The sequence below is a fragment of the Cryptomeria japonica genome, chromosome 4 (assembly GCF_030272615.1).
Source record: "Cryptomeria japonica chromosome 4, Sugi_1.0, whole genome shotgun sequence".
Lineage (NCBI taxonomy): Eukaryota > Viridiplantae > Streptophyta > Pinopsida > Cupressales > Cupressaceae > Cryptomeria > Cryptomeria japonica.
This window is the reverse complement of record NC_081408.1, coordinates 424368260-424440348: the sequence shown is the minus strand read 5'-3', so window position 1 is coordinate 424440348 and position 72089 is coordinate 424368260. Positions and strand designations below refer to the sequence as shown.

Below are 72089 nucleotides of genomic sequence, written 5' to 3'. Positions count from 1 at the left end.
GTGAATGACCTTAAGACCTCAAATACTTTATGTTCGAATATCTAAGAAAGGAGACGACCCTTGTTTGTCTTGAATGCAAACAAATGATAATTTGGATAGTTGCCTTGTTTGATTAATGCTGCTATATGCAAATGCATAAATTTTGTGAATACGATGCATTTAAAAAAAGAAACTATATGCGATGTATTGCTTTGAATGAAAATGATATGTAGTGTAGAAAGCAAATGCTAAACTAACCCAACCCTTAGATATAATATCATTTAAGGTGCATGTTGTTCATAGGGTTAGGGAGTTTTGTGTAGGTAGTTCATTGGTCTTTGTTTGAAGAGTCAGATAAAGATGTCTTTTCCAATAGGATATAAGGACTTAGCTAAGTGTACATGTTTAGCATCTCCAATGTTGATTTCCTTAGTTTTTGGATTTTGTGATGAAGCTAGGGTAAAGTCTTATGCAAAGGATTGGAAAAGGGGAATGGAAGGATGAAAAATATTTGTTGGATAATGGATCGGATATTGAAAGGTTGGTGCATGAGTGAATGGAAACTTTTATGGAATCACCATTCGCACACATCTTGAGGGATGGTGGATTGATGGAGGAAAAGTGGATCTCAGATTTTGAGATTTGGATGGAGGAACAACCAGAGATTTTGGGACATAAGGATCCAAAATGGATGAAAGAGGTGATGGAAAAATATATTTGGAAGGTTTGTATGGAGGAACAACAATCTTGGATGTTGATTTGGATTTTTCTTTAGACTGTTGTTCTTCAAGGAGACGCTTAGGGATCCACATGGTTTTTGATTTTTCATGCTTTTGTAGTTTCTTGGAATGCATTGCTTCTACAAGTGCCTTAGGAACCCATATAGCTTTTGATTTTTCTTTCTTTTGCTCAGTGGGCCTTTGTGTCCTTTTAGATGGATGGAAGGTGAGCAAAGATGTATGCCTTTGTTGATCCTGCATAAGGGATGGAGGGATATAGGGTCCTAAAATGGATGGAAAAGATGAAGGGGAAGGTGTGTACTTGGATTTTGGTTTAGTAAGGGTACCAACATTTTGAGGAATGTCACTGAGGCCATGACTATTAATATTTTCTTTAACATCAGGGGTTCTTGCTTGTGAAGGTCTACCCCTTTGTGTTTATAAATATTTTGACTTGTAGGATACACTTTGCTTTGGGAAGAAGATGCATGTCCATTATGAGGTATGTAGGGAATGATAGGATCATGAGAAGGCTTTGTAGGCATGATGGATCCATGAGGTTAACATGGAGGATTATGAAAAGGAGATGAAGAGATACTTCAATCTTAACATGGAAGAAGATCACTGGATAGAGTAGGAAGGGTGTTTTACTCTTCATTTTGAATAGGATCGTTTGAAAAGGTGGAAGAGGCATCATGATCTTGCTTAGGAAGGATGCTTTGTTCTTGAGATGGAAGAGGATCATCTTGAAAGAAATGGAAAGGTATAATGGGATCCTCATGGGTTTATAGGGAGGTAAGATCCTTTTCAACCATTGGATGAGATGACCCTTGACATAGTCCTTGAGGGTCAAGATGAAAAGTTTCATCATTGAGTTCATTATTTGAGGGATATGATATGGACTGCTATTGAGAAGCCTTAGGAGATGGAGGCATCATTGAAGAGATGGAGGCTACATGTGGTCATTGCTAGACATAGGTTCATAATTTTGATCATGCTTGGATATGACATCTGGTTTCTCCTTAGGTGAATTTTTAGGATCTTCAATTTCAATAACACCATCTTCAAGGAGGTCTTGAATTTTATGTTTTAATTCCATACACATGGAAGTATTATGTTTGTTATGACTATGATATGCATAGTAATTACTCAAAATTTCACATCCCCATGTGGTCTTTTTAGGCAATATGACAAGATTATGCTCAAGAAGCTCTTACAAAGTTGATTCAATAGATTGCCCCAAAGGTGTAAACTATCTATCTAGGGGATATATGTCTTTTTATCTTGGTGAAGGTGTCTTGTGATCTTGTATAAGATTTGGCTTTTGATTTTCAATTACTTTATGTTCCACCTTATATAATTATTTTAGCATTTCTTGAAGTTTGGTGTTCTTGATATCATGAAATTTTATCTCAAGAGGTGTCATTAAATCTTTTTGGTGGGCTTGAATGTCATATATTTCTCTCTTGAGATCTTGAATTTGTTGAGCCAAGGTAGCCATGGGCTTCTTGCTTTTGTCAAAAAATTTAGGAGAGCTCCTAGTTTGAATAGGCATTTACAACCGATGGGACCGAGAGCTAGAAGTGATGCAGATGTCAAGATCAAATTGAAGCTAGTTACACGTTTTAATGTAGTGATTGAGAAAGGTGACCAAGAATCAATCTAGTTTCAAGAATGATCTATCCTGTGTAAGACGTGATCTAAGTAACTTAGTTTGATTTGAGAGAAGTGACTAAGACTCAATCTGGTTTCAGGAACGATCTATCCTGTGTAAGACGTGATCTAAGTAACTTAAGTTTGATAAGTAGTTGATTGAACTAGCTGAAAAATGATCAACAAAATCGTGCAACACAACGACGGGGGTACACTGTCAAGATTGTTTATGCTCAGAATTATGATGACCAGATATACGCTCACTATAGACTGATTAGGCAAGTATAACAATTATGGAAAAGTGTGTAGGCAAACAAGTTTCTGTACTGACAAAATCAGAAATTCATACGAGAGTTTTCAGACCCATATGACAATTTAGCATTTCCCAGACGACATAGACAATTTTTTGTACGAGTTGCTACCTATACTTGCACGATAATTTAGGGTTCTCCAGATGACAATTTGATGAGGATAATGATTACTCGTATGACAACTAATTTAAGGTCAGACAACAATTTTGAGGACCAGGACGACAATTCTGACAGAACCAGATGACAAACTGATAGGATAAATTCAGAATCGTATGACTACAGGTATATAACCAAACGATAAAAGAACAGACTCGTACGACTACATGTATATAACCAAACGATAAAAGAACAAACTCGTACGACAATATATGTATAGCCAGAATGATAATTCAAGAGACTCTTACGATAGTGGACTGGACAGAGATGAGATTCTGACATGGACAGAGTTTTGATCACTGAGTTTTTGACCTGGTTGATTATTTTCTCCAGTTTCATTATTTTAGTTTCAGTTTCAAGGATGAAAACACAACAAACATGCAAGATGTATAATGACTTCAAGCACAAAACGCTAACCCTATGAAAGTTGGCTTAGAGAAGAAAACCTTTGCTTGTTGACTCAGGTACACATCCAATAGCTAATCAGAATATGGTTGTTGAGTCTCACGCAATGGATTCTCAACTCCGTATTAGCCAACTCCAAATGCTAATGGGGGCATGAAATGGCAAGTATATTGGGAGAGTTACTATCTCTCTTGCACAAAGATTATCCCCCTTTCGGAGGTGAATCAGGTAGCCTCTATCTTATAGTTCTTAGTCAGGAATTTTGTTCGAAATTACCCCTTGAAGTCACGCAAGCATGATTGAGGCCTATAGCCCAACAAGGTACCGAAACAAATTGTAGTCACGTAAACATGATTGAGACCGCGAGGCCCTACAAAATGCTTGATATGAGAGATCTCAAAGAGAAAACTCAAATAATCCCATCCTCTGAGACTTTAATCACTAGAGGCCTATTTATTATAGTGACTTGGAATGCTTAGGTCCAGCTGTACTCACTTGGGTCGTTCTCACATGGTGATTACTTTTTCCCACTATGACAGGCCCGCTAAAGGTACACAAATCTCAAACTTAGAAAAAGCTTTGAGGGTCTAGATTTTTTATTGTCTGTGCAGACAAGAGCATACTCTCCTACCTCTTAGATTTTTATTAAAACACAAAACACATATTTGTTCATTAACAAGATAGGAATTTAAGTGCCTAAAAAATGAATTTAAAGAATACACGAAGTTCACTTGAATCTCCTTAGGCCCTACAAAAACAACGAATCAATAGTCATATTGTTTTCGTGTGACAGACGTGTTCTTCGACAAACATTCTGCAAAAACTAGTTAGTCTGTCAAAATCTCTCAAGTAGACATAAAACAAGTCAGGGTTAGCATTAGTACCATTAAAATTCAACAAGAAAAACCCTAAAATTGTAGTTTGTTTTAATACCAAAAACCAGAATATCGTACGAGTATTCTCACCTAGCCGTATGATAATTCACGACAGACCGTATGAGACCTATAGATTGTCGTTTAGGCCTCTGTGAAAACTTGTACAAGTTTTTGCAGCAACTACGAAAAAAATCCAAAAAATAAAAATGAGTTGATCTGTAAGGTTGAAAGATGAAGTCTTTTCCCCCACGGTGGGCGCCAAAAATGTGTGTGTGAAAAGTGGAATAAGTATCTGTAAGTTGTAAGACAAAACACTTCAATTAAGTCATTGCATGCATGGTTAGATAGATATAATCATGAATATAAAAACCATAACAAATCGACCTATTGCATTCTAAAATATGCGAGTATAGACTTGCTCTCATATTTGTCTAAGCAATACAAGTGACTAGACTACACCAAGACGAAGGATTTAACCTATATGAGCACAATAATAAGCTAAATGTATGCAAGATTAAGCTAGATGAATGAATAGTAAGCTAGATGAATGAATATTAAGCTAAATGAATGAATAATAAGCTAGATGGATGAATATTAAGCTAGATGAATTCAAGTAATCATGATTAAACTAAATAGGCAAAAAGCTAAACTAAGATGCAATAATCTCAAAGCACAGTATTTTCAATGACTCTAGAGCAAAAACTGCACAATAACAATAAATCTTCAGGGTGTTTTGAATGAGAGATGAAGGCGGAATTTATAGAGACTCAAAAGAGAGACCAACGGTTAAGATCAATTAACAATGAGCGGCTGAGATTCCTTAAGAAAAAACACAATTCAGGATAATTGAAATAATTGAGAGATCAGATTAAGTTAATCTTGAGATAGATTCCAATTATAGTTTGATTGAATGCATTCAAATTATAAGTCCAAGTTTGCATTGGAGATAAATTTAGTTGATTCCATGCACTTGAGATAAAAAAATAGATGATTCCATGCACATTTTTTTAATTTGCACAAGATTTTTATTTAGAAAAAAGCCTTTTCAATGCAACTGAACCTCTTTCCTCAAGAAAAGCTTTGAGTTTTAATTTTAGAGAAAATGATTAATTCAATTTAATTGCTTTTCTGATTTCTCAAGTTATCTCAATTGTAGAAAAAGAAATATCTTAAGTTTGATTTCTTCTCTCAATTTAATTCTTTTCTTTTGTTTTCAATTTAACTCTTTCTTTTGTAGATTAATTCTTATATTTGTGATTAATCTCTTTTTGTAAATTAATTCTTTTTTTTGTGATTAATCTTTTTTATAAATTAATTCCTTTTTTTTCTTTAAATTAATTCCTTTTTTTGTGATTTAAATGTGATGCAGGAGCTTTCCCGGTTCACAGCAATCTTGCATCAACCAAAAACATTTTCTTTTTTGTTTGCAGTTTTAGTTTTCCTTTCTATATGTCCCGGTTTTGGCTTACCGGATCCTGTCGAATTGGATTCTACTTGATGACTTGATCATCTTTCTTGCTTTCAAACCACATCTCTTTTGGACCACTTTCCGGTAAAATATCACTACTGGTTTTCATGACAGTTTCTTGTAACCGGTTCCTTTGTTACCGGTTGCCGGAGACCTATTCTGGTGATCTACCGAAACCCATTCCAAAGCTTGCAGAGCCTTGGATGTTGATCTCGATGTTTCTTGGTGTGTAGCCAACCTTCTATGTTTCACCCTTTGGATTTTTTAGAGGAATCTCTTGGTGGAGGCCGACCTTGTTCTTTTTGCACGTTAGGTCTTGTTCTTCAGGTTTTGATCCCTTTTGGGCTGACTGGATCCTTTGGATCGATATGTGTGTGTGTGTGTGTGTGTGTGTGTGTGTGTGTGATCATGGTTTAGAATGTAAGGAATCAGAGAACTAAGAAGTATCAGATAGATATATTGTTCCTAGAAGATAGATCTTTCATTTCAAGGTCCCGGTGTGACCTATTCTACTAGGCCTGTGTGCTGGTATGTTGTAACCCAGTTGTTACCAGTTGGATGTAATTAACTTTCATGCAGTAAAAACTATCTATTATGCATTGCCTCCATCATGTTTTTATGTTTCCGTTGTGTTTACTCTTGCTGACCGGTTGGGACTGATCTCCTTGAGGTCCTTCCTTGACTTGAAGTAGTCATCGGCGAGGAGGGGCCTCAAGGAGATCAATCCCAACCAGTCAGCAAGAGTAAACACAATGGAAACATACATATATGATGGAGGCAATGCAGAACATATAGTTTTTACTGCATGAAAGTTAATTACATCCAATCGGTAACAACCCGGTTACAACATATCGACACATAGGCCTGGTAGAATAGGTCACACTGGGACCTTGAAATGAAAGATCTATCTTCTAAGCACAGTCTATCTATCTGATACTTCTTAGTTATCTGATTCCTTACATTCTAGAGCATGATTATATATATATATGTATCGATCCAAAGGATCCAGTCGGCCCGAAAGGGATCAAAACCTGAAGAATAAGACCTAATGTGTAAAAAGAACAAGGTCGACCTCCACCAAGAGATTCCTCCAAAAAATCCAAGGGTGAAATGTAGAAGGTCAGCCACATGCCAAGAAACATCGAGATCAACATCCAAGGCTCCGCAAGCTTCAGAATGGGTTCTAGTAGATCACCATAATAGGTCTCAGGCAATCAGTAACAAAGGAACTGGTAACAAGAAACTGTCATGAAAATCGGTAGTGATATCTTGTCAAAAAATGATCCAAAAGAGATGCAGTTTGAAAGCAAGAAAGATGATCAAGTCTTCAAGTAGAATCCAAGTCCATAGGATCCGATGAGCCAAAACTGGGACATACAAGAAGGAAAACTGAAACTGCAAACAAAAAAGAAAATGTTTTTGGTTGATGCAAGATTGTTGTGAACCGGGGATGCTCCTGCATCAAAATGGCAAATTAATTTATTAATTTAAATATGCTAGGATATTTAATTAAATAAATAGAATAATTGATCAAAATGATTTACTTGGAATGATTAATTAATTAAATAAATATTTAATTAATATAGAGTGATTTATTGCCATGTAATATTAATGATTGAAGAATTAATTAATTAGGTGCTCAAGATTGATTTAATTGCCTTTAGTTAGGACCTTGGTGATGTTGTTGAGATTAGGGGCCTATGGTTTAGGTGACCATTTTTAGGGTATTACAATATTTAGCTCCCATGCTTTCTTATGTTCTATATTTAGCTCCCACACTTTCCTCTGTGCATTGTTTGGTTCATATATATCTCTATTTTTCATGTTTAGCACTGTTGTATTTATATGTTCCTTATTTCTTGCGTGTTCCCAATTACATCTCCATAATGTTCCAATGTTCTATGATTTATTCTTGTAACTTATATCTCTTATGTATCTATTTTTCATGCTTATTATGGTATTCCTAATGTTTAAACATAATTATGATTTCATTTGTACATGCTCATATGCATCTCATATTTACATCTTATGTTTATTACATAGCATATGTTTATGGTATTTACATGTTTCCCTATGGCTATCACCTTCACCTTTTATAATATCGTATTTATGCTTATGTGTTTATCTCTTGCCTACATGCCTAAAAGTTTATGATTCTTATCTTACTTATATCTTATGATACCATGTTTATGCTTTATCTCATATCATATGATTACATGTTTATGATCCTTAACTTAACTTTTTTCTATTACTTTCTTGTTATTTTCCTTCATTGGAGGCCCAACATTGGGATACTTTTCTTTTTTCCTTGTTATGCATACTTCTATCATCAAATGTTACTTGTTTCGTACATTCTTATCACATTTACAAGCTCATAACTCACATGTTGAGTGGAGATTTATCAACCTTTTGACATTGTCAAAATATTCCACTTTGTTAGAGTCCAATTATTTTTCTACTTAGTTGAAGCTTTGCCACTTTTTGTGCTTAGATGAAATCTCTTATCCTTCTCCTTTTTACTTCCACCATTTTTGAAGAGTTTTCAAGCAAGTTAAAGATGGAATCTATTTTAAATGTGTGATAAATGCTACTCATTTTGTACTTTTTTATGTTTTATAAGTTTTCGATAGAGCACTCATTATAAAGAATATACAATAATCTACATTAATACCCCAATCATTTGAGTGCTTGAAACACAATTAATTTCCATGCTAACCGCTTATTTCACTTTGACATGCGCCCTCATTGTAATTTACATGCACATCAAAGTGCCAACAAAATATAATGGTGAAACATAGATCCATGACCTTTTCTCTTGTGTTTATACCCGCTTTGATTATAGTATCTTTTATGTAAACAAGTCTATATGTGGTATATTATTGTGTAAAATTTGACTCATTAAATTGTCCTATTTTGATTGTATCATCACTCATCTTGATTTTCCATTTAGTACCTCGGACTAGATCCACAAGTGTGAAATTGAAACAAGTCATTTTCGTAGTCACAAATTTGGACCTCAAACTTTTAAATTTCAAAATTCAAATTTAAACCTTATGGAACTTTTTCACTAACTATTGTGAACTAACCTAGCATACATCTTGTGATTAATTTTGTGTTATGGTGTTGTATTTAAGGATATTTATTATTATTTTGAAATCATGTGTATGTTGCATGCTCTTACCCATTTGCACATCATCATAGAAGCATCATTAAAGATTCTAACTATATGATTAGAGTATCCATCATCATAAGCATATTACATGCTTGTTTGTTGTCTTTGATCTTGGTTTATCTCCATTGAATTAAACTATACAGGGGCTTGATTGAGGACAACACTACCCTTATCTAGCAAGTTTCTAAAGGATGTTTGTTGAAACCACCCCACATTAGAAACAAGTATAATAAGTAGAGGAAAATTTACCTAAACTATCCATTCCCTTCCTCATTCACTTTTGTGTGTCAAAGTTCAATTTTGCACTTGAGAATAAGTCCACATTCACGAATTTTAGTTTCATAAGCATATTCAAATCGAAATAGAGCACAATCAATTTATGAATTCTAAAGTGTTTCAGTCAAAACTCTAATTTCATATATTGATAAATCAATTCTTCACATCACCAAATCAAATAGAGCACAAATAATTTATAAATTTTGAAGTACTTGACTAATCAAAACTCCAATTTCAATATATTGATAAATCAATTCTTCTCATCATCAAATTGAAATAGATCACAATCAATTTATAAATTCTAAAGTACTTGACTAATCAAAACTCCAATTTCAATATATTGATAAATCAATTCTTCACATCATCAAAAATATATTCCTCTATTATAATTTAAACTAAATTTCACATTTAATTTATTAGGCACAACTATAGTAACAACAAGGGGTGGAATGTAATGGTGTGAGTGTGGTAATGTATAATGAATAAAATAATTTCAGCAAATAAAATAATAAATAGCTATGCACTTTAGTTCATAAAAAACATATATTAAAAAAATACAAAAAAGATTTATATGATCGAATATGTAATAAATAATTTATTTTATTACATCGAAGACGTATTACACTCACATACTTGGCGTAAACACTCACATAATGGATGCACAAATATGTGTTAATAAAAACTAGAAGCATTAAATTTGACGTGTTTGAGACACTTAAATGCATGAAAAGCCAAATAATAATTCTATTTATTTTATCCTCTTTACTACCACTCACTCTTGAGTTTAACTATTAATCAATTCTATCTCCATCATACTAATACTTAACTTCATAATTATGTCAATCTAATATTATAATAACAATAATAATTAGCCTTACTATATTTTTTTGCTTTGGTGAAGAGTTTAACAAAAATATAAAAAATATAGTAATATCTTAATAATAATTTAATATTAATTACATATCATAATATAAAATAATATAATAAGCCCATTAATGGGCTTTCAAGGGTTCATCCTTCGTCTCCAAAAATTCAGGCAATATCTTGGTCACCTTCAAAACCAAATTGGATCAAGTTAAACTTTGATGGTGCTACTCGTGACAACCCAAGACCTGCAAGCGTGGGATGAGAAGGGTTGCATATTGGCAAAAGGTATGTAGAACATCAGTCAGAACACAAACAATTCGACAGAAGCCAAATCTAAGCTCTTAGCTATTCAATTGGCTCAAAGGCTGAAGGTGGCCAATTTACACCTAGAGGGAGACTCCCAGATCATCATCCATTCGATAGCTAAGGGTAATGTGGACAATTGGATCATAGATCGGGACATGCAAAACATTAGATGACTTATTTCCTCTTCTCAAAATTTCAAAGTGTCACACATCAAAAGAGAAGGTAACTGAGATGCTGATGAATGCGCCGATATCGCATTAAACCTACAAGAAGGAAAAACACATATTTCTTTGTGTTGGCCCCAATGGTCAGATGACAAATATTTTTTGAATTCAAATTGAAAGGGTTAATAATTGTTTTAGTCATTAGTTCAAGGACTTCCTCTTTGAAGTGACAAAGTCAGTAATGCAGAGTTGGTGGTGGGCATCTTTTTATGCAGTGCATTTATTGCACAAATTTGATGATATGCATGCGAACTTGAAGTGCCATTCTTTCAAATGTCTCGAGTGGTACACTTTTTGAATGTGGTACGATTATGCTCAAGATGTGGTTACATGGACGACCAACACAAATGCGATATGCTTTAGATGGCCTTGTTAATGAATTGGCATCGAGCTTGCAGGATTTGAAGAGGGACGCCAACTTGGATATTAATCTTTACACGCAGGGCATTGAAGTTGCTTGGTGAAGGGTACAATGTGGTTAGCTTCCATAAGAAGCGGTATTTGGTGTAGTTTGTTGGAAACACAAAAATCCTCGTAGCGGTCGTGAGCAGGTGCATTTCTTCCCCGTGCAAAATGGAGGTGAACTTTTATTTAACCGCCTTGAAGCTAATGATGGCTTCTTGGGGTGAGATCTTGGATGAAAGATTAGCCAATGTTTTCAGGTTCAACTCAAAAGAGTTTTTGACCCCTGTCAAGATAGTTATTGGTGAGAAATACTTAAAGGTTCCTTTCAAATACAAATGCCATAGACATTGCATCTATTTTCACTGCTTGGTGCTTTGAACTGGAAATAAAGAAAAATGTTAGGTGGTTGGTGGAAAATTGCATCAGAGAGGAATGACATAGTGGCTTCGAGTCTCTAATGGCCATGGTCCTTGAGATGAAAGGTTTTTGTATGCCCTGGTGGTGCGTGGCTCCAAGTGAGTGAATTCACACCCCCTTTACACCCCTTTCTAATATGGAGTACAACTAGTGATAAGGAGGCGCGAAGGATATCAACACAGATTGGTGTGATTGGGGTGAAGATTTTTTTGAAGAGTGTGGAAGCAAAGGCTCTTTGTTGGGAAGTTCAAAAGTAGGGACCTTACAGAGAGTGATCACCTGAGGTGTAGGAAGCATCTCCCTCTTAGCAAAGATGTGGAAGGCCAAAGGGCTTGGAGAAAAAGCCGAGGACAATATGGATTGGCTTCCCTCCGGATCATCATGTGGCTACTAGACCTTCTCAATCTGACGAACATGCGACATCTTCCCAGGACAGAGGTGTTACCCTAGTTTTTGAACTTGAAAATTTTAAAACAAATTCACTTCCCCAAGTCATAGCTTTATTATTAAAAAAAATCTGTAATTTTGAACCTTTATATTGAACCTTGCGGTTTAAGGTTCAAGGTTCAAAAGTTCAAAGTGCAATAGAATGTAAAGACAAGTGATTAATGAAGCATATTGTGGGCGAAGTCTGTAATTTTGAACCTTTTGATTGAACCCCACGGTTCAAGGTTCAAAGTGCAATAGAATGTAAAGACAAGTGATTAATGAAGCATATTGTGGGTGAAGTCTGTAAATTTGAACCTTCTGATTGAACCCCGTGGTTCAAGGTTCAAAGGTTCAATGTTCAAAGGTTCAAAGCACAAAAAAATGTAAAGACAAGTGATTAATGAAGCATACTATGGGCGAAGTCTGTAATTTTGAACCTTCTGATTGAACCCCGCGGTTCAAGGTTCAAGGTTCAGTTTGACAGTCCAATTCTGCACATATATCCACCAACCAAAACAAAGTTGCAAATTTTCAAAATCTAAAGACAACCCACCTAGTATTTTTGTCTTAAATTCTCCTGGATTTAATTTTGTGACCATACTAACTCATATGATGTGTATTATTTTAATATTTTCTCAGTGTAGCAATATGGTTGGTAGGGTCAGTTTCCAAAGAAAGTACCCTGATTTGGTGAGCTGTTAAAAAATGGTTAAAAACCCATTTGTAATTTTAAATATCATAACTACTCGCAAATTTTCACGGCTCTAGGATGTCCAGTTAATCCGGAGTGAATTTAGTAAAAAATGACTACAAGAAAAATTAAACTTTCTTACTTATTTATGTATAATATTTTAGAACATTTTAAGATGTTTTAAAATATGTTTGAGAGCAACAATTTCACGGGAATGTAAATTTTATTCCCTTTATCAAGATTCAGTTATTGATAACTGAAAGTCTCTTCAAAAAAGGAGGCTATATATGTGTAATAAAAAGAAAGAGCTAGGATTTTTTTATTTTATTTTTGCTATAAAAAAAAAGGGCAGCAAGGGGAATTTTTTTTTATTTTATCATTGTAAAGGAAATAATATATTTGGATTGTTTGATCATTGTACAGGGGAATAATTGTTTGTGCACCATTTCTTTTACATTAGAAATAAAGAGGGAATGCATTTTAAATCTGTGTGTTTATATATGAAACCCTTGATTGCAGAATTGTCTGTGAGTTGCTGTAGTTATTTTCTAATGTTTCCTCATGTTATCTTTGATTATGTATGCAGTTATTACTGAGACTGTAAGCTTTGAATTGTTTGAAATTTTAAATCTTCTACTTAAATCATCTATTGGAAGTATTCAAGGAATGAACTTTGTGTCATTTTCTATTTCCCTCTATTTATAAATATGCTATTTGCATTTGTGTCATGGCTATGAGCAGATGTTAGTTGCCTTTATAGCTTTCTAGTTAAAAGCATATTCATAAAATATACATTTTTATCCAATGAAGGGAGTTGTACCTTCGTATTGAAATTTAGCGAGCACTTGCACTCACCATTGCAAGTGACTCAACTATTGGTTTTTTTTTGTCTTTCAATTTGGGCATTTGGGAGTCATTTTTGAAAGGTATTTAAGAAGGACAAATCTATTAACCAACAAGAGGCAAGGAGTTAGTGGTAGTAGAGTAATTGAATGTTAAAGATTTTTTGATACTTTATGGTTGTATTTTGTAGACTGCTTGGATGCATATTTGGTTCATATATTGTATATAGGTATGGGGTGGTAAGATGGTTAGGCAAGCTGGGGAAGTTAGGACATGTTATAATGCTTGATAGCTTTTTGGAAATCTTCAAACTTTAATTCCTTACAGACTTTGTAATACCTTTTTTTAAGAATTAATATACTACACTAATTATTGACCAAAAAAAAAATCATAATATAATAATCATATAATAATAATTTAATATTAATTATAATATAATAATATAATTATTTTTTAAGTGGAATAATGAACAAATATGATATATTTTGGCGTACTTTACCTACATTTCTATAAAGATAGGTAAGTATATAAAGAAAAATAAAATAATATTTAAAATTTAAAATATTTCAATACATAATATAAGTAGATTTTATGCATTTCATAAATAAAGCAACAACTTGCATTTAATATTAGAAAGTCAAAGCAAAATAACACAAATTTAAAATAGTAAAAATAATAATTAAAGAAATTATTAAAATTGTTATATAATTTCAAGTATTTTTTCTACTACTTAATTTATAGTTTTTAAATATTTTATCTTTTAGAATATTTTTCCACTACAAAACAAAATAAACAATATTTTTTTTTGAATAAAGGGGTAAAAACTTTATTAATAATCACAATCCAGCATTACAAAAGAAAACCAAAGCCCCAAAGCTCGAGAAGAGAACAACACTCCTGACCAAAGATCAACCAGCTTCATAACTATCCATATCTTTAGCAAAGATCTTATGCAAGTCCTGACAGTAATCCAGGGGGAGATGCTCCCAACCCTCAACTTTCCAATCATCACCATTTCCCAAGGCCCACTTAGCCAAGCAATCAACTGCCTTGTTCCATTCCCAAGGAACGTGGATGAAGGACACCTTCTCCATCATAGCACTAATTTGCAAAATCTGGTGAACAATCCCTGCCAGCTACCAATTAATCCCACTCACCTTCTGCTCATTCAGCAGGTTAACAATAATCTGTGAATCCGATTCGCAGATAACCTTACGCCACCCCAACTCAAAAGCACATTCCAAGGCATAGAAAATTGCTAACCCCTCCATAAAATTATTAGACCGCTGCCCTTTATGAACTGAAAAGAAGAAAACCACAACCCCCATACAATCCCTACCATCCCCCCCCAATCCCAGCAGGGCCCAGATTACCTTGAGAGGAGCCATCGGTGTTAATCTTTATGAAATCATCATGAGGGGGCAACCAACTTCCCTCCCTTTGGACCTTCTTCTTAGCACATCTACCTCTCTTGGCACAAGTTGAGACTAGAGACATCTCCCACAAACCCAACCTACTCACAATATCAGCCTATCCTCTATCTAGAGGAAAATTCACCTCACATTTAGCTTCCACCATCTCCTGGATCATGCCAATGATTCTATTCCACACTTGCTTAACTAACAGTCTGACATCCCTAAAGATCCTCTTATTCCTCTCTAACCAAATCTATCACAGTATAAAAATGGGCCCAATGTGCCAGACAATCTGGAGAAAAGAGGACAAAATAGGAGGCCTGCCCAAATTGCTCCAAAACTCCACCAAAGAATCCGCATGAACACAGGAGTGCTTCCACACCCCCGACCAGTAATGCCAAAGTAGCAACGACAAAGGTCATTTGAAGAAATAAACAATCTAATAAAATAAACAATTCTTAAATCAAAATTAAAATAACACAACTCTTAAAGGGTAAGGCTCTTTTTAGAATTGCTAAAAAGCTCAACATCATAAAAGCCAAAATTAAAACCTGGAACAAAGAGATTTTTGGGGACATATTCAAGAACAAAACTCAAGTCAAAGCTGAATTAAAGTATGTTCAGGATACAATCCAAGAGGTGGGGTTGACCGAAGATCTTAGGATGGCTAAAAATGATCTCTTATCTAAATACCACTCCATCATTTCTAATGAAGAGACTTTCTGGAGACAAAGATCCAGAGCCTTGTTCATGAAGGAAGGAGATAAAAACACCCGCTTCTTTCACTTAACCGCTCTTAAGCACAGGGCATCCAACAGAATATCCAGACTAACCTGCAATAAAGGCGTCCTAACAGAGGATTGCAACATCAGGAAGGAAGCTCTCAAGCATTTCAGTACCTTGTTGGGTGAAGTGGATAACCTGGATTACAGTAAGCAAAATACCCTTTTACAAGCTATCCCTTTTATCCTGTCGGAAGCTGACAATCACCTCTTATCCCATATTCCTTCTAATCCAAAAATCAGAAAGGCGGTGTTCTCCTTTCAAGGTGATAAATCCCCTGGCCCGGATGGCTTTCCCATGTTTTTCTTCCAAAAATTCTGGCACATTGTGGAGGCTGACATATGCAATGGTGTTAAGGAATTCTTTGGCTCCAGAAGACTTCTTAAGGAACCGAATGCCACTTTCATTGTCCTTATCCCAAAGAACCCTGGAGCTGATTCTCTTAACAAGTTTAGACCCATCAGCTTGTGTAACTCTATCTACGAGATCCTTTCCAAGGTTTTGACTTCCAGGTTGCTGGATGTTCTCCCAAGGATTATCTCTGTCCAACAGAATGGCTTTGTCCCCGAAAGATAGATTTTGGACTCTATTATCTCTGTTCATGAAAATATCCACTCCCTAAAAGTGGCGAATAAATGGGGATTCTTCCTTAAGTTAGACATGGCTAAAGCTTTTGATAGAGTGAACTGGCAGTTTCTCCTTAGGATCATGAAATCGTTTGGTTTTGGCGACAAAGTTATCCAGCTCTGTTCTCAACTCATGGAAACTTCCTCCTCTATTATTATTGTTAGTGGCTCCCCATCTAGTTTCTTCAAAAGTTCCAGAGGTCTCAGACAGGGAGACCCCATCTCCCCTATCCTGTTCACCATTCTTGCTGAATGCCTGGGTAGATTCATCCTTAAAAATGTGGAAGAAGGCAATCTTAAGGGTCTGAAACCTTCTTCATCCAATGTTGTCTGCTCCCATGAACAATTCATTGATGACTCTATCACCATGGGGGAAGCTACCATCTTGGAAGCCAAAAACATGAAGATCATTCTGAATACCTATGAATCTGCCTCTAGTCAAAAAATCAACTGGGACAAAAGCTCTTTTTTCTTCATCAACACCCCAGCCCAAAGGCAAATTAGGATTGGTAGGATTCTTGGTTGCAACATATCTGAGTTTCCTTCTACCTATTTTGGGCTTCCTCTTTGTCTCAAGCCCGAGGATTCCTTCTGGAATAAGTTAATTGATAGACTCAACCTGAAACTCGCTGGTTGGAAAGGGGTTGTCCTTAGTCAAGCTGGTAAAGTCACTCTGCTCAAAGCCACTCTCCAAAATCTTCCTATGTATGCTCTTAGCTTGTTCAAAATCCCCTCAAAGTTTGCAGAAGCTATTGAAAGAAACCAAAAAAAGTTCCTTTGGTCGGGTGTGGAAGTTAAAAACAGAACCCCCCTTATTGCCTGGAATAACATTTGTTCCCCTAAGGCCTCAGGTGGGCTGGGCTTAAGGAACATTAGTTCTATGAATAAATCTTTATTAGCCAAGCAAATTTGGAGATTCCAAGGGGAGGAAAGAGAATGGAACTCTATTTGGAAAAACAAATATCTCTATATGCAACCTTCTGAGGAAGAATTCTTTGACAACTCTTTCTCTGTTGATGGATCTGCCATTTGGAATGCCGTGCAATCTGCTAAAGGCTGGGCTGCTGCTGGTAGAACCTGGAACCTTGGGGATGGGAGGAAAATAAGATTTTGGGAAGATAGATGGATCCTGGATAAACCTCTGGAGGAAATCCCTATCCTCAAAGATTGGAAAGATAGTTTCAAATGCAGGCACGGTGAAATGGTAAGAGATTACTGGAGAAATGGGGACTGGATTGACTTTAGCCAGCAGTGTCAGGATCTCAAGTTCCTTTAGATTGCTCTTTCTGCTAAAATCCCTAGAGACAACAAAGATGACATTCTGATATGGGGGAAAACTCTGGATGGGAAATACTCTGTTTCCTCTGTTGTGGCTATTCACAATGTCCTGGTGGAAGCTATTCCCATCTGGGCTAAAGTCTAGAATAAGAACTTAGTTCCCAAAGTCAACATCTTCTTTTGGATTTTCATCCAAAATAAGATATTAACCCTGGATAATCTTCATAAAAGAGGCATTATTTTTCCTAATAGGTGTTCTCTTTGTTGCAGGGAAGAAGAGACAGCTTGCCATATTCTCAATCAATGTTCTTTTAGCCAGGATATCTGGAAAATCATCCTTTCCAGGTGGAACCTGAGCTGGGTCTTCCCGAACTCTCTTGGTGACACTTGGCTTCAATGGCATTGTCCTAACTCTAATCCTAAAATTGTGGAGACCTGGAGACTTACTCTGCCGATTGTTATTTGGAATATATGGATGTTTATGGTGAAAATGGATAACAATAATAACGGTATTGAAAGGCTAAATGAATTCAACCACAAAACCCTAGCCTAACAACAACAAAGATCCACCATAACATATGAAGATTACCTAAGACAATGCAAATCAAATGAAATCACAAAGATTATACCATCACATGTCCAATAGGGTTTGGATCTCCATTCTTCCTATCTCCATTGATCTTGCTTGATATATTTGCTCTCAGATTTTATGTGCACAAGAGCTCAATAAAGAATGGAATGTGGTTGTAAGTTGGATCGTAGTGTAGTCAAGTGCATAAAATTCATTAGCCAAGGTTGATAATGAAGGAAGTATCTCCTTATATAGAAGACACAATATGAAATGGAGGGATAAGATTGAGAGGTGTAAAAGGAGGTCGGCTATGATTAGAGGGTAGGTAGAGGAAATAATAAAATAATGAAAGGGGTAGGTAGTGTATGAATTAAGAGATGAATGACATGTGTCATGGGTAGAAAAGGTTAATGAATTAATTAAATAAATAAAGATTTATTTAATTAATAGAAGAAGTGAGATCAATTAAATAAATAAAATATTTATTTAATTTAGGAAAAGGATAATTTAAATAAATAAATGTATTTATTTAAATGAGAAATAAGGCTAGAAGAGGATAAATGAATTAATTAAATAAATAAAGATTTATTTAATTAATAGAAGAATTAAGCTAAGATAATTAGACTGGACAATTTTGGGTGTTTACAATGGAAAGAGTGCAACAACAAGATTTTCAGAGATAAAAGGGTTAATCCTGAAGTGGTTGCATATAAAATCTTTAGGAGTATTTTTGAATGCCTCTATTGTACTGATTAGGGACTTGCTGCTAAAGATGATTTCAAAGACAGGTGGAATCTTTCTACTACTATTACTAGCAAGGAGAAAGGCAGAGAAGGTCTTGTTTGGTATTTTCCCCCGTAGGGATGGATTAAGGCTAACTTCGATGGGGCTTCTAAAGGGAATCCGGGTAAAGCTGGATATGGGGGCATTATCAGGAATTTTGCTGGAAGTTGTCTTAAGGCGGTGGCTAGTCCTCTGGGGAATCAAACTAGCCATTTTGTTGAAGCCTCTACTGCCTTGAATACCTTAATTATAGCCAAAAATCTTAATTATGATAAAATATGGCTTGAGGGGGATTCACTTAATATTATTAAGTGCTTAAAGGGGGAATCAGAGCCTTCTTGGTCTATTGAGAATATCATCATGAAAGCTAGAGAGATCATCGCCAGTTTCAAAGAAATTATTATACAACATACCTTCAGAGAGCAAAACAGTGTTGTTGACTGTTTAGCGAATACTGGAGTTAACTCTGATGCTCAAATGATTTGGCACGAGGATGATCTCAATTTAAATATTAAAGAGATCCTCAGAAAGGACCGTTATACGGGGAGAGAAGGACAATTAAATCATGACAAGTAAAAAGCATCATTTACGCCTTGCTGGAAAGGCCATCATTACCTGGCATTGCGACAGATCTCCTACTATCTCCAATAAATCACTGCACGCTTTGTGGGTTACTCGGTGCGAAAATTTGAGCAGCATAGGGAAAGAAGGTCTCAATTTGCAGAGAAACAAAGCAGATAACCTGCATCCGAAAATGGGAGGAGACCTAAGATGCAAAGAACCTGACAACACATCGACCTGGAAAGCAATGCCTAAAGTCTGGGCGAAGCTGGAGAAGGGCTCTCTTACCAGCTTCATGGAAAAGCTTGAGGACTATGACAAAGGTAGGGTTAACTTAGCCATTTCCAAGATTTCTGAAAACCGGTCTAATGGCTCTTTTAAACTTTACGGAGTTAAATTTAAGCTGGATGCTGGGCTTATTTCAACTATGACTAGAATGCCCCACACCAGGCTTAACTTCTTTCGAGACCTCAAGGTCTCCAACAATGTAGTTAACCTATTCCCGCGGAAAGAGAAAGAGCGGGCCAAAATAGGCAAGGCTACCGAGGGCTACTACAAAGCTGCAAACATCAAGAAGTTGTGGGGCTGGGTCCTGAACGCAATCATGGAGTATATTACGGTTGAAGGTCGTTTCTCCAGGGCCCACACCTACCACTTCGTGCTCTTAAACCATTTCAGACATGACAAAAAAGTGTCTCCGCCCTACTACCTTTTTCGGTCCCTTTCCAGGTCCCTGAACAAACACAGGACTAACCCTTCCAACCCGATTCTCCACAGTGGTCTCCTGCTGCTCATCTATGAGCATTGCAAAACCCTCACTCTGCAGGAAAATAAGCAGATTTTCGCTTCCCCGGGTAAAAGAAAGATGGAAGAGGGAGAAACTAGCAAGGAGAAGGTGTCATCCAACAAGAAAAGGAAAAGTGCCCCCGGGTTGGAAACAAAGGACATTGTCAAGGAAAGTAGTGGTATGGAGACGGACGAATCTAACGGTGAAGACAACTAGAAAGAAGAGCAGTTGGGCAACGAGGAGGAAAGTGGAGATTTTGAGCTCGGTCAAGATAGCCCTATTCTAAGCGATCACCCTGGTAAGGACAATAGCCATCTGATGGAAGAAATGGCTCCCAAGGATAATGAGGAAACCAAAGTTAATTCTGAGAAGGAAATAAACAAAGACCTGACTGAGGAAAGGGATATCAAGGACAAGGAAAGTGCTGGTGAGGGGCTTATCCTGGATAATCTCAAGAAGCTCTTGGAGGCCAGAATGGATTTCGATAGACGGACCTACGAAACCCTAAAAAACCTGGAAAAGAAAGGGATAAATTCGGATAAAAAGAGGGAGGATGAAAACAGAGAGCATATTAATTGGAAGCAGGAAATGGAGAACAAGGTAAAATCGCTGGAAGAGGGAAAAAAAGCGATGAAAAATCTGATGGGAGTTATCCCAAGTATCCTCTCTGCTGTCACCAAAAACCTGGAGGAGGAGACCATCCAGACTGGAAGTGGTGATGCTACCCCGACGGGCGGGACTGTGAAGAGAACCAGGGCCAGTATCAAGAAAGTTGTGGCTACTGCTGCTAAGGACCCTCCCAACTTCAAAGACAACATCAAAGAGCTGCAAGAAATTAGCAGCACTCTGGCTAAAGCCCTGGAAAAAATCTGATTCCTGGATGGCCTGCTGGCTTTTCGAGGCTTTTGTGGGTTTTCTTCGGTTTTCTGCTAGTTTTTTCTTTTTGGTTCTGTTCCTCTCTGTTTCTCATGGCTTTTCTCTTTAAGTATTGCTTGTAAAGGGTTTTGGGGCCCCTTCAAAACCTGCTTTTTCATTAATAAAAAACACAACTCTTACATAAATAAAATAATGTGTAAAATATATAAATATTAGTTAGAAATAGATCTAAAAATATGAAATATACTTGAAATTTCCAAATCTATCTAGAAACCCATAAAAAAGAAAAAATAATGAAGTGGTTACTAAGTATTTGGGATTAGAAGTCTAAAAGCTCAAACATTAGTCTATTTTTGTAATTTTCACTCAACAAAATAAAAACTTCATTTTTAGAATTTTTTTGATCAATAATCTTATATATATATTTTTATTGGTAATGGGTCGAAGCCGATAAGGTGTACATACCCTACCCCCTTACGGTATTTGAACTTGTGATCTCTCTTTCAAGAGCACAAAATCTCCACCACTAGGCCAACTCAGGTTATATGATCAATAATCTTATATTAATAAAATAAATTTAATATATTTATATATATATATATATTTTGATAGGTAATAGGCCAAGGGCTGGAAGAATTTTATTAATTTAAAGTATTTTACATCTCAGTTTGGTGTGGGCACTAGTAGGAAAGAACCAAGGCAAGAAAACCTCTAGTCTAGCCCAAAGAAGATTGACTTCCTAGAAAAATATACAGAATCCTTTGATGGTATTTCTACCTTACATTGCTTGGCAATTTTGCCATTGAAATAAAAATCATAAAAAAATATACAAATGCTGTGGAATTTTGAAAGTTTTGGAAGCTTTATATTCGCTTTCTGATTTAGATCCTGGGGTGTGACTTAAGAGATACGATCATTCCTTCCTAGTATCCTTGCCCTGCAAAACAGACCAACCACCCTAAAAACATAAAACCATGCACTCAAAAATCTGCAATACATCTTAAATTACCATGTTAGCATATGTTAGTCCAAGATCAAGCAACACATTGGTGAATAGAGGAAATTGCACTGCCATAGTATAGTGGATGTTATAGTGATAATCAGAAAATGCTCCAGTCAGGCAATTTAATTCTAGAGTTTATCCCAGGACATTTTTTAAGAGAATTATAAAATTTAGACTATGATTCATAGACCACTTGTCCACAAATGATAGATACAGGGCATATAACTTCATATGAATATAATCCTTGTATTTCATCTATCATAGGTAACCTCATCTTATACAATTCTTAGTTTTAAACCAACGAAATATCATTCCTACATTTAACAACAGTTTGACTATTCATAAAGGCTTGGAAACCATAGTTGTCTATACTACCTAATCAAAATTGAGAATGAAGCAGACAGCCAAAAATAAGATCCGATCGAAGCATGTTTTGCCCATATTAATCAGCGGCCTCGACCATACCAAAAGCCCATACTAAGTCTCGATAACAAAGACTAATAGATTAGAAAGACCTCTGTAACAACTATACTATAACCTAGACCGCACCAAAGTAAAGAGTTATATAGCAAAATAACAACAGGGTGGTAGAAACTGAATATCACCAGATCAAACAAAATTCTGGGTCTTCAAGGGGGCAACACGACGAGAGTTAATCCTCGTCCTTGGGAGTCTGGTCTTACAGGCTCCCCATCCAGCTCAATACCCTGCAGGTTCAGGTAATCCTCAAACCAGGAGTCCTTGCTTGGAGCACGAAGGTGAAAAAGGCAGAAGAGGAACTCAAGGCTCCAACGAATTTCTTCAGTTCTTGCATTGAAGGCGATTGGGTCTCAAATAACCAGAATATGCTTCCTAGGCACCGGGTTGTTATTAATGATCAAGATGCCATAATGCTTAGGCCTTGAGATGGTCAGTTCGTCACTAATATTGACAAGAACCTTCTCCATCTCCCCCAAAATGGATGCTTTGAAGACATCTCTGCATAGGGCAGTCGTAACCTCTATGTCCTTCTCAAAATACATTGTCACAGCTAGGAACATGGCCACTATATCCTGGTTGGCCCTAGTGTGGTCCTCATTAATGAGATATTCATGCCCTAGAACTCTTTTGACTGTGTAAATCACCACCTCATGAGGGAGATGAATAATCCTTCTCAACCTATCCTTCGTGATCTCCCCACAAAAGGCCATCCGTCTTTTAACACTTTTCAATCTAACCGGGGTATCCATGGATGGAATTCACTTCTAATAAGCCTGAGAAAGTTGAAAAGGTCAGTCTGAGAGCTCTTATTAAATAAGGGGAGAATCGATGCCTTTGCAAAAACGAGGACTGGGAGTAATGATAACATGACACTTAGATCATTTTTCTTAAGATTTCGGGTGATATGCCAACACAATTAAGATTTGAAATTATTGATATGACAAAGCTTTCTCGACGATCACATATTCTTGTAATCATTAAAGATCAAGGTAGTAACTACATACTAGTACTTATGCCCACCCCTTAAGCGTATGATTTATGTGTTAGACATCCTCGAAGAAAGGGGAGGGGAACACATAGTTAAAAACATTCCACTAAATAAGGCCGAATCTTATGGTTAGGCTAACTTTTAAGAGTTAATGAGGATGATGATCCAAACCCCCTCTTAGTTTAAAAAGGTAAATAAATCTAAAGGTTATAATTCTGGCTAAAATCTGAATTTGAAGGATACATCAGGGGATAATATTAAGTTTAAGGATGGTGGCCTGGCATAATGTTGATGAAGGAGTAGCCATCCGCACCTTGATTTGCTAGTTGATCCGCTCTGGAGTTGCCTTCTCTATAAATATGGTTAAAGGTGATTTCATCCAAGGATTGAATATCAATCATGATGTTTGAAAGGATAGCATTGAGTTTCCAATTAGGCAAATTTACTTTTCTGAGGGCATTAATAATGATAGTCAAGTCCCCTTCCATCTTGATCTTTCCTATTTTCAGGATTTTGCATAATTTTATACCTTCATGTAGGGCTCTTAGTTTAGCTTCATTGTTGGAGCTTAGACCCGTTGGTGAGGCTAGGGCTGAAATTTCCTCCCCTTTCGAATTGTGTATACAACATCCAATTCCCGAAATACCAGGATTTCCTCTGGAAGCCCCATCAAAGTTGAGCTTAATCCAACCATCTTTAGGGGGGGTCTACTTGCACTCTTTTCATTTTTGTTGGTTGATGGATGGCCCGTCTCCAACATATGGGGGAATTTTCAGACCAATCCATTTTAGTCTCATTTTCATATCCCATTCAATCATTTCCAAATTTTTATGACCCTTCATAGATTGATAGTTGATTAATTCAATTATGGCTGCGTCAACCTTGTTTGTTAGTTGAGGCTAGTCCATCTTGCAATCTTTAAAGATCCTTCTGTTCCTTTCTTTATAGATCTCCCAAATCAATAATGAAGGAGCTATAACCCATAAACCCTCATATATGCAGCTGTTGTTTTTGATTGACCATGCTTAGAACATGTCTATGACTGAATCTGGGATGGGGGCGTACCAATTCATCTGCATTTTAAGCCAACCCCAACAATTGTGGGAGTATTCACAGGTCAACAATAGATGGTTGGTAGTTTCCTCCATCTTCTCACAAAGAGGGCATCTACTTGGTCCCTCGAAACCCATTCTCCTGAATGTGGAAGCTGTTAGGATTCTATCGTGTAGTGCCAGCCAAACAAATAACCCAGCTTTGGGAAGACATTTTTTATCCCAACATAGTTTTAGAGGGATGTCTGTATCTTTGATTTGCCCTTTTCTAATGAGTTCATTGCATCCTTCTTTTGTGCTATATTTACCGTTCTTAGATCCATCCCATGCTAATCCATCCTCCTTTTGACTAAAGGAGATTTTTCTTGAAGCCAATGTGCCTTCCAGTACTTTTAACTCATTGGGTAGGAGATCTAAGTTTCCTAAGGATTTCCACTTCTAGCTTTTAATGCCATCTACAAATATTTCCTCTATATAGTTTGAAACCTTATCTCCCCACCGACTCTCCAGGATTGTTTTGGCAGTATCGAATTTATGTTCTCTAATGATTGCAGGGTAGCCTCCCCAAGAATCCTTCCAAAATAATGCTTTCTCTTCATTCCCTAGATTCCATGTAAGCTTATTAGATACAATTTCCTTACAGTTCATCATGAAATTCCAAATTCTTGAACCCTTAGGGGGGGGAGAGATTCTAAAGATGCTGATTGGATCAAAATTTTGGAGGTATTTGTTATAAAGTAATTTAGCCCACTTTAAATGGGGGTTATTATACATTCTCCACACCAACTTTGCCCCTAGAGCTTTGCTCTGGAGAATTATGTCTTTTAACTCCAACCCCCCTTTTTCTTTTGGTTTGCAGATTTTATCCCATGCCACCAGGCGCATTCTAAATTTTTCATTGGCTCCTTGCCAAAAGAAGGTCCTTAGATGTTTGTTTAGTTCCTTCTTTTTTTGATATAGGTAGGTCAATACAGGAGAGTTGGTATATGGGCATGGCAGATAGAACTGATTTTATCATAGTTGCCTTGCTAGCTGAGGAAAGCCACCTTCCTTTCCAAGCATCTATTCTGTTTATAATTTTTGTTAGAATTTGGTCCCATAAATTCGAGGATCTACATCCCTTATCTAAGGGTATACCTAGGTATTTGCAGGGTAGATTACCTTTATTAAAATTGAGGATGTTGCTTATATTATTTGCTAGTTTTTCTTTTGTGTTGAAGAAGAATATATTTGACTTCAGGGTATTGATTTCTTGGCCAGAAGCCAATGAGTAGGTGTCTAGAATTTGTTTGATAGACTTGGCTTCTAGCATGTCACTGTGTCCAAAGATCATAGTATCATCTACAAATTGTTGGTGTGTGGTGGCTTCAAGTCCACTAGTAAGTTTGATGCCCTGGATAGACGACTGCTCCCTGACCTTATTGATAATCTTCCCAGAGATTCAACCATTAAAATGAAGAGAAAGGGAGATATAAGGTCCCCTTACCTGAGCCCTCTAGAGGTATAAAAAAATCCCGCATGAGATCCATTTACAAGAATGGACATTCTGGGTAAGGTTGATCCATTGTTTTGTAAAGCCAAAGGCTTCTAGGCATTTGCATAAGAAATGCCAATCTACCTTGTCATAGACTTTTTTGATGTCTAACTTAATAAGCATACTTGATTCTTTATTAGTCTGTACTGAGTGTATTGCTTCTTGGGCAATGATGATTCCATCATAGATTGAGCGACCTAGCACGAAACCAGTCTGTTCCTCACTAATCAGTCTGGGAAGAAACTTATGCAATCTATTTGCAATTGTTTTTGTTATTAGTTTGTATAATGTGTTACAAAGGGCTATAGGTCTAAAGTATTCAAAGCACTCAACTTTGTCTTTTTTTGTTATTAGGGCTATAAATGTATTGTTTAGCTCCTTTAGGATTTTTCTAGAGTTTCTTATTCCTTCTAATGCGTCAGTGACCTCATCACCAATAAAGTTCCAGCATTGCTGGTAGAAGGAAGCTGGGAAACCATTAGGTCCGGGGGCTTTGTCCGGGTTCATCTAGAAAAGTGCTTTCTCAATCTCTTCCTTAGTGAATTTTGCATTTAGAAACTGATTCTGCTCTTTGTTTATTAGCTTTGGGATACAATTGAGGACCTCGTTCCTAGAAGCTAATCCTGATCCTTCCAGGTTGTTAAAGATGATGTCAAAGTAATCAATTGCTTCTTTGGCAATGACCTCCAGATTGTTGCTCAGATTACCAGATTTAGTCTTGATGTTGGTAATTTTATTTATTATTCTTTTATGCTTGGTACTATTGTGGAAGAATTTGGTATTTTTATCCCCTGATTCTAGCCAATGTTCCCTTGACTTTTGTTTCCAGAAAATTTCTTCTCTGGCCAAAATTTCTTCATATTCTATTAATAGGGATCTTTCTTTAAGGTAGAGGTAATTGTCCATGCCCTTCCTAATAACCTCTTCATTTATTGCCTTTAAAGCTTCTTCTATTTCATTTTTTTTGCTGAAGATATTTCCAAAATGGTTCTTATTCCAAACTATTAAATTTTGTTTTATTATTTTTAATTTGGCAACTACCTGGAAGGATTTGGAACCTGTTGCTTCGGATTCCTTCCACCATTTTTCTATTAACTTCAAGATTCTCTCATCTCTTAGCCACATTAGTTCAAATCTAAATGGGCTCTGGGTAGTAGGGATGACTTCTAAGATGTTGAGCTGGACTGGGAAGTGGTTTGATCCAGATAATGGCAGGATATTTGCTTCAAAGGAGTTCAAAATGTTGGCCAAATTTCCCCGTAAGAAAAATCTGTCCAATTTTTCTGCAATATTACAGAATCCTTTTCTCCTATTATTCCAAGTAAAGAAGTTCATTTCAGTTTTGACTTCCATTAGATTGCTATTTATAATCCATTCTCTAAAATCTATGGTGGCCTGGGAAACTTTATTCAAATCCCCCCCCCCCCAAATCTCCAAAGGATCCGCTATGGCATTGAAATCCCCTCCTATAATACTCAACTGATCTGGCACCGAAGTAAGGAATTGCTCGATTTCAGCTCAGGTTTTCTTTTTATCCTTGTTCTGAATGGGCCCATACACATTTATTACTGCTAATCCTCCAGAAGCCCCCATGACTGGGAGCCCTACTACTTCTCTTATCCCTAATTTTTTGTTAAATGCTACTAAATCACCCTTATTTAGTTTTGATTCTTGTAATAAAATTAATTCTGGACTAAATTTTGTTATGTAGTGTTTAATGATTCGCTGCTTGTTAGGGGCATTCAGGCCCTTAACATTCCACGTAAAGAGCCTCATTTCTCCTTGGGAAGAATCTTCCCCTTCCTTATATAAAAAAGATTTGTCAATTTAGTGTGGCCTTCTGCCTTACTTGCCAGGTTGAGGAGCTTCGATATGGGTTTCCTACCCCTTCTTTTAATTTCTTTGCCACAATCTGGGGAACCAATATCTTCTATGGTTTTGGCTAATCCAAGGTTGCCTTTTTCTAATTCCTTTTCTGATTCCATGATAACAATAACCTTTTGAACTGCATCCATCATAATATCTTTCTTCAAGAGCCCTGACATAAGAAGCCTTTTTTGATAAGCTAGTTCCTCATCATCAACAACTTCTTATATGAAAGTATCCATCAGATCGTTAACTGTTTCATTGCCCACATAATCTAGGATGATCCTATTTTCTACTTCAATTCTCTTTAAATGTTCCTCCTCAGTTTCATTGGTTTCCATATTTAGGGGGTCATTAAGTTGTAATTTCGGACAAGTTTTATCACTCATAACAGAAGGCTACAGTCCATGCCATCTGCCTTGCCAATATCCCCTCCATTAAATGCCATTTCTGATTTCTCCCCGGGAGATCTCTCCGTGCACCAATCCACGAGGGTAAGCTCTTCGATGAGAGGGACAGGGGTGTCTATATCCATAAGTGAGGGTGTCTCAAATATGCCACCATCTCCGCAAGTAATTTCCCCTTCCTCTAATTTCTGAATTAGGATTTCCTTTTCCTTCCTACCCATTGTAATCTTACTCAGGTCCGATTTATTTGTGGTAGCCTCCTTAGAAGTATTTATGGTGAAGTCGCCTCCTTCAGGATTGAGAGTTAAGACAATCTTATCCTTAGGGGGTAAAGCTGGACTCTTTTTTACCAGTTTAGGGATGGGAAGGGTGAGATCTGGAAGGATAACTTCCTTTGAAACCACTCTGCCCTTAAATAATTCCGGTTTAACCCTTTACAAAGAGTGATTTGTTATAATTTTAATAGGCTCAATGTTGATAGTTTTGATTGGCATTTTAACCATCATCCTGATGGTTGCAGAATCCCTGAAATTTTCTTCTAATCCTTCAAAACCCCCAAGTGGGTCACCTATTCTGACAAGGCAATGTTCGTGAATGAGCTCAACTGGGAGGTTAGGTAGCTCTACCCACCTTGGGACAAAATGTTCTTCGAAAATCTTAGGGGAAAAATTCAGTTGCCATTTAAAAAAGGAGAAACAGTAACCTTTAAAGAAACTAGGTTGAAAATTTAGTAATTTATCCCTTAATACTGATGATTTACAATGAATAAACATATAATTGTCTTCGAGGGTTGTGATAATTACCTGCCCTTTGGTTGTGGAAATCAACCACTGGATAATTTCTTGGGTGGAAGCACTGAATCCACACCATTTGCCAAAAAGACCTCGTCTTTTGTAATCCTCCCAGATATCGTTTGTATACTGGTTACTTATGATAATTGTATTCTGACTTGAGCTGATAAGAGAATTGGCTTGCTTCTCGATATTATGATTTTGAGTCTTGCTTGCTAAGTTAATAGCCTGAGGAAGGGCCATTGGTGGCTTTGGCACAGACTCCACATGAGTCCTTTTTTTACCTAGTTTTACCCTATTTGCTCTCATGGCAATAGAATTTGCAGCAAATCGTGTTAGTCCTTGTGGTGGCCACCAATTGTCCTTCCTTATCGAATGGTCCTTGTAGTTTTCCAGTGCCGATCTAGGGTTCCTTTGTTTCCCCGACCAATCAGTATCTACTGCAGTAGATGCATAGATATCTTTATTTATTGTAAATTGGCTGATTGGGAGGCCCCTTGGAACCCTAGCCACGTCCTTGCAGATTTGATTCAGAGTAATCGGGATCGAATTTACTCCCGTAGCGCAAGATTGCATAGATGAAAGGGCTTCAAATTTGTTTGCTGAATCCACCTTGTTTTTGTGGGCATTCTGTAAAAATGAATTAGCTTGCCTTGGGGATTTCCTCTTTGCCCCATGGATTCTTTTTGGGCGAAAGACGAACTTCGTAGCTGGATGCGAATTCCTGATCGCTGGTTTCTGTTTACCACTTTTTGTGGTTTGGGCGAACTTTTGTAGAGCCATAATTTAAATTTTTAATTATTTCTTATTCATAATAGTTTACATATATTTAATATATTTATATTAAAATTTTGATTATTAAATAAATTCAATTAAACTAACATATTTATCTTTACAAAAATGGGAAAACCATCATTTTAAAAACATCCATTTTTAAGTCCATTTTATAATTTAACTATTTTAAACTATTTTATTTCCATTTATCATTTACATAATTTTCTTAAAAAATATACTTATACTAATTCAATGTTTAATTAGATTTGTACTATTTTAATTGGACACATCATTTACATTGATTTTTTAAAAATAGACTTTATCCTAATTTAAATTCTTTAAATTAAATAAAATTTTCTAAATCAATTTAAGTACATGTGAAGTGCTAGATTTTCCCTTAAACTAAATTAGTGGGCATATTAATTAATCTGAAAAAGAGTGGTTTCAGCCTTTACCTGCCCACTCGCGGCATATTAAAGTCCTTGGCTTGATACTTTTTTCTTTTTCTTTTTCTTTTTCCTTTTACCCGTTTATCTTACTTGTTGGCCAAGGTAGTGTCTTTTTCCTTTGATTAATTAAAATAGCCAAACACTCCTAAATTTAGTACAACTACTGCTAAATTTAGGCGTTTAGAAAAATCAGTGTCCTATAAATACCCCAGGGCGCTTCGTTCTTCTCAATCCGTTCGTTGTTTGCATCTACGCGAAACAATCAATATCTCCTGCGCAGCAATGGCTCACAAGGGAGAGTCTTCAGAACCGTAAGATCATTTCTCTGCCTCTTTCTCTCATTCTCTGCCTCCGCCTGGTTAGGTATTTTCATGGATTTCTAAAAATATGGAGTTTATTTTTTGGTAAACAGGAAAGGAACGAAAAGGGATTTTAGCACAGCAATTTTAGAGCGAAAGAAGGCGGCAAATCGGCTGGTTGTGGACGAAGCCATTAACGATGATAACTCGGTTGTTTGCCTGCACCCAGAAACCATGGAAAAACTACAATTGTTCCGTGGAGACACAATCCTTATAAAGGTATGCCCTTTGCCCTTTGCCCTTTGCCCTTGAGCGGCTAGGGTATTTCTCTTTGCGCTTACAAGCTTAGGTGTTTTCCTTTGCACTGGATCTCTCAATTTTACTGTCATGCAGGGAAAGAAGAGGAAGGATACGATCTGTATTGCCCTAGCAGACGAGACTTGCGAAGAGCCTAAGATTAGAATGAACAAGGTCGTGCGGTCGAATCTGAGGGTGCGTTTGGGAGACGTGGTTTCTGTCCACCAATGTCCCGATGTCAAGTACGGCAAGCGCGTCCATATTCTTCCTATTGATGACACCATCGAGGGCGTTACTGGGAATTTGTTTGATGCCTATTTAAAGCGTGAGTCCTTTTGCCCCATTTTTCCATATTTTCTCAACGCATCCTATGTACCCTTCTTTTATTTTTTTTTTCAAATTTTAACTTTTGTTTTTCCTATATAAATAGGACACGTTGGGGAAATTAATAAAACCATAGTTTTTTTCTTCGAGTCTGAACCCTTACCTGTAGGTCTTCAGTATATAGATCTTCAGTTTTTAGGTTTTTTTTTTAGGTCTTCATTTTTTACAGGTTTTTTTTTGGTTCAGTCCTACCAGGCTATTGTTTTTATATACATATGCTAGGGTTAGTGCCTTGGGTGAAGAAAATTGTTCGAAATGTGTTTACCTGCATTCCGTTACATTGTAAGCGAATATTTTTCTGGATTTGACCGTGACGGAGTTTTGATTTTTGTAACAAAAATCTGCACGGTCAAATCCAGAGAAATATTGACTTATAATCATTATGGGCTGTGGAAATTATATGACTTTGATATTGCAACTAGGTTTACAGGATATATGTGGTAGTCCATTTGCTTCTGTAAAGTTAATGTGCCGAAAAACTTAAGCACTTATTTGTTACTTGCAGCCTATTTCTTGGAAGCTTATCGTCCAGTGAGAAAAGGGGATCTTTTCCTTGTAAGAGGTGGGATGCGTAGTGTAGAATTTAAGGTAATTGAGACAGACCCTGGGGAATATTGTGTTGTTTCGCCAGATACTGAAATTTTCTGTGAGGGGGAGCCCGTAAAGCGGGAGGATGAAGATAGATTAGATGAAATAGGTTATGATGATGTTGGTGGTGTACGGAAACAAATGGCCCAGATCCGTGAATTGGTAGAACTTCCTCTCAGACACCCACAACTCTTTAAATCAATTGGTGTGAAGCCCCCAAAGGGTATTCTGCTTTATGGGCCACCAGGTTCTGGGAAAACTTTAATTGCAAGGGCAGTTGCAAATGAAACCGGTGCCTTCTTTTTCTGTATCAACGGACCTGAAATTATGTCAAAGCTGGCTGGAGAAAGCGAAAGCAACCTCCGGAAGGCTTTTGAGGAGGCTGAGAAGAATGCCCCTTCCATTATATTTATTGATGAAATTGATTCCATAGCTCCCAAGAGGGAAAAAACCCACGGTGAAGTTGAGAGGAGAATTGTTTCTCAACTTCTTACACTTATGGATGGACTTAAATCTCGTGCCCATGTTATTGTTATTGGAGCAACTAACCGGCCAAATAGTATTGACCCAGCACTCAGAAGGTTTGGAAGGTTTGACAGGGAAATTGATATTGGGGTTCCGGATGAAGTAGGCAGATTGGAAGTGCTTCGTATCCATACGAAGAATATGAAGCTCTCTGATGATGTACGTATTGCAGGGCCTATTTTTCGTTTTTTGTTTTTGGTACTTCTTTATCTAATGTTGACCAGTTTTGGATTTTCAAAGCATTTATTAATCTTTATGTTGTGAAGTATGTATTAATCTGTAGGTTTCTTCGTACAGGTTGATCTTGAAAGGATTGCTAAGGATACCCATGGATATGTCGGAGCAGATCTTGCAGCTTTGTGCACTGAGGCTGCACTTCAGTGCATTAGGGAAAAGATGGATGTCATTGACTTAGAAGATGAGACAATAGATGCTGAAATTCTAAATTCCATGGCCGTTACTAATGAGCACTTCCAGACTGCATTGGGCTCTAGTAACCCCTCTGCTCTGCGTGAAACCGTGAGCTTTCCAAACCATGTTTAGACGTTCATTTTTTCTCATATCGATTATAGAAGTATTATGTTTTTTTAAGTTCTTTTTTCTCTGAAGATTTTATTAATGGCAAGTTTGCTCGTGAATATTGGAAAATCATTTACAGGTGGTCGAAGTTCCAAATGTCACTTGGGAAGATATTGGAGGGTTGGAAAATGTCAAGAGGGAGCTTCAAGAGGTAAGTTGAGATATGTGTTTAATTATATTTCTGCTTTGTTTTTCTTTTAATGCAGAGAATCTACTTTTCAAGGATATTATCAACTAACAAAATTCATTATATGTTTGATGTAGACAGTTCAATATCCAGTGGAGCATCCTGAGAAATTCGAAAAATTTGGTATGTCTCCTTCAAAAGGAGTGCTATTCTATGGGCCACCGGGTTGTGGAAAGACATTACTTGCAAAAGCCATTGCTAATGAATGCCAGGCCAATTTCATCAGTGTGAAAGGACCTGAATTGTTAACAATGTGGTTTGGAGAGAGTGAGGCCAATGTGAGGGAAATTTTTGATAAAGCCAGAGGGTCAGCTCCTTGCGTCCTATTTTTTGATGAGCTTGATTCTATTGCTACACAGGTGTGTTTCTTTTTTATAAGTGAAGAATACATGAGTAGGAATTTTGTTTGAACTTTTTGAAGCAGGTTTTAACTGTTGATGCATAATTGGTTTGCATGTTTGCAGCGTGGAAGTAGTGTTGGGGATGCTGGTGGTGCTGCAGACAGAGTCCTTAACCAGTTGTTGACGGAAATGGATGGTATGACGGCCAAGAAAACAGTTTTCATTATTGGTGCTACAAATAGGCCTGATATCATCGATCCTGCATTGTTAAGGCCTGGCCGACTTGACCAGTTGATTTATATTCCCTTGCCTGACGAGTCCTCGCGGTATCAAATTTTCAAATCTTGCTTGAGAAAGTCACCCGTCTCAAAGGATGTTGACCTAATGGCACTGGCCCGTTACACCCAAGGATTCAGTGGAGCTGATATTACGGAGATTTGTCAGCGGGCTTGCAAGTATGCCATTAGAGAAAATATTGAAAAGGTGAGTTTTTATTGTACTGTCTTTTGCAAATTAGATTTGTTTATGAATTTCTTATGGTTTTAATTTTAATTGGTCTGTTTATTCTTAATATATTTTGTTAGAACTTCCCTCAACTTGTAGCTTCTTATTCTATTTAACATACTAGCCTTTGTGTGTTTCAACTCCCACCGTAACCTCTTCCCTTGACACATTTTCAGGATATTGAACGAGAACGAAAAAGAAGTGAGAATCCCGAGGCAATGGATGAGGATGATAGTGACGAGGTATCTGAAATAAAAGCTGCTCATTTTGAGGAGTCTATGAAATACGCCCGAAGAAGTGTCAGTGATGCTGATATTCGGAAGTATCAAGCCTTTGCACAAACACTTCAGCAATCTCGAGGCTTTGGTTCTGAATTCCGATTTCCAGATAGACCTGCTGGCACTGCTGCTGGAGCTTCGGATGTATTTGCTACTGGAGATAGTAAAGATGACGATGACTTGTACAGTTAGGAAACTTCGTACACAATTGTCATCTTAATGAAGTGACAAATGTGTCTGTACTAGCAGGGACCTTCCGCTGACAAATAGCCAATGCTATTAATTTTGGCTCGGCTTTGCTTGTATGAGTTTTAATCTTCATATGTTTGAAACTTTATTTAATTTATCAGCCCTTTAGTAGAGAGGACTGAATACTCTTTAGTAACTTGTAAGTTTTTAGTAAAATTAACTTTATGAAACTGTCTTTTTTTTAAAAGCCGTTTTAGAAAATACGTTATACGAAAATCAACTCTAGAACAAAGAAAGTCTAGCTCAATTGGTAGGTATTCTGAAGTCTCTTCTGGTCAATGTTAGCTATGGAAATCTGTTTTATATTAACCCTGTTAGGAAATATTTTTCAAGTCTTTTTTGTCTTTCTTAATTAAAGAGGAATTCCATTTTGTTCAGTGAAAAGCATTACATAAGAGAGATAATATGAGACCAGCAACAATGATTTGAAATTCTTATTCAAATTATTGTTAATGTTGAAACAGAGATGCTAATAATGTCTTGTATTTTGTGCCAGGACACACCTACGAATGTTTTGGTGACTTAGTAATTACTTCATTCTTAATTGCATTATAAGGATTATCTTATTCGTTTGTTTATGTGAATAATTTAATTTTTGTATTGTGGATTCTTACGTGGAAGATTATAGTGAACAAACATGAAATTTTTATAGTAGTCTTTCACAGTAATCAAGTTTCTTTTATCATTGCGAATTTGATTTTGCCAGGGCAGTTGTAATTATATGTTGGAAGTAATTCGTTTGAATCTCTTTGAAGTCAAAATACTGAGTGCTTATTTATAGGAAATTGAATTGAAATTTTTTTTAGCGACGTTGCTAGGTCTGTTTACAAGGCTTCTAACTTGTTTGTATTTGTCCGAAATCAGTGTTACTATTTTTGATAGGAATCAGAAAAGTTAGATCTGTATTATAAAGCAAATAAGACGGGTGTAGGATAGACTTAAAAGGCAACATTGAATGTGCATTATGAGTTTTTGTGCCATTGTTGCATTGACAAAATAACTGCTTGAGTGCCCTATCGCAGTATTTGCGATTGCGTTAGTTCTCCAAGTGTTTTGGCTATCTTCATTTTTAGATATTAGTACAGTAGTGTCTACTTGATTGTCTAATCTCAATTTTTGCAATTTAATAAGTTGTTTAAGATATGTTGGCCATCGTCCTTGTTGGATACTACTGCATTATGAGCTGTTGCAGTCTTCTTGCATTGCTCACATTTTTGGCCTATGTTTTATTGTCAAATGCTATTTTGGCAATTGCATTGATCGTTTCATTATTATATTTTGCAGTTACATTGCTAACATGTCTGCTTGATTGCCTAATTCTATTTTTGTAATTGCACTAGTTGTTTTAGGTGTCCAGGGTGTCTTTGGATATTTTAGCATGGTCTTCTGCAGCATTGTTTTATTGGCAACACGTCTGCTTGAAGTTGTTTCAGATGTTTTGGTTATCTTTCTTGTTGGATGTTAGTGCATTATGAGCTTTACATTAAGTTCCTAGTGTTTTTGATTTCCTGGTTCTTATATTATCCATTTAGGTTAGGATTCTTTTGGTATCTGCTGAAGCGTAATAAGAATTTCACAATTTCTTTTGATTAGAAGAGGAAACGTGTTTAAGATGTCCATAATATTTAATTTTATGATACTGTTCGTTCTGTTTTTAAGAGATATATTTTGTAAGGGCTAGGCGTGGGGAATTCTCATATGTTAGTGTTGTACGATCTATTAACCTCCACATTTTTTGATACATCTAGCCCCATTAGCAGTTTTCACTTTAAAAGATAACTCATTTACTCTTTATGGAATGAGCTGTGAGATAATTGTGTAGACTATATTATTGACCTTTAGCAAAGTGTTTTATTGACTGAAATTAGTCTAGAGAAACCCAGACGTCTTATCGACTGAAATTAGTCTAGAAAAACCCAGACGTCTTTGTAAAGTTTTCGTTAAACAAAATTTTAGGTGCCAAATTATACAGCTTTGACTTGGTAGCTTAATTATGTTCGGAGACATTTCGTCAAATTTGGTTATATTTTCAATTCAATTTTATGGCACATTCGGCTGCTGTTTAATTCGTTTTTTTTGAATATGATATACATGGCTTCACCATATACACGTTTCCCCTACCAAATACCCTTTTCAGTCATCGTATCGGCCACGTTATCCTCTCATAACCCCACCTTAGTCACTCTAGCAGCGGTGAGAGTTAATATTTTGTTCTGCACATGGTTATTACTTCGTTCTTTATCTTTACTTTTATGCATGTGTAACTTTTTTTTTTGTTCAATAGGTGTTTAATAGGAATATATTCTATCTTTATGCATGTCTAAAACATGTTTTTTAATTCAGTATGTATTTTATAGGATTATATTATATAAAACATCGGATGCTTTTATCATTAGCAAGGATTGAGAAGTTTTTTATAGAAATATATTATACAAAACATTGAATACTATCATTAGAAAGGATTGAGGTGATTGAGGTGGTGTTTTATAGGAATATTTTATACAAACATTGAAAACTATTATCATTAGAAAGGATTGAGAGGATCTCAAGGTCGGTCTCTAGGATCTATTTAAAGAGGGGCAATTAGAAAGGACTGAGAGGATCTCAAGGAAGGTCTCTAGGATCTATTTAAAGAGGGGCAATTAGAAGATGAAGATGAGAATCATGAGTAAAACATGGTCTCCGGCGAAAAGATTATGATAAATTATAATAAAGATTTGTAAGAAAAATTATAATAAAGATTTGTAAGAAGTGCTGAAGTTAATGATTAAGGTATCGCTAAAATTAAAAACATGGTCTAAGGCTAGTAATCTATCAAAGCATATGATAAATTATAATAAAAGATATGCTTAGCTCTTAACACAAGACATTGCCAAAAGTTGACTATATCTAGAATTTGGAGGCCTTATCTATCTTATCTTGGATTTGTCACAATTTAACATTGTAGTTGTTTTGGGGGCACCTCACAAATTGCCACTATCTACATGACAAACTAGATTCAACTACTATTGTGCCAAGGAGGCCTTAGGCAGCCTATGTATCAAGTGTTTTCTGTAAATAAATATAACATGTACTAGAGACATCATCATCAATGACATTACGAGAAGATTAAGAATAGGCACTACTCATCACTTAGCATATCATTACTAGGTTATGATATATTATGCAAAACATTTGAATACTATCATTAGATGGTGTTTTATAGGAATATTTTATACAAACATTGAAAACTATTATCATTAGAAAGGACTGAGAGGATCTCAAGGAAGGTCTTTTTGAAAAGTATAACTTATGTGATGCACAAATCTAGGATCTATTTAAAGGGGGGCAATTAGAAGAGGAAGATGAGAATCAGGGGTAAAACATGGTCTCAGATGAAAGATTATGATAAATTATAATAAAGATTTGTAAGAAAAATTATAATAAATATTTGTAAGAAGTGCTGAAGTTCTTAACAATTAAGTAGTAATCTATCAAAGCATATGATAAATTATAATAAAAGATGTGCTTAGCTCTTAACACAAGACATCGCCAAAAGTTGACCATAAAGCAAACCAATCTAGCATTTGGAGGCCTTACCTATTTTATCTTGGATTTGTCACAATTTAACATTGTAGTTGTTTTGAGGGGCACCTCACAAAATTGCCACTATCTACATGACAAACTAGATTTAACTACTATTGTGCCAAGGAGGCCTTAGGAAGCCTATGTATCAATGTGTTTTTTGTAAATAAATATAACGTGTATTAAAGACAAAAGCAAGTGTATAATTAGAATCTCTTAACATATATCATCATCACAAGAAGTAATATCATCCTAATGTTTGAAAATGTCATCGACAAAGGAAAGTGTAAGACTACCTCATCCTTAGATATGTCATTATAATGTAAGACTACCTCATTTTGATGAATCAAAGGATTGAAGGAAGGCCACTCAAATATAAAAATACTACATGCTCATGCTCTCACTATCACTAGTCATGGGAAGAGTCTAGGCAACATTAAGTTTATGCAAAAGTGTAGTGTTTCTAAAATAGAAAATAAGTGATAGCCAACTCTACGAAATAGGAAAGATTATAAACATGATGAAGCAACACTAACATAAAGACCTTCCTTGAGATCCTCTCAGACAAGAAAATCAAGTGAAGGATATAAAGACATGAAAATCAAGTGTAGGAACACATCAAATTTGGTAATACATGCATGAGTAAAGGTTTAGGACAATGGATTGTGATAATATATAATATATAATAAATAAAAGAATAAGAATGCATAAACCAAGGTTGGGTTGATGGGAATCAAATAAATAACAAAGAAAATCTGTCTTAACCCTAAAATAGAATAATAAAGCATGATAAAGGATGAATTCAAAAACTATTAAAATTTTCAAGAAATGTAATAATAAAAAGATCTAAAACCCAAGTGTAGAAGGAATAAACACTAAGGAGGAATCTCTTAAGGGTTGTAAGAAAGGTTCACAAAAATGTAACGAAATTATCATACCTTACGTTAATTATTTAGACAAATTAATTAAAAGAATTCAATTAATAAACAAATTAACCTAGATAAAGGACTTGTGGTTGATTATCAGAAATCATTAAAAAAATGTTTAAACAAATGTAAATAACTAGATAAATTAGATGTGTGGATCCTTATAGCTTTGATTTTGCCTCCATTCATATGTAAAAAAAATCATTCACCAAAGTTCTTGGTTTTTTCTCTTATTGTTAACTATGATTGTGCACTATATAGAGGTTCTTGGTTTTTTCTCTCACTACTAACCTATAACTATGATTGTGCACTATATAGGGGCCACTTCTGTAATTGTACACTTGATCAACATTAGTGCTGACCTTAACTTCAAAATCATAAACCTTATCTAATAGAATGCAAATTATTGTAGTCTACTCACTTTGATTTTTGATGTTTGAATTTGCATCAAGAATATGTGATGTTTATAATTTTTTTTTTAAGAATTTGCTAAACAATGAGGCCCACATTATCCTTAGTCAGACCCTTGGTGAATTAGCCTCATTTTAAAAAGAATATTCCAAGATAAAAAGAAAGCATACAATAACCAAGATGATATATTTTAATTATGAGTGAATTCTTTTTTAATCTCCTTTATAATACATTTAAACACTAAAAAATATCAATTGAACACATCTAATACCTCAAACAATAACATATTGATAGAAGGAATTGAACAAGCACATAGAGAGAGACAAAAAAACCCATAGCATTTCTATTTTTTGACATTTTGAATGAAATTGTTTCAATAAATGAATGATAATTTATTTGCAGCGTCGATAAAAATATTTCTATTAAATAGATTTATCATTATTATCTAATACTACTATTAAGGTATATGTTGAGATGCACGCTAATAGGATCAAGTATTTATTGAATTTTGTAACAAAAGCACTTGCAAGATCAAATGACAAACAAAACACCTTCCACAAATGAGTGTTGCACAAATGAACGTTATATTACTCAAAAGCAAAGAATAGAAAATGAATTATAATCGTACAATGAGGTGTTTATAAAGAAAGAAATGAGTTACATTTAGGAAAACTAAAGTACAAGCATGAGGAGTTAAAGAAAAGATCAACTCTAGCTAAATTAGGTGTACAACTAAAGCAACTAGAAGTAAGCACTCCTAAGTGAACTTAAGAAAAAAACAAAAAAAAAAAAGACAAAAAGAAAAAAAGAAAAAAAGTATAATTAGTTGTAAAAAGCCAACTAATAGCTAAATATGCTCTAACAACCCCACTTAAGTGAAACTTAGGGTGAGTAAAAACTTCTAAATGCATGAATGCAGAAATGGGTCCTAACAACAAAAGGATTGATTAGGTACCCATGTACAAACCAAAGAAATCTCTCTAAGTGAGAAAAGGAGAAAAATCACATGGAAAAAAACCCCTCTGCAAAAGCAAGAGATGCAATACATGAAAAAACTTGAACTGCTAAAAAGGAAGGCCTCATATAGACCCCACAAGGACAACATCCTATTGAGCACACCACAAAACTCAGAGGGGGGTGAATTTGTTCAGACGTCAAAATACTTAATTTCTGATCTTTAAACTTCAACAATAATAAATCATGAAAACACAAAACATAACAAACACATGAACATCGAATTTATGAGGAAAACCCTAAGTAGGGAAAAATCATAGTGCAAATCACTCTCACAATATGAAAATAATTTGTTACAATGTTGCATTTGAAACACACTGCCCTTGAGAGGACATAAAAAACTAAGGCACACAACCTTAGGGCACGATTAAAATGACGTAAAACTACGACACACTATCTTAGGGCAAGATATAGAAAGATGTGGTCAAGAGACTCATTGTCTTTTGACAGAGAAAGGAAAAGTTGAATTGAGAAGAACAAGATCTCATGACCATAAAATTGTCCTTGAACCACTATATCAAGAGACCAATATCATGACAAACACATATGACTTCGAACACTATATTTGATCACTATCATACTCAATATATCATCATCAATGTTCTTCACAACAAACTTTCACACATCTCCAACACCAAATTTACTTACAAATAATTCACATCCACTTGTCAATTCATACACATCCCATGCCCTCACTCACACATCTATACTCCTTTATATACAAGATTAATCATTACAACCCTTGATAAGGTCAAACACACATAGAATAATAAATACTACATAAATTCGACCACCCAAATATTAAATATCCATTTTGGTCCTCTCCTAGAGATACTCAAATACATCACAACACATCCTTTCCAAATGATTCTAATGAACCACACATGCTAACACATCCTCTAAGGTCGACATCAAATGAAATGTGTAGATAAATATTAAAGCATGTTAAGTAGTCGACCAAAAACTATCCTCCAATGCAAATTGCACAATGCAGATCTCCACATGCCATGGTGAGACCCAAAAAACTAATCAAACTCATTCTCCAAAGCAAACCCAGACCAAAAGAATATGATCTAAGTAAGATACACCACCATAGTCAACTGGAAAACAGATCAGCTGACAACAATGAACTCTAAACATCATAGCTACAATTTCCAATCAAATCATCACCCAAAAACTGAATATCCTCTAAATTGCAACACTTGAATCCACATATTCAAAATCCATCAAGCATTGCTCAAACTAGTTCCGACAAACAACCTCATTGTCAGAAACAACAATAACCAACTCTATTGTTTGAGAAATAGAGGACTTGCAAGATAGTGCAACATACACGGATCATAAACATTATATCCAAAATTGCACTCCATAATCTTCACATACCAGAGGAATGCAAATAATTCTTCCACCGAGGTATTAAAAGCTCTTTCCTATATAGGTATTGTTTCCTGCATATTGAAATTTCTACTACACCAACCTTTCAAAAACACTTCAACATCTTCACTAGACCACGCAGCAATACCAAAACACTCACTTCTATACCATCTGCAACACATAGTGACATCAATGAAACACAAGACAAATAGACATCAATGACAACACAACACAACAACTTAAGTTCCAATACTCTCCCCCTTTGTCATTGATGGCAACACCACCAACAATAAAGAGTACATACAAAGACAAAGGGCACTCTATCTCTCTCCTAATCTCCCTTTGACATCAAAGACAAAGGGCACTCTACTGAACTCTCTCTCTTACTGATAAACTCTGATAACTGCAATACTCACTACTCCCCTTAAGAGAAGCCACCGCATCAATCTAGTAGAAAAAGATGAACTTTAGATACCCCCCTGGATAGATGCACCATCTGAATGCATCTAATTTAAAAAAAGGAGAGGCAATGACCCCCAACTTCTATTGAAGATACTCAAAAGTATCTTTTGCCAACACCTTAGTAAAGATATCTGCAATTTGTTCCTTAGTAAGTACATACTCCAATCTGACTTCATAATACCAAATTGTATTACATTTGGTCCTTGAATGCATTACAAGATTCTTTGAAATGTTAATAGCACTTGTAATATCACAAAAATAGGAATTGCTTCATCATACACTATATTGATATCTTATAGAGTTTGTTTCATCCATATGACCTGAGTGCAACAAGATGCTACTGCAATGTAATTTGCCTCTGCAATAGATATTGATACCGAGTCTTATTTCATACTCAACCAAGAGACTAATCTGTCTCCCCAGAAAAATGTACCACCACTTGTACTTCTTTCATCTGCACATGTAACCCAATTAGCATTTGTATATGCTTTCAATGTGAAATCATCATCCTTCTTATACCATTACCTATAGTCCATAGTCCCTTTCAATACCTGAATATCCTCTTCACTGCTTGATCATGTGATTGTGTAGAACTAGCTTGATATCTAGCCACCAAACAAACAACCTGCATAATATATGGTCTTGAAGTTGTCAAATATAATAATCCTCAAATTATAGATCTATACCTTTTCTGGTCAACATCTGGAGATCCATCATCCTTGTTTAATTTACAACCGATAGTCATAGGGGTTGCATTTGGTTTAGAATTCTCTATCTCAAAATTCTTTAACATCTCCTTGATATACTTGGCTTGAGAAATAAAAATGTCCTTTTCTAATTGGGTAACTTGAAGACCAAAGAAAAATGATAGATCACCTATCATAAACATCTCAAATTCCTTTTACATCTCTTCTGCAAACTTCCTACACACATTATCATCTCCTCCAAATATGGTATCATCAACATACATAACAATAATCAAAAGTCTGTCACTTTCAATTTTAAAGTAAAGATTACTATCTGTAGTACCTTTTCTAAAATTCCATTGCAACAAATACCTATACAACCCTACCTAAAGCTTTAGGAGCTTGCTTGAATCCATACAATGCCTTCTTCAATATGCAAACTATATCAGGATCTTTTGATAGCTCAAGCCCATCCGGTTGTTCAATGTATACTTATTCCTCAAGTTCTTCATTAAAGAAAGATGATTTGACATCAATCTGATATACCTTAAAGTTCTTATGAGCTGCAAATGCAAGGAACATTCTTATAGTTTCCACTCTTTCTATTAGAGAAATTATCCCCTCAAAATCTATGCCTTCAACTTGTGAATAATCTTTGTAGACCAATCTTGCCTTGTTTCTAGTGACTTTTCCATCGTCATTCATCTTGTTTTGGAACACCCACTTGGTTCCTATCACATTTTTGTCCACCAGTCTGGGTACTAGTTCCCATGTCTGATTATTTTCTTTCTAACTTAGCTCTTCTTCAATTGCTTTTATCCATTTCTCATCTTTATTGGCTTGCACACAAGTCTTTGGCTCAAGTTGAGATAGGAAACAATAATTCACTTGTTCATTGGATCCTGCAAGTCTTCTTCTTGTCTGAACACCTTTGGTCTTGTCTCTAATGATATGATATTTTGAGTGGTTCTTTTGCACATACTTTTTTGGTGTTTTAGGAGCTTGTTCATGTTCTTCTATATTAGTATTTTCCTCTTTCAGATCAACTTTCTTTTCTGTATCAACTAGTATAAACACTATCTCAATCTCAGGTTTAGATGTAATCTTAGTCCAATTCCATTCTTTTAAAACTTTTACATTTGTACTTTCCATAATCTTCTTCAACCTCTTATTGTAACATTGGTAAGCCTTTCTATTTGTAGAATATCCAAAAAATATTCCTTCATATGTTCTTGCATCAAACTTTCCTAGATCTTCTTCATCTCTCTTTATGTAGCACTTGCTTCCAAATATTTTAAAGTACTTAACTGTAGGAGGTTTTCCATTCCAAAGTTCATAAGGTGTTTTTGTGTGACTCACTCTGATCTATACCCTGTTAACAAGATAAGCAACAATATGCACAACTTCTTTCCAGTACACATTAGGTATGTTATCATTTTTTTACATAGTTATAGCCATCTCAACAATAAACCTATTTTTCCTTTCATCTACACCATTCTGCCGAGGAGTCTTCGAAGCAAAAAATGCCTTCTAATATCGCGTTCTTCACAAAAATTATCGAATTCATTTGGTATAAACTCCTTTATCAAACCTCAAACATTTGATTCTACCATTTATTTGATTATGAACCATTGACTTGAATACTTTAAATCTATCTAATGCTTTATAATTTCCTCTCAAGAAAGTAACCCATGCCATTCTAGAGTAATCATCTATTAGTAACATAAAATACCTTTCTCCTCTTAGTTCTCTTGTCACACAGATTTGTATAAGTCAACTCCAACGAATGTGAAGTAGCATACTCCTTATTTTTGAATCTCCTCTTTGTTTTCTTTCCCAACTGACATTCCCTACACACAGTATCCGCAGGTTTGATAATTATGGGTAAATCTTTCACAACATGATTAGAGATAATCTTCACCATATTATATAAGTTGATTTGTTCCAATCCTTTGTGCCACAACCAACATTCACTGCTTTGTGCCAACAAACAACTAGATTCACTGTTATCATTCACATAGTAAACATTTCCGTTAGTTCTAAAACCTTCTGCAGCTAGTCTTTCAGACTCTGGTTTCCTAATTTCACATCTGGTCCCATGAAATATGACCTTATAGATTTTATTACACATCTGTCTCACACTCAACATATTACGTCTGAGACCTTTAACATAATAAACATCATCAATTTTATGCTTACCATCAATATAGATGCTTCCTTTTCCACAAATAGGTGCAACTTCCTCTCTTGCAAACTTAACTGATACACCATCATACTTCTCAAGGTTAATAAACCTACCTCTATCACTAGTCATATGATTTGAACATCCAGAGTCAATGATCCATGCTCTTGGTTTCACTTTTGCATGCATTGCAGTCTTCACACTCACTGGTTTCTCATTGTTCTTCACATCTTTTGGACTTCTAGATTGCTCATTATTCTTTGCTTCTATAGCCTGGAACAAGGATTCTTCATTTGATTCTTCACCATCTTCTTCTTCGGATGAGTAGGCCTTTGTAGAACAAAAAAATTTCTTTTGCTTATCTCTATCATCTCTTCTCTTATTTGTGTCATTCCCTATGTAGTTCTCCTTTCATTTGTAATGACCCCCCACAACAAAAAAACACAAACTCTAGTGCAATTGGGATGATGACAAAGATTAAAATTAAGAAATCACTTCATCTAAAAATACTAAGAACCTAATATTTTTTTAGAAAATATACTTGAAGATTTGAATAAAGGATTCTGAGAGGTTTTCGACAATATGTGGAAGTAAAAAAATGGAGTCTGTATGCTTATGTAATGGCCTAAAAAGTGAAAAACCAAGTATAACTTTGGAGGCCTATAGCAGAATTAGATAAAACCACCAGAACGAGCAGATTAGTGCTAGAACTAGTTTTTTGACGATATGCAAAAGTTAAAAAACAAATGCCATATGTGCAATTTATGGCCAAAAAACCAAACGTAGGTATTTAGGGATTGGAGAGGCAAATAGGGTAAAATTGGTAAACTTTTGATGTCAACAAAATTTTCCTTGTCACTAGAAAAAATTAGCCCTGCTGAAAAAAATCAGTTTGCCAAAATAATATTCTCCTACCTAGAATATTCTGTCCAAGATTTTATTGAAATTCTCCTACTAAAGATAGAGGACTAAATATAGAGGGCTTTACTAATTTTAGCAAATTGTTGTTTTTAGGTCCCACCAAAAATTAAAAAAGATAATGATGATGTTACCTACACAATACTTTGTACCCATGATTTGACTTATGCTTTATTTTTTAAAAAAGCTTTGAATTTGCCAATTTAAACACACCCCTTGTTTTAAATTGTGAATTTTTTAATAAAATTTGTAAAATTTTTAAAAAGAAAAGGGGCTAAGGAGAATATGATCAGACTTGCACATGTATTGCAAGGGGTGGTTTGGGTCTGTACGACATATGGATCCATATAGTATAGTATGAATTTTTGTACCACCAAATTTTTTTCCATGACCTTCGATTTCAACGATTTGATAGGCAATTTTAGGATTCTTGGTCCTTCTAAGCACGATGCTGACATCCATTTTGCCTCAAATTGACCAATTTTTTTAGCTGCCTGCAAAACTCACCTCAAAAAATGTGCCATCAGCTAATTTGACCCCAAAGTTCAACTGCTCGGATTTTGACAAAACGATAATCAATCTTATGGTTTTTTGATGTTGTAGACACAATGGTGTGGCCTATTTTTCTCCAAAGCTGATAAAATTTTTGCCCACCTCCAAATCCACAAAAATTCAAATCTACATGATCCTACAATGCTTCTGAGTAAGAAAACCCTCAAGGCTTGAGAAATGGCTTGTCGAATTCACACTCTGATACTATGTTGAATTTCACAGTACAAGAATTTACTAGATTAAATGGAAAACGAAACAATTTCCACAAATGAGAGTTGCACAAATGAATGCTATATTACTCAAAAGCAAAGAATACCGAATGAATTACAATTGTACAATGAGGTACATATAAAGAAAACACTGAGCTAAATTTAGGAGCACTAAAGTGCAAGCATGAAGAGCTAAAAAAACCTCAATTCTAGGTAAACTAGATGCACAAAAAGCTAAACTTGGTGCACAACAAAAGCAACTAGAAGCAAGAACTCCCAAGTGAACTTAAGCAAAAAAGCATAACTAGCTATAGAAAAGCATCTAATAGCTAAAAATGGTCTAACATTTGGGAAGACAAACTAATGTAGGAGTATCCAAAGGGAGATGTCCATAATCTTGCATCACATTTAGATTTAACGAATTTCCTATTTAGTTAATAAACTATTATTTTTTGCTTTTCCTTGACAAGTTTAATTTTTTGTTATTGTTTTTAAAAATCTTCAAAAAATGTATGAATATGAGTGTGACCTGAAAGTGAATAAGAAATAAGAGCGTATGTTTTAAAGACACATCTTTAGAGAACTTTATATATATATATTTTTTTTGCAAGCATTCCCTTATTGTAAGCTCAGAGAATTCGCAAGGCACCATTTGTCAAGCAGCAAGAGAATTGATTAGAAGTAAAAATAATTGCCAATGACTTGGGATTCAACACCTCTAGGTAAAAATGAAAAGAGAGGGGCAACACTAGATAAAACAAATAATGTGTGGTATTTTGGGAAGAGGCGTAGAAGAGGAGATGACAAAGAATAAATGGAAGATGAAAAGGGAAGAGGCATTGCGTAGGAGAAAAAGAAGACAAAAGTAGAGATAGAGTGGTGCATTGTAAAGTTAAAGAATAGAAAGGGATAAAAATGTGCACAAATATAAACAAGAGAATAGAGGCCGCATGAAGGACATAAGAGGAAGTCATGTGAAGGAGACAAGAAGAAGCTACGCGAATCAAAAGAGAGGGAAAGGTCATGCAAGGGAATAAGGAAGGATAATAAATGGAAATAAAAAAAAGAGAACACAAAATATTGAAGGGTGCACACAAAGGATAGGTAGCACATCGGAAAGAGAAATAAAACCAGTGAATATGTATATAATGGAAGTTATAGATTTCTCTGTGTAAATGTTTCGCCATTAAAATTTTGATAATATTATGTTAGTTAATAGATTTGTCCTGTCTTAATTTTATGATGATTGATTCGTGCTACTCTTATTTGTTGAAAGACAAATTGAACCAACAATTGGGTAAATTTATTAATAATTTACCCTCTGCATAAGGTGCAGCTTCCCATATGATATTCAATGATTTTTTTTTTTAACATACACAATTCTAACTTCACTTTTAACCAAAAAGTGAGTAAAGGCATTCCCATTCATAAGTCAACACCACATAAATGCTACGAAGATAAATATTACATATGTAAACTCATAGACTTACAACCAAAATAGCTTCACTTCTCAGAAAATTTCCTCTTAACATGGATCTGATCGAGTCTCGCTCATGTCTCACAGGACAAGGGGGATCATAACATGTATGCAAAATTAACAATAGAACTACTTATTAAATTCATTCACAAACTTATGAAAGTGGAATAACCAAAGAAGCAACAAATGCTGCATAAATGAATATATCTCAACAGAGATTTTCTGTTCACGTTGAAACACACAGATTTGAAAGCTGCGGAATACGTAGCATTCTATTCACTGATAAAAAGTCTTCCTTGAAAATTCAACACATTCATAAGAAATAAAGTCTTCTAATCTATATCACCACCAAAATTTCTCCAACCTTATCAAAGTGAAGTAAATCAATTTTTACAGCCACAACCTGGCTAACAGTTCATACGGGAAACACGGAAAACAAACCATTTTCACCCCGCGAATCCAGAGAAAACCACTATTTAAACAGAAAAATCAATCTGCTTTCACAGCTAACAATTGAAAAGACACATCACAACATAGAACATTCCAAAGCAATTTTGATAACTGCTTTCTTCTTCCAATCCGCGTAAGCAACGACAAAGTGCTGAATGATTGTGCTATGTAGTAGCCCCACGTGTTGCATTCTTTGCTTCCATACTTCCTTCTCGCGGTGTATTTGCACTACTTTATCTGAATGCTCATCTAGGTTCTGAATGCACAAGAAAAGAAGGGATTCTATTTTAGACATGAGGCTCAAGTCATTTGAAACCAAGCCCTTGGCTTCTTTGATGTGGTTGATTTTCTCTTCTAACGACCTTGTTATGACCTCAACTGTTTCTAGAGTTTTTCCATCATCTTTTAAACACTTCAAACCAACGCAACGAAGCTCATTGTGCATGGAAGATACCGATTTTGCAAGCTGATTCACTAATTTTGCAGATTCTTCATACGCCTATCTCACCAACACATTTCTCCATTCTACACTTCGTTGGCATACGTATCGAATATTTTTATCCAAGGGAGGAATTGGCTTCTCTGAAAAGAACTTCATTACACCATAATTCTATATTTCTCTCATCCGAGTTACCCTTTTCACTCCCTCAACTTCTTCATTCTTCCATTTGACAATTTCATTCTCCAATTCCTTTGTTACCGTGTTTACATCATCATGAACCTTACTCAGGTCCACAAAATATTTCCCTCCTACTTTTTGAATCTCGTCTAGCCAGTCCACAACAACGTCTGTCATTAATCTGCATTTTTGAATTTGCTCAATTGTTTTTTGATTGATAGGGGACTTAGGGTCAAAAGATGTAGGAGTCTGAGAATTGGGCTGCGGATTAGGATTATTGATGGCCTCAATGTATTCTGCCATGCTTCTCATTATCTCTTTAATTTCAGACTTATCTTTTTCATCCTTCTAGGATCTTTTCAACATCTTCTTGGTCGAAACTTCCAAATGTAATGCATCTATTGTGTGAGTTCCTGCTCCTAAGTTCACTTTTCCACTGTGAAATCTTTACTTGTCGGATCAACCATTGTTTCATCAGTTTTTGGGCGAGAAATCTCCGTAGTCCAATTACCTGTATCTTTCTCAAAATCAATTTTTGATATAGTGTTTAGCCTTTTGGATTTGGAAACCTTTCCCAGACATTTACTAACCATATCCTCTACCGGGATAGATACTTGAATAATGTTCCTTTTCTTACTAGTTAATGTGTTCTCCAACCATGTTGGCCCTGGGGTTGTGAGAGATTTGTCTGAACCAGTCTCTTCCTCCTTTTGATCCCTCACTACTAAGGTAGTGACCACATTCAGGGCTTCGCCTACCTGTTGACTGTCACCCTCATCATCTAAATCCTGTCCTCCCATATTTGGATTTGAAAAAGAAATATCCATGTCGGGTGCGGTCTCAAGATCAACTATTGTATCAGCAGGGGATGATTTTCTTCTGCTCTTAGTTCTAGAATGAGTGATTCTACCTATTGTTAAATCCTCTTTGCTCTATACTCTTTTTATTACCCACTCACCCCTCTCCTTTTTCCTGGAAGGACCTGCACAAGATGGAACAAGGGGATTAGAAACCAGGGATTTAGTGGGAGAGGTTGAAATTTTTGTTGAACTTCTGCTCAGTCTCTGTTCTCTAAGCCACTTTTCTATTCTTCGGATAATCGAGAACATCCTAGTTTGAATATGCTCCTCTTCATTCTTTCCCCAATCTATTTATGAAATTACCCCCTTCTGCCTATCATCAACAAACTGGGAATCAAGAAAATCACTTTCATCATCAACAATATTTGCAGTATTCATCATCAGACCATAATTCCTAATCTGTTGTACTGAGAGTCTTAAGTGATCTCTTCTTAGAACCTCATATTCATCCATGCAATCCACCCAAAAGTCTTATAGGTTTGGTATATGTTGAAAATCCTTCCTAAGTGTAAGGTGGGCTGCTGCAAACCCCTTAGCATCAAAATCTATTCTGGGAGTATACAACTAAAAGTTGAGCTTCTTGAACTCCAATTCTAAATTCAGGGCATCCGAGACATTATTACAGGTGTAATAAGTCAACTCAATGGGGAAAGAAACTCTTGTCTGGTGCTTCACCTTGTATTTATTATCTATATGAGCAAGTTGCCTACACACTTCAATTAAAACTTGCTTGTCAAAGACATATCTTGGCAACTTATATGGTTCACCTTCAAAACCACCAACCCTCAAATAAGTGAATCTGGAGAACTGAATATAGAAGCTCCCATATGTGCTTACAAACTGCATGGCTTCCTCGGTCAATATTTTATGGATATCCCCTTTCAACTCAAACACCAGTCTCCCAAAGAAAACATCATGAAGCTTGTGATAATTCTCAGTGGCTCTGTTCTATTGCAAATGCGGGCGATGGTCATATATCCTCATGTCATTTCGCCAATTTTCATGATATAAGCCAACCCATTGGTGAGTGCAAACTAAACAGTATATGAGGTAAGATGACATATAGAAATTTTTGTTACCAACACAACTTAAATTCTCATGCATCCTTTCAGCAATTAATTCCGCCTAATCTATGTATCTCCCATCATCTAAAATAACTTGAACAAAGAAGTACATCCAATCTTCCCAAAAGAAGGCCATCTGATTCCCTCTAACCCTATGAAGCAAAATGACAATATCCCATACATCTCTAATCAAATGTTCCCTGGTTAATAGTCTAGGTAAATGAGAGCCACCCTTTTGAATCTTCAATAACCAGTTCCAGGCAATAACACTTCAATACATTGTCTTCTTTTTGGAAAACAACCCCTGTGACTTAGACATTGTCCAGTCTTCATACCGTTCTTTCTTAGGAATCTTCATGACTGCAGCAATGGTTTCCTGATTCACTTTCAACAGAACTTCACCATTTGCGGTTTGGATGCTCCTTTGAACAGGGTCATAGTGGTTCATACATTCTTGGACTAATTTTGGATAGGGAACGACTAGTGGAAAACCTGTCATTTCTATTAACCCATTATCAATTATTTTCTATAGGAGACAGGACTTTGTAGAATCCCGCACTCTCTCATGAAATTCCTCTAAATCTACCGACAGGAGGAAAGTATCACCTAAATCTGGGTGTGAACAAACTAGCCCTGAGTTTTGGTCAATTTAAGGCAATGTCGGTTTCATCTTGGGTTTCTACACAGGACTTAGAGGTAAATAAAAAACTTTGCAAGAAAAAAAATTAATAGAGCTCCAAAATACATGGAATGACGAGGATGAGGGGAAAAAGAACAAAACTCACCTTGAAAGAGGATTTTGGACTACAAAAATAGAGGTCAAGTCACCATGCGTAGCATCCAACACTTGCTTAATTATGAAATGGGCAACTAAGAGAAATGATTTAAAAAAAAACTCAAGTAAGGGCAAGATAATTGCTCACATGATTCATTCAGGATTAATTGACTACTTATCCATGCCTTCTTACTCTGAAAAGACCATTTCTTGACATCTCATTATTTTTTCGGCTTATTCCTTCCTCTTCATGATTACCATGCAATATAGTACACCTCACGACTTATTATCTCGAGTTCTCTTTAAATTTAGAATATTCTTTTTTCAAAACACCCGCCAACATGATGCTTTCCTTTTCCGCTTAAAGCTGCATTCATCCGATGTTGAACCTCGAACCATGAACTTCAATGGTGGTTCGAGGGTTCAACTTCAACAAAACCAAAATGGTCTACCGAGGAACTAGTATAAAAATATACAACTGACCTTGCTAAAGATAAGACTTCGGACCAAATTCCACTCTCACACATATTGAACCTTGAACCTTGAACTTTCTTCAAAGATGATTCAAAGGTTCAAGTTCAAAGATGCACCCGATAAAACGTTACTAAAGATATGACCATAGAGTGACAAGACCGCTTGAACCTGAACTTTGTACCTTGGATGAGTTCAACAGAAAGGTTCAAGTTCAAAGAATTTATGACTCAACATATAACTAAACTTTACACAAGGCTTCACTCTAAGGAACACTGCCAAGAATTGTTCAACTTAACAATTGAGAATTAAGGGAGGGTAACATACTAAAAATAATTTATTTACAAATCCTTATTTTGGTGTGCCACAAATTATTTAAATTTGATGTTTGGAGCAACAAATTTGATGTTCTAATTGTTGCAAATTTTATTGGTTTGGCAAGACACATGAAATTTGAATTACATTAATTGGTATTAGAGTCAGATTATGAATATAGTGTTGAAAAAAACCCTAAGAGTTAGTGTTGTGGGTGAATGAGAAGAGAAGAAGACCTAAGATTAAAGAGTGTATTGAACATGGCATACAAAGGGTGTGGCCACAGAGGTAGGGTACGTAGAGGTATGGATCTAAAACTTGCAAAAGTATTGAGAGATATTACAAGTTGATAGATACAATGGAGACGACCCACAGAAGAGGAGTTCACATAGAGGATACAAGTGATGATAAAAAAGAACAAACCTTTGAAGGGGGTGATGAAGTGAATCAACTAGGGATCAATCAAGGAGAAGAGAGATTTTTAAGAGCAATAACAAGGATTAATTCTAGATCTTGATATGATCCCCTAAATTATAAAGGAAGTCTAAACACATATGAACTACATGATTGGAACTTTGAAATGGAGAAATATTTTGATTGTGATAATACTAAAGAAGATGAAAAGGTCAAATACGCATGCACCAAATTGAAGTGTCATGCATCCATATGGTGGGATCATTTACATACAAATAGACAATATATAGGAAAGAGAAGTAAATATTGGGATTGAATGGTGATGGAAATATTTTTTTGTTGTTGGTAAATTATCACATAACTCTGTTAAGAAAAAAATAAAATTTGAAGCGAAGAGAGACTAGTGTTGAAGAATATATTGAAGACTTCTACGAATTAAGAATAAGACCTAGCCATGTAGAAGATGATGTTGAACAAGTTTCAAGGTGTTTGAATGGTTACACATATATAGTCAAGATGAAATGAGTTTGAACAATGTGCATAATGTAGAGGAAGCATACCAATATTCCTTAAAGGTAGAAGAAACATTGAACACAAAGAAACAAAATAGCTCCCAAGATAGAGTTAGGTTTTCACATGGAAGAGAATAGTCTAGCAATGTTAGAGGTTACCAAAATGAGAAAGGGGAAGAAAGCACATGTCATGCAAGCATGTTAGAAGGCAAAGTAAGAGGAGACTTTTCTATAGGAGGAAGAATTATTCTTGTGGTAGAGGTAGAGGAAAAGGATCCAATGGTACATGTTTCTAATGTGGAGAAGCAAGATATTGTACATTTGAATATTCAAAAATTTAATTATACAGTGGAAAATGAAAAGAAGCAAAAGTTCATGTAGCACATGTTTAAAATGAAAAGAAACAAGAGTTCATGTAGCACAAGGTAAAAATTGAATTGAGACTTTACCAAGGCATGTGGAGAGGATCCTAAAGCTGGAGTCATCAATGTTGCAAAGAATTTTGATAAATCCAATTAAGGAGAAACCAAAACGAATTCAAAGAAGCAATTTATTTTGAACAAGGTGCAAGGTAAGTGGGAAATGCTACAAATTCATTATGGACAGTGATAACATCAATAATAAAATATGTAAAGAGATTGTAGACAAGTTAAAATTGAGAACTAAACATCCTAGCCTATATTGAGTTTTGTGGTTGCAAAAGAAGCATCATTTGATAGTAAATGAATTTTTTTTTAGTGATTTTTTCAATTGGTAATTACAAAGATGAAGTTATGTGTGATATGTGCCAAAAAATGCGTGCCATATACTTTTGGAATGATCATGGAAATTTGATAGACAAGCTGTTCATAATGGTGAATTAAATATATACACTATAGAAAAAGATGAAAAATAACATAATTTGAATCCATTGAAGAACACAAAAGAGGAAAATGAAGACAAACCAAAGGTGTGTTTGGTTTTCAAAAATAAGTTTATGAAAGAGTTAAGGAAGGAGAAGGGATATTTTCCAATTGTTCCAAAGCTTGTAGAATTTGAGAGAACAAAGAAGGATGAAGAAGATTATAAGATGGGTAAAGTTGAATCCCATTATTTTTTAATAATAACTTTTTGCAAGTAAAATTGTGCATTTAAAGAAGGATAAAGACGATGAAATTATAATTTTGGTTAAGATCTATTTGGAGAAAGTGAATGTATTAGAAATAGTGGTTGAGAGGGAAGAAGATGTTACAACAATGACAAAGAAAGAGGTAATGCACAAAATTATTCATTTTTATGCTAAAGAAAAGAAACTATAGTAGAGGACTTAGAGGGTCCGATATTCCATGAACGTAGAAGTTAGAAGAATGAGGTAATAGTGTTGCAGTATAAGTGAGTCCATTAGAGGACATGAAGATGATGAAGGTGGCAAAAAATGAAGAGGATACATTGTCATGAATTGCAACAATAGAATAAAAATGACTTGCATTGATTGTAGAAAAATGGGACGACACATCATACTGTTAGACAATTATGATACTGGGAGAAAACTGAGAGGGGGGGGGGTGTGAATCTATTTTCTCACAAGTATAATAGTTAATGCAGATTATAAACTTTATACCAGAGCACAAGAAACCAACACAATGAAAGATAAAGCATGAAAGCACAATACACACAACACTAATATTTTTGACGTGGAAAACCCGGTAAAGGGAAAAACCACAGTGGGAAACCCTACCCACAATCAGATAATACTTTTGCAGCAGTATGTGAAATAATTACAATGGGGATTGCACTTGCACTCAGGCCAACCGCCTAGAGTGCACTGCTCATCACAAAAGGGAAGTCTCATTGACTTACAAACACATCAGACTACAATATGAAAATAATGAACCGTGGAAGTAGCATCTCCTAATGCTTGATACAGTCTTGGTTAACCACAAATGTCTGCCCCGCAACACCAAATCCTTCACAACCTTCCGCTAAATGATATATCACTATTTGCACATAAACCTTTCTCTGATAATGCAAACATAACCATCAATACCATCCATATCCAAATTACATGAATAAGTCACCTATAAATACAATTCATCAACCTTATTGATAAGGTCGGCTAAACCCTAAACCCATAAACCCATAATTACAAAAAATTATATTACACGATATCACCAGACCAATATTATGATTTAAATTACATAGCATGGACCTAATTCAAATTTCCAAACAATTACATCTGTCGGAAATCATGCTAAGACCAATATCAAACACGTTTCACCAACTAGTAGAAACCCTCGGTATAATAACACAGAATATCTAACTGGATCGAAATAGGACCACCAAATCAGCACGCCAGCCAATGTGAAGCCACCAAATAATTGGGACACAATTAAGAAGCACCTTCAGCACATTAGAAACCATTTCCATAATCCAGACCAATAATCACTTAACCATATCATCAAATATAGCTAATCAGTAAAGCTAACTGGTATCAAGAAATACCAACCGGGAACATAAGTGATAGCTTCCGAAGCACCAAATCATGAACCAACTAAATATGACAAGCATATAACCATTCTGAATAACCATCCAAAACTGAATCCAAGGATCTGATCGCACCAGATCAGAATCACAGCTAAAACCAAGACAAACACCAAGTCTAACCGGGATAGGTCCAACTGGGATAACATAACCATATCCAACCGGGATACAGTGTTGACATCAATGACAACACTTGACAAAATCCAGCATATTGCCAACACATACAACATGTATTATTGAAGGTATGAAAGAAGAGAACTTAAGAGATGACACATTGAACAAGATGCATTGTTTGGGTCTAGTAAGTATAAGGGTAAGTTGGCTTTCGAATATTTTAATTGCGATGAGATAGGAGATTTTATGGATAAGTGTCCATATAAAGATTCAAACAGTGAAGGTCAAAAAAATGGGAAGAAGTGTTTCAATAAGAACAAGAAATTTTACAAGAATAAAAAAAGTTCTTTTGAAAATGACAGTTTTTTCATTTGATGAAGAGGACCAAGGAACTTCCCAAAATTAAGGTGAAAAGGATCCATTGAAGGCGATGTAGACTCGTATTGGTGATATTAGAATGAAGTTTATAAATGATGATGATGATGATGATGATGATGATGATGATCTTGTGGAAGAATTTCTTTGTGATAGAAAATAGATAAAGAGGTTGATGAAGAGGATCACAAAGAAGTGAAGGCTAAACACAAGTTGTATCTAGATATTCAGAAGGAAAAAAAGATTGTCATTGATCTAAAATTTCAAATTGAAGAAGAAAAGAGGGTTAAACAAGTTTTGATATAGAGATTCTTTTGGATTAAGGTAAAAATAGGTTTTGAAGGGACCTGCAACCCTTTACAAAAGAAGATCCATTTAGACTTAACAAGACATTAAGCCCAAACCGATCACTACAACAAAACAGCCCCATAGAAGACAAATACAATGTAATACTAATGGGGTAGAGACAAAGCGAGCCAAGGAAAGAGTTCCCAAAAACAAAGACAAAGGATCTGAAAAACTTGAAGTAGAGACTGTGATTGAGAAGAGATTTTGAAAAGGCAAACAATTAGCTAAAGTTGAAGTTTGGGAAAAGCTTTGGGAATTTGGATTAGATAATTAATAGTCAAAGGTCGCCACATATCAAAACCAACATTTACCTTATAGAAGAATAGAAAGGAAAAATAGTTGAACAACCTATGAAGTTTGGTGGGAAGAATTCAAAAGAAAAAGGCTCCAAAAGTTCAAAGTCTGAACAAGTTGTGACATCTAAAGAAACTAGGAAGATGAATGATGGCTTCATTCAAGTGTGGAGGAATAATAGGAGATTCAACATACAAGCATCAAGAGGACAAGGTTTCAATACTAGGTTAAATCATTCTTTTTTTAGTTATTATTTTAATTGCAATCATTTTGGTCACATGGCTGTGGATTGTAGGAAATGTTCGATAAGAAGAAATATCTTTGTTAGTAGAATTTTTTTTGCTCCATTATTTCATTTAAATATTATTTTTCATAAATGCAATAAATTTGGACATATTGAGAAATTTTAGAGGCAATTTTGTGAGTCCTCATAAGCTATAAATTAAAGGAAACAACTTAGTGAGTCATAAAAGTGTTTCTAAAAAGGTTTGGAAGAAGAAACTGGAAGGCAAAGAGACAAAAGTCCCTTGTGGCACAAGGTACACTTCATGCATGGGAGGAGAAATATTTATGGATCATAAATAGTGGATGTTCAAGTCACACGACTGAAGGTAAGAGTATGTGTTGGACATATATGATACCGGGAGTAAACTGAGAGGGGGGGGGTGGTGAATCAATTTACAATCAGAAATTAGAACTTAATGCATATCAAAACCATTAAAATGAAGCACAAAGGAACCAACACAATGAAGAATATAACATGAAAGTTCAGTATACACAACACCAATATTTTGACGTGGAAAACTCGGTAAGGGGAAAAACCACGGTGGGAAACCCTACCCACAATCAGATGAATACTCTGCAGTAGTATTGTGAACATTTACAACGGGGTCTGCACTTGCAGAAAGGCCAACAACCTAGAGCGCACTGCTCATCACAAAAAGAATTATCATTGACTTACAAAACATTGGACTACAATCCATAAAGAATGAACTGTGAAAGTAACATCTCCTAATGCTTGATACAGTTTCGGTTAAGCGCAATTGTTTGCCCTACAATACAAAAACCTTCACTAAATGATATATCACTTGTTCACGCATAAAAATTCCTCTGATAATGCAAACATAACCATCCATATTTAAATTACATGAATAAGTCACCTATAAATACAAATTATCAACCTTATTGACAAGGTCAGCTAAACCCTAAACCCATAAACCCATAATAACAAAAATTACATTACATGGTATCACCGGACCAATATTATGATTTACATTACATAGCATGGACCTAAATCAAGTAACCAAACAATTCCATCCATCGCAAATTTCGCTAAGACCAAAATCCAACACGCTTCACCAACCGGTAGAAACCCTTAGTGAAGTAACATAGAAAGTCTAACCAGACCCAAATAGGACCACCATAACAACACGCTAGCCAATGCAAAGTCACCAAACACTTGGAATATGATAAAAAAGATCCTTCAGCATAATAGAAACAAATTCTATAAGATGGACCAAGATCATCTGACCTAAACTCAAAATATCTCTTACTGGTAAAGCTAAATGGGAAATCTAGAAGCTAGCTGGTACTGATAAATACCAAAAGCGATAACAACCAAAGCACCAAATCATGAACCAACAGAATATAGAAAGGATATAACCATCCATAGTAACCATCCAAAACTGATTCTAGAGATCTGATCATGCCGGATCAGAATCATAGTCAAAACCAAGATGATCACCAAGACTAACCAGGATAGTCTCTGTTGGCATTGCATGAATATTGAATTAATGAAGTATAAATATTGCCATTGATGTCAATTGTAATTGATAATAGAGTTATATTGTAACCGGTAGTGATGCAATAATGCAACTGGTAGTTGAGCAAGTGAAGGAAACCGGTATTACTATTGAAGCAGTGAGATCAACCAGTAACCCTAACCTGTTGATATGCCGAACCCTAACTGATGGAGCTTGGTGAATTGGTTGTGTTGATCTAGGATCGAATGGTGATCGGAGATGATTATACCACGTATGCATGATGCATGTGATGAGTTTCAAAGTGATTTTGGCGCGTAGAGATAACTGTTTTATCTTGGGAATGAGCGAGTGCATTGCATGAAGTGGAAACCGCGTGATGAGTTATAGGATTCGATGTGCGGTGATCCAAGAATGGTCGAGGTTATCTAGAACAATGTGCAGATGATTACTATGTGATGCTCTGCAAAACAGACAAGTTAGATTAAAACCTGTGGTGAGATAACACACAAAAACAACAAGAAACAAGATTAATGTTAGTGTTATTCAACCAAAGATTAACCTAAGCAGGCATATCAAAAGAGATACTAAGATCATGCTAACATATTTAACAAATGAAACAAATATAAGAAGGCATCTCCAAATGCCTCTTAACATGTTCTTAACTCCTTCTCCCTTGTTCCTCTCCTCTCCAAGTTCCAAATTAGTGTAGCTCTCAGTAGCTTTTTGCACTATGGATGCTTATGGAGGTTCAAGATTGTAGATGATTACTCTAAATGCTATGCAAATATAGATAAAAGCTAATATTAGATGCTATAATGCTAAAATGATTTATTTTAGGCCAAAATAATAATTATATGAGTTGATTATGCTAAATTCTCTTTAGAATTCACTATAGCTTAAATGCATACAAGTTTTTCAGGATTATGACTATGAATGGTAAATGCTTGAGGATGCTTGAAGATTTGAAAATGAGGAATGTGAGCTATTTATAGGTAAAATGGAGCAATGGATGGTTGACATTGAGTAATCTCAACAAGGGTCAGGATTGAATGACTTGAGATCCATGTGAGGGCTTTCAACCCAATCCCAGGATGACAAATGTCAATGTGAGATAGGTTGAGAGGAGAGGGAATAAACATTAAATGCTTGACATCACCTGAGAGTTAACTTGGGAGTTAAGGTCAAGGTTAGTTGAATAAATAAATTCTTTATTCAAAGAATAAAGATTTTATCCAATGGATAAACTCTTGTACAAAGGCAAAAGGGATAACCATGGTCAAAACAATAAACGCTTGAGGAGACACATGAGTGCAAGTTGAAATAACCATAAATGGTTATGTAAGAGCCATAAATGGTCATGTAAGAGCCATTAGTGGTCTTGGAAGACTTTGGAGGTTAAATTGTTGAACACACAAAGCATTAAATGCTTCTCAAAGACTTTGAAGTCTTTGAGAAGTGACTCCAAGTTGCTTAGGAATGTGACAATAATTAGGGGATGGATTAGGTTAATTAGGAAGGGGTTAGAAGAATCTAGAAGGAGTTTTAGGCTTGCAAGTGGATTTGGTAGGTGAGGGAAAATAAGATTTTTATTAAAATAAATTAATTTATTTCAATAAATGTGTGCAAGTTGCATTTGTAGGAAAATGCAAGTGGGGGGGATAAATGATTTAAATAAATGTTTGATTTAATTTATTTAAAAGAGGAATAGGGGATTAAATGAAATAAATATTATTTATTCATTTAATTGATTTGTGAATTTGGTATAATGAATTAATTAAAATAAATTGAATAATTTATTTAATTAATAGGAGAATGTTTGAAGATGAATTAATTAAATATTAATTTAATTAACTATTGGCTAGTGGATTTTTAATCAAATAAATAACAAATATTCATTTAATTAAACTGGACAGATTTATGTGACTACATTTGCCCCTCTTTGAGACGGTGTGGTTTATCATATCGTTTCAAAGAAAAAAAAATAGGTGTGAAGAAATGACCCATAAATGTTAATTTAGTGGGTGGTATGCCCCCTCGAAAGATGGGCTGATTTTTTTTGAAAAATCAGGCGATCTCTCGAAAAAGAATGAAAATTAGCCGGGTGATAGAAGAGACCGATTTTTTTTGAAAAATCGGGCGATCTCTCGAAAAAGAATGAAAATTAGCCGGGTGATAGAAGAGAAGAAGTTAACAATACTGGTGAAAAATAGAAGAAATCAGAGATAAAATGGAGAAATGAGAGATTTGGGAAGTTCACGGGGACCACGGCGGTGAGCGGGGGAAAATTATGGTGACGGCGAAGGGTTTATATCGGGGGAAGGGGTGAAAACAGGGTCATTTGTTACCGCGACCATAGTGAATTCGGAGCTCTGACAGTGATATTTAGGAGGAGCGAGCAACAGTCAAGATGCCGGTACCAGTAGCAGAGCACCGTTTTGAGCGAGTCCGTCGATTCCAACGGCCAGAGGACTACGGACCAGCGGTACGCAAATTTGAAATTTTGAATTTTACGCATTTTTGACATGTTTTTTGCTGAGTCCAAGTTGAGTCAGGACAATAGCGCTGAAACTATGTTTTGGCGCTGTTGTCCAATTAATTAGCGCTTTTGTGCTGCAATGGCGCTATTGTGTTGTTGTTTGAGCGCTTTTGCAAAGATGAGCGCTATTGTATGCATGTTTGAGTGCCATTATTTTTGTAGCGCTATTGAGGGGTCCATTGAGCGCTTTTGATGTTAAGTAGCGCTATTGCGTAGCTGTTGTAGCACTTTTGTGATTTGAGCACTTTTGTAGGGTTGATTAAGTGCTTTTGTTAGGGGTTTAGCGCTATTGTGTAGAAAGTAGCGCTATTGTTTGCAAGATAGCGCTTTTGTTTAGGAAAATAGATGTCTCAGTTTGTGTGAACAAAAATCTCCCGATGCCAATGATGGATGAATAGGGATGTGAAGTGAGAGTTATTTTGAACCATAGCAGCCTTGATAAGACTTAAGTCATTAGGATAAATGCCTATTGAAGTCTAGGTGTGCCATGATTGCTTACCTATTGAGACCCGAAGATACTTGATCAAAGTATCTGTTGATAGTCCAGGTTTAAACTTAAGAAAGTTTGAAAACAAAACAACTGATGATGATTGATTGATGCCTGTGTGTAGGAGGATCTACATGTGTTACAATTGCGCGAGAGACATCTGGCTACATAGGGGTTATGTGATCGGTTGACAGAGGCTGAGATTGATTGCATTGCAACGATTGGGCTGTATGATGTGATGCATATGCCTGTGATTCAGATGAATCACAGTTTGATTAAAGCCTTGGCAGAGCGCTGGCACAGTGAGACGTGCACGTTTCACTTAGCACAGGGGGAGATGACGGTGACACTGAAGGATGTGTGGTGCATCCTGCATATTCCCATTCAGGGTGAGCTGGTCACTTATGATAGATCATGGGGGACTCTAGTGGTGCAGAGATTCTTCGATGAGGACGTGTACATTGATGATGACTCCATAGCCTAGGAGGACATCGTGGCGTTGTACGAGCCATTGCCAATAGTTTTTTCTAGGATCGTGGGAGGGCTACTGTGTCCGGATAGGTGATCGCATGGTCTGGCCGTTGGGTGGGGACAGGTTATAGAGCTGATGATGATAGAGGGGACCCAATTTGCCTGGGGACCGTGTGTGTTAACGCACATGTATCAGGAGCTGCATGAGGTAGCGTACTGTGGGAGAGGCTCCTTGGCAGTGGGAGTGACGCTGCTGCACATTTGGGCGTGGGAGCACTTACCGGTGACTCATCCAGTGAGTCTGAGATTTCGAGCAGTTGATCAGCCCTATATGTTTATGTACAGCGACATGATGAGTCAGCCCCACCTAGGGAAGTTAGAGTGGTGGCAGCGGGCGTTAGATGACATGGATGTAGTGATTTGGAGACCCTATATTGAGTGCGAGCCCTGGGAGGATGATGCAGAGGCATTGCCATACGTATTCATGACCCGATTCCTCATTGGGCGGACATGCTATGATGTAGAGAGATAGGTGCTGGGCAGGGTGATGAGATAGTTCGGGCGGCAACAAGGATTGTCGAGGGGGTCAGGAGAGTACACCAGAGTGGTCCGAGAGAGATATGCATGGGGGCCAGTACTTCCGTATGATCAGGCATTGGTAGAGTTCTAGATGCTTCAGGCGAGGCCATAGGATATAAGACCGAGGGTGGTAGATGCAGGGGTATCGGAGGAGTATACGCAGTATATGGTAGCTCATCCAATTCTGTGGATATCAGATCTAATAGAGCCTATTCCTGATTTTGAGGAGGAGAGGGGAGGGAGATGGAGGAGGGGAGGAGGTCGAGGACCGATGATAGGTGGACGAGGGAGGGTGGAGGGTGGTGATGGAGATGGTGGAGGTGGTGGAGATGGTGGAGGTGGCTTTTTAGGTGTCTTAGGTGGTTGGGTATAGCGGAGAGGGAGAGGCAGATTGCCACTGCGGATATCACAGGGACTGTTGGTGCCGGGAGGAGTCAGATTAGGTGGCCGAGGTATGGAGAGGGAGATATTGATGGACAGAGGGGAGGGAGCCATTGGAGAGGCACCTATGGAGACAGGGGAGGGAGCGACAGGGGGTGGTGATCCTCGAGAGCATATGCTAGCACTTTTGCATACTTGACTGACAACAGCTGAAACGCGGGTGGAGGATCTGGAGGTGGAGGTTGCAGTGAGAGATGTGCAGCTATTTGTACGAGAGTCAGAGCTGACTATAGTGCTACGGGAGAGGGATAGTGCAGTGGAGAGATTAGCGGAGCTGCAGGAGAGAGTTCGGGTTGGAGTAGGAGCACAGGGTCCTACTGGGGAGGTGATGAGACAATTTGGATGGGCACAGATGGAGATAGAGTATTGGCGGGGATTATATGAGCAGGTGGTGCTAGCTAGTCAGCGAGCACTGAGCTATACACAGATGCGACATACCAGGTCAGAGCGGTCACAGAGGATGCGGAGCAGTGGGGGTGTGGAGGGTCTGTGACGGAGAGAGGTGTCAGGTGGTGCAGGAGCTAGTGGTGGTTTGATGGGGCCGCCACGGAGAGATAGATCGGATGGTGCACAGACTAGTGGGGGAGCAGGTGGTGAAGGTGGTGCAGCATCTGGTCAGAGTGGCATCTGAGAGAGCATTTTGCATGCATGTATTTATCTTTGTTATTTTGGACTATGTCTTGGATGGCTCTTGGTAGACAATTTTGTAGACTTCATTGTACTCTGATACATGAGATGATATATATGAGGAGATCCCATATTTTGATGATATGCATTTTGATATGTATGGATGTTATGCAGAATGGTGATTTTATGAGTTTATGCTTAGATGGATACTTGTATATGTATGCATTTATAAGATGATTCCTATATGCATATTTTATGATGATTTATGATGTTGGATACTAACACATGAATGCAGGTTTATATATGTGTGTATGATTTGTTTGATGTAATGCTTTATGTATGTAATGCCATGATGATGATGTATGTTTATGATGACATAGACAGGAATTTTGTGCTTCATGTCGATATAATGATGAGATAATGATATGCAATGATGTTAATGTAATGAATGAATCATTTATTTGTGGATATGCATCTATATGGTGAAAAATGAATGTATATGTGGATAAACAAATGTAAAGTACAAATGTTTATATGATGATTTCTAAATGAATGCATATGTTTATGATGTATATATATATAATGGTATGAACCTGTAGACACCCAAAATTGTCCAGTCTAATTAAATAAATATTTTATTTATTTAATTATCTAAGCTTAATTCTTCTATTAATTAAATAAATATTTATTTATTTAATTAATTCATTTATCCTCTTCTAGCCTTATTTCTCATTTAAATCAATACATTTGTTTATTTAAATAAGCCTTGTCCTAAATTAAATAAATATCTTATTTATTTAATTATCCCACTTCTTCTATTAATTAAATAAATCTATTTATTTAATTAATTCATTAACCTTTTCTACCCATGACACATGTCATTCATCTCTTAATTCATACACTACCTACCCCTTTCATTATTTTATTATTTCTTTTACCTACCCTCTAATCATAGCCGACCTTCTTTTACACCTCTCAATCTTATCCCTCCATTTCATATAGTGTCTTCTATATAAGGAGATGCTTTCTTCATTATCAAACCCTAGCTAACTACTTGATCAATTTGACTACTTGACTACACTACGCTTTTGAACATAGGTGATCCTACTTGCAACCACATTCCGTTCTTTGTTGAGCTCTTGTGCACATGAAATTTGAGAGCAAATATATCAAACAAGATCAATGGAGATAGGAAGAATGGAGATCCAAACCCTATTGGACATGTGATGGTATAAACTTTGTGATTTCGTTTGATTTGCATTGTCTTAGGTAATCTTCATATGTTATGGTGGATCTTTGTGGTTGTTAGGCTAGGGTTTTGTGGTTGAATCTATTTAGCCTTTCAATATCGTTATTGTTGTTATCCATTTTCACCATATACATTTTGGCATGCCCCGTGGGACATGGATTTTTGTTAGATCTGTGTTTTTTTTGCAGATTTTTCTAACCCTATATTGTTGTTTTGTAAAACAATTTGGAGAATAATCTTGTGTAGCTAGAGTTTTGGACATAAAATCAAGATCTTGAAGAGATTCGATCATATCTCACAAAAGGCTACGAAATTTTGCACCAAATTTTTTTTGCAGGTTGTAAAAAGTATCAAGAGATCTCAATACAAAATTCAGAATTTTTGGAGTACATTTTTATTTTCTATGAATTTTTTATGATTTTTCATAAAAAAATAATTTTGAGAGAAAATGAGAGAATTTTTTGGATTTTCTTACATTTTTGGAAATATCTCATAATTATACATAGGATTTGTTCTTTGTGATTTTAATTTTGATGCAAAATATTTTCCTAAAAATCCGATCTTTAAAAATTAGGGTTTTTCCTTATTTTGATCAAATCTCACAAACGGCTTTGAATTTTGACATAAAATTTTTTGTGCAAGTTAGGAAAAGTATTATAAGGATTCAGTAAAAATTTAAGATTTTTTGGATCATTTTGTCAATTTATATAAATTTTTTATGATTTTTCATAAAAACTTAATTTTGAGAGTAAATGAGAGAATTTTTTGGATTTTCTTACATTTTTGGAAATATCTCATAATTATAAATAGGATATATTCTTTGTGATTTCAAATTTTATGCAAAATATTTCTCTAAAAATTAGATCTTTGAAAATTAGGGTTTTGCATTATTTTACTCATATCTCACAAACTGCTTGGATTTGTTGCAGAAATTGTTTTATGCAGGTTTGGAAGACCATCAGGACTCTCCAGTAAAAAAATCATAGTTTTTGGATCGATTTTGCATTTTATATGAATTTTTTATGATTTTTCATAAAAAATTAATTTTTGGAGTAAATTAGCAATTTTTTTGGATTTTTTTATATTTCTGGAAATCTCTTGAAATTTTACAAGTGGTCTTTTTTTATGATGAATTAGATCTCTAAATTGGTCAACAAAATGCATTGTTGAAGGCCCCTATTTCACAAAGTCTTTTGGATAAAAAATTTACCTAACTTGTGTTCTTGCAGGAAGGGGTGATCATTTGAAACAATACAAACTACTAATAAATATTTGTTGCAGGTCCTTGGCAAGGGTTTTTGGATTTTTATTATATGCCTTGTTTTCATAGACTAGCAAACACTTCAATTGGTGCACTAAAATTGAATCATTGTCTTTTGTGTCTTGAGCAATAGGCTCTTTTTGTTTAATCTTTAGAGGGCCTGTCTTCCTATGTGGTCATTAGGACTACTAGTGAGAAGAGAACGACCCAAGTGGTAGCGAGGAAAACCCACCTCTTCCGAACCACTATAAACAACTGTATTCATGGTGAAAACTATGGATAACGTGTGCTGATTAGTTCATACCGACACTATGTCTCCCCATAAACCCGTTTGATCAAATTTATTTGATCTGTTGTAGGGCGTAACCCCTACCGGCTGGGAGCCTTCTGTATTTATAGAGCTAAAAGTGTCACATGTATGGCCACACGAGCGGATGCCCTTACAAGCACCTTTTTGTTTTAGAAGCCCAAATCCTTCTAGTTGTTGGGGCAGGAGGTCGGACCTCTGGTAGCGGCCCACACACATACGGTTCTTAGTAGAGATACAAAGTTCGGCATGGGGAGTTTTCATGGGGACTGATGCTTGACTGACCCGAGAAGTGAGTGCCGAGGGTGGAGCCAGTGAGGTCAAACATCTAAGTATCTGCTCTAAATAGCGTAGCCTCGGGGGTAAAACCCCATGTGGGATCAACAACTATTGTCTTGGCCAGCCATAAGAATTGTGCTTGACTTATTTTAAACATTCAAACATTCAAGACCAAACAGAAAAACATTGTGTCTTTTGTGTCTTCAAGTGTATGCAAAACATTTTTACATCAAACAACACACTTTTCTTGGAGTCATTTTGAGTCTAAACACTTGCAAAAATTGAGTCCTCATCAACATTATGTCCTCTTGTCATGAAAAATAGTCAAACATTCAGATTTGGTCACAACCAACAACTTCACAAATTGGAAAAATTTTACAGTCCAGCAAACAAGAGCAATCAGTTTCAGAATTCTTGAGCTTCCTAGGTTGTTTCTCCAGGTTTTCATCTAGCATTCAACCACTCTTTGGGTCTCACAAAGTCCATCATTGCTTTACATCTTGCATTAAATTTACATTTGTCTAAACTTGAGTCAAAAGGTCACTTGCTTGTCCTCATCATACTTTGTCAACACACTACATACAACAACATTTTGCTAAGTGGTCCCTCATCAAGGTCTATCACCTTTGGGTCTCATTTGGTCTTACTTAGAGTCAAGGTCAACTTACCTCATCAAGAGAAACTATCCTCTCTTTGGAAGTCACACCTACTCTACTACATACATACTTGGTCTTACACTTTGGACATTGCAAGTACACTTCAGATTCATTTACATTCCATCCAACTCTTGGTCTTCCATATTTTTTCCATTTTTCATCTAGTCTCACACATCTTGGTCAATACCTAGTTCATGGTTGAAACCCGTCTTCAAAAATCTAGGAGAGAAACTAAAGAGGCTCAAGAGTCCGTAAACATGAGTTCTTATGAGTATGACAATGATATCTTTTTCAATTCTGATCATACTACATTACCTGACATGGATGCCTATAGAAACATTCCAAATGTTGAGAACATGGACACTACAAACAACAATGATACACACAATGATGATATGGACAACTTTTCCATACATTCAACAGATGTGGAAGAATCCATTATGAATCCCCATTTCAATCGATTGGTTGAAGAAATAATGAGGAGAGATAGACAATACTTCTTACAAATGATGGCACAAAGTGGAGCCAAGATACCTCATGATTTTGACATGTCTCAAATAATGGAAAATCAACCTTTGCAACAACCTCACTCCAACATGGATCAAAGAAGGCCTAATAGTGGAGGCAATAGAAGACCACATCTTGTGCTTGAATCACCATCATCTTTGTTTCAAAAACTAGAGGTCCCACATACACATGGTCAAGCATATGATACTCACCTTCGCAGACCATTATGGAAGTCTTATGCAGAAAAATATGCTCAATCACATACCAATGCTAAGGATCAACCACCAAAGCAATTGGATACTCAAAGGCATGCTCAAAATTTGGACACAAGGAAACCCCACGTCAAATTTGGGGGCAACACATTAGAACATGACATGCCTGTAGAGTATGGTATACATGGACAAAATAGATATTGTGTTCCTCAACATGAATCTATACCAAGTGGTCCATATATGTAGCATCACTATAGACCTCCTCCATATGAACATGTGTATGATCAATATCATCCATATATGCAACATGCACCTCCTCCAATTGGTGCCTCAAGCATGGGGTATGGTCCAAGAAGTCGATCTCCACCTAAGAGCAATTTGGAGCAACAAATCAGGGACTTACAAAAGAAAATGGAGGACATAAATACACCAAAGGCAACATACACAATGAGAGACATATGTCCTTATCCATTTGACAAGAGCATTCCAATGCCTCCTTTTCCTACACACTTTGTGATGCCTAAATTTGATAAGTAAAGAGGAAAAGGGGATCCTAAGGCACACATAAGACAGTTTTTCATAGCTTGCATTGAGGTAGCTTCAAAAGAGACATATTTGATGAGATTATTCCCACAGAGCCTAGGTGATCAAGCTATGGAATGGTTCTCCCAACTTCCACCTAGAATTAAGTCATGGGGTGACTTAGCAGAGGCATTTATTCAACATTTCTCCTACAATATAGAGACAGACATATCAGTCACTACTTTGTGCAACATCAAGCAAAAAGAGGGAGAGTCTTTTTCATCATTTTTACAAAGATGGAGGAATCTAGCCAGCAGATGCTCTTGTGAAATTCCACAATAACAAATGGTAGAAATGTTCACTCAAAATGTTAACAAAGAGATTGGTTATGACTTAAGGAAAGCTTGTTTGTCCACCTTCAAGGACATCATTGAAAAAGGCTTAGCGACAGAAAAGGTCCTAATTGAACAAGGAGTTATTAAGATTTTCAAGGAAAACAAAGATGACTTTAAAGGAAAAGACAAGCCAAGATTTTGGAATAAAAACAAGAACACAGTTAATGATGGTGTTGTTGATGCCAACACAGTGCGACCCAAATTCATTTTTTTCGGATCAAATCAGGTGAATACTCAAACAACTTCTAAATCACGAAGGAAGTATACTCCATTGGGAGAACCACTTGAGTCAGTTTTCAAAAAGCTAGTGGCAAACAAGGTAATCACTATTCCAGATTTTCCTCCATATGAGCCAAAGGTCAAACCAAATTGGTGGAATGATGACGAATATTGTGAATTTCATAAGAGCAAGGGTCATAAGACAGGAAATTGTCATCGACTAAAAAACATCATACAAGATCTCATTGATAGGGGTGACATTGAGATTGAAGGGCACTCATCCAATCAAGAACATGAGATGTTTAAGGAACCATTCCCAAAACATGACAAGGGAAAAGCTAAAGCCACAAATGACCAAACCAGCTATACCAGAGCATCTTATAAATATGATTCAACCATCAATCACATCTCGATGGACAATTATGTCTCTACCATTATCATCAAGGACAAAACGCCTGAGAATTCTACCCAAAGACCTAAGATTGTCCTAAAAGGCATCAGATCTTCTTTCGAACCTACCTCTGAATGTCATGTTACAACCCACCGAGGTAAAATCACTTTGCAAGGTGCTCCAGCTAAGAACACCGCTTCCTCATCAACTAAGCCTAAGTATGACCTTGTAGAACACTTAGCGAAGACACCCGCGCTCATCTCCATCCTTGAGATTTTACGCATATCCCCCACACATAAAGCCATTCTTGACAAAATCTTGAGAGACACTCCTGTTCCTACTGATCTGAACGTGGACCAGTTTCAAGCCATGGTGGGATACCTTTCCATTCCACACTCCCTTACATTCACAGAAGTCGATGACACCTCCGTAAGTCAGCCACATAATGCACCATTACACATTGAAGCCTTCATACATAAACATCGAATAAAATGAGTCCTGATAGATGGAGGAGCAAGTCTAAACATTTGTACATTGAGCACTATTAAACAATTGGGATATTTAGATAAAGCTGTGAATTCTACAAACAAAATTACCATCAAGGCATATGATGATGAAGAGCGTTCATCCAAAGGTACAGTCACCTTACCTCTCAGAGTTGGGCCAGTTACAAAGGATGTGGTTTGTCAAGTACTTGATCTTGATCTCACATACAACATATTGCTAGGACGTCCTTGGATTCATGAGATGAGCGCAATACCATCTACATATCATCGATGTATCAAGTTTCCACACAATGGAGTTGAAGTGACCATCAAAGCGGATCCAAATCCATTCATATATTGCAACAATTTGTGCCCTAGATCAGAAATAACAATACCAGCCAATCGAGAAGCTATTCCTTCATTGGCATATGTGGATCCAGAATCCTTGAAAGCTTTTACATCAAAACAAGCAGAGATCAAAGAAAAGTTCAAGATTAAAGACATGGGATGTGGTGAGTATATCTTTCATGTTGATCAACTCCCACTATCTCCTAAGACATTCAGTCGATAGGAACAATCTATAAACAATTTGCAATGCCAAGGAATTGGGTGTGAACCACCTAGTGTTGTGGCTACTAAGTCTGAATGCAAATCTCCTCTAGTGGTGCAAGCATGTCTTGATATCAATAGTCCTAAGAGTGGTTCCTGCGAAGAATCTATTGAGCATATTGCCAAACCTCTTGAGAACTCACATAGCTTTACCATTTCATCCACTCATTCCATTTCCACTCCACTTCCAAACTTGGATCAACAAGAATCAGAAAAGCCCTTACTCATTGAGGATCACAAATCAAGCTTTGAAAAGAAAAATCTAAAAGTCAAAAATAAAGAAAAATCCTTCAGTCCAAATCAAAATCAAAAGCTATTGGACTCTGCAAAAATCAAAGTCAAGGATAAAAATCCTATGAAGCAAAAAGAGCAAGAGATGATCTCCCCTAATATCAAAATAACTGGGGGCAAAAGTTTGAAAATTTCAAGCCAAAAAGCATACTTGTTGATCCTAAGTCTCCATCATGCTATCCTACTTTCATTTCTTTTCACAATCATAAGCCTTCATCAATCATCCACTTGTTTCACACATCCTTTCCCTTCTGGCGATACATCATGGACCTTTAATGGAGCTTCCTCAAGGGACTTTGTTATCAGGGATGCCCAAACTTCTTTAGGTGACACGCATACGGGCTTGTGTAGTTCACACACTAGTAATTCTATCTCAGTTTCTTCATCAAGGAAGACAGTCACTCAGGATACACATCATTCAGTCAAGGAACGTTGCAGTTACAAT

The 72089-nt window shown here is 36.1% G+C and overlaps 1 protein-coding gene across 1 annotated transcript; it reads left to right on the top strand.

Moving 5' to 3' along the window:
• The first annotated feature begins 30374 nt into the window (after positions 1–30374).
• Positions 30375–34638, top strand: LOC131030655 (cell division cycle protein 48 homolog). Its single transcript, XM_057961568.2, has 9 exons — positions 30375–30531; positions 30633–30798; positions 30913–31141; positions 31706–32472; positions 32611–32832; positions 32972–33043; positions 33157–33438; positions 33544–33903; positions 34101–34638. Exons 1-9 carry the CDS (start codon positions 30503–30505, stop codon positions 34392–34394), a joined length of 2421 nt encoding a protein of 806 aa, XP_057817551.1. The 5' UTR covers positions 30375–30502; the 3' UTR covers positions 34395–34638.
• The last annotated feature ends 37451 nt before the right edge of the window (positions 34639–72089 follow it).

Excerpts from the sequence above, each read along its gene's own strand:
- LOC131030655 (XM_057961568.2), top strand. The coding sequence starts at position 30,503 with ATGGCTCACAAGGGAGAGTCTTCAGAACC. Across the intron at positions 31,142-31,705 it reads GTTTGATGCCTATTTAAAGC|CCTATTTCTTGGAAGCTTAT; the intron begins GTGAGTCCTTTT and ends TGTTACTTGCAG. Across the intron at positions 33,904-34,100 it reads TTAGAGAAAATATTGAAAAG|GATATTGAACGAGAACGAAA; the intron begins GTGAGTTTTTAT and ends ACACATTTTCAG.